Here is a 53,033-nt window from a genome sequence, read left to right on the forward strand (position 1 = left end):
GGCTCCTCTATCAGTTTTAGCACCGTACAGCACTGGTGTAATAATTCTGTGTACCTGGGGTTAAGTTTGGGAGGATCACAATATTTTTGGCAAACCAGAGGAGCTGGAGGAGTAGAGAGGAGTAATGGGTTCAAACAGTTCAGGGTGCCTATTTTAGGGGAACCATTTCTATTTTACAAACTAAATAGGCAAACAAAAGCAGTATGGTACAAAAAATATTAATATATAAATTATGCAAAATTCCCTGCTTGCTGTGTAGCATCATATAAACCATTAAAGGTTTGAAATTTCAGATTGGCATATGCAAAGGGGATGGATCAAATATTAATGTCCCACAGGTACACATAATTGTACACCTACGGAAATACATGTTTAAAATACCGTATATAGGAAATCTATGAAAACCAAACGCTCTAATCATTGGTAATGCATAATATGCACCATGAAACAAACACAAACTATTTGTAACAACTTGTTTGATTGATTTTTTTACAGCACAGTATTTGAATGTTAACATTTTGTAATGCCAAATTTATGTACACATGCACTCATTTTTGCAAATAGCAGCACTATATCTGCTCGTCAGTCCAAATATTTTTATCTGTAAAGGCTGATTATTGAAGAATCATGTACATAAAGTATTTCTAGAATGTAAATATGAATATACTTTTTTCTCCTACAATTTATGCTTTGTTATGTATTTCATAGTTTCATGTAGTTTATAAAATGGACATTACATTTATGGCCATTGTTTCTACATTATATTTATTTAGTGTCTATTATAATGTCATCCTTTTTCAGATATTTTTTCTCTTCAAATTTGCCAAACAATATCTGTCAACAGAAGGTAGAAGCAGGAATAGACACTTTTAAATAGGTCTAATTCAATTGCAAATTATGGAGTGTAAAATACCTTGAAAAAGCTCCAGTAATTTCAACCCTCCTTTACAATACATGTGCCCTAGTCAATATACATTAGAAATAATACTTACAAATCAGGTAATAAAATTGTGTAATCATGGTTGAATGCTAAATATCATGATTACACAAACATAACCAATTGGATCTGCAACTTTTCATGTTTGAAAACAAGAATTTGCCAAATCAGTTGTGAAAATATGCCTTTTTCCACAGAGTTTTCAACCAGTTCAATATTATATTGCAAGGATGGACACTACCACTAATTGGTTCAACTGGCCAGAATATGTAGATGACACTAACCCTAACCCCTACCATAGGGCCTGCGGAAGGTTTTTGAAAAGGGGGAGGGGCAACAATTGTCACATAAGCCCCAACGTGTGTGCGTAAGTGGGTGACTGAGGGGGGAAGTGCCCCCCTTAGAAGCTGGAAAATGTTTGATTTTTTAAATGGGATTTGTGCAATTTGGTGCACACTTTTGTTGAAATTGGGTTCTTCTTCTCTTTGCTAAAAGGTGGGGGGGACCCCCCCCCCCTCGGTTACGCGGGCCATGTACCACATGGGTGGTTTGGGTGACAGTGCTCCTGCTTTCATCGATCCTGCACCCGTCCAGTGGAGACACACATAGGTGTGGGCTATTGATATCAATCATTTTGATACAAGTTGTACATTACCTTGAGTCCAAGACCTTTCTATAACAAGCTAACTGATCATCCCCCTTTACCTTCAACATTGAACTACAATGACTGACTGTTAACAAAGAAATTGTGACAAACTTTGAATTTGTCAAAGTTATGCATCAACATTAGTGATTTTGGTCAACTTGACAGTGAGTAGGTCTAATTCACTCAGGCCAGTGTATATAATGTAATGACGTAAAATTATCTATCCAGAGTAGAGCTTTTCTAGGTCAAATGGATGTCAGATATATCAGTTTTGTACAAGTTTGTAATGCTCACAATTCCACACCATCAGCAGTTAAGTACTTCACATGATAGCTGAAAAGGTTTCCAAAATGTAAGCTTTCATTCAGGGTCTATGACCAATTGAATTTTATCAAAGGCAAAAAAACTCCTTTTCTACGGGCAGATGGACTTGCCAAGTAGATCTGTCGGTCAGCATTTCTTTTTTATTACAACTAAAAACACTTCTTAAAAATAACACCAAAAACACAAAAGCTGGATTAGTCAGGCCAATAGTACCGATTTTTTACCTTGAACGGAAATGTTTAGAAACTTAAGTGAAGTTCAATCTTGTGGGATTGATCAAGGACACGCATATATTTACTTCTAAACCAAAGTCTAAAACTGATATTTCTGACATCTACTGCATAAAGCATGCGATTGTTAGATTGTAGCTTCTAATATCATAAGTGAGTGATTATGGATTATGATTTCCTCAGAATGATGGTTTACATCCACTGGTATTACCAACCAAATTAACATATCACGCTATATATTATAACTGGGAAAAGATTCAAAAAAGCAAATGAAAGAAAATCAGGCACTTTTTGATTATTCAATTTTAAGAAAATTTAATTCTAAGCAGCTATTTGAGATACACAATCTGCATGCTTTAAACACCCTGTGAAAGACATCAACTGAAAATCCAAAGCAGTTAATGACAACCATCATTCTCAAGCAGTGAATGACAACCATCATTCTCAAGCAGTGAATGACAACCATCATTCTCAAGCAGTGAATGACAACCATCATTCTCAAGCAGTGAATGACAACCATCATTCTCAAGCAGTGAATGACAACCATCATTCTCAAGCTTAAAGAGAAAATGTTTAAGGCAAAAAACAAAAAAGGGTTTGTCTAAGACAAAAATGGAAAAACAGCAAAGCGGTATGTAATTTTTGTTACTAAATGAGGATATGCGATTTGCTCAAATTCTTTTTTATTGCGTTTTTGGCACACTTTTTTATGCCCAAATTTGTTCAGATTTTTTACTGATAAATAAAATTCAATTTTCAGAGTCGATGTGTGCTTTTGTCTGAGACAAACCTCTTTTTGTTGAAGTAACTCATTTCTGTCTCCTTGCCAAAGACTTTTTACCTTGGCAATAATATTTATGCTGACTGTACATTAAGAATTATCGATTAAAAGACAATGCTTCTTTGACAAAACGGCTGAATGTGGCTTTAACTTGACTTGTATTAAATTTAGTGTTACAGTAACTGTACTATTCTCTTAAGACGCGAGACATGTTAGTGTTGTACGTACGTAGTGACTAAGTTGAATGCAAGAAGGTCTTAAGTGCTTTTATTATTAGGCAAATATATCATTGTGTTGCTCCCTTATATGAAATTTAAATTGGATGTTTTTTGTTAATTTTTTCTCTTCATATCGACAAGGCTGTTGTCGACAATATTGTTGACAAAGCAATTTCCCCCCATTATCGACAACAAAAACTAATCATTAAAGAAATAGAGGAAGTGTATGGTATGCTTATAATCATTATTTACCATGAAATAATTGCATCACATCTTCTAATTCATACAATTTTTTTCTTGATTTGGATGGCCTGTCTGTTGATAGAAAGTACCCTTATTTTAAAAGTGAGGGAGGCCATCCAAATCAAGAACAAAATTGCCTAGAATCACGTTCAGAGACTTGAATTGCCATCCTTATACAACGCCCTCATTTGACCAACAGTCACCAATGGTCAACAAGAGGGCAAATCCAAGTCCAACACAATGTCCTATGTTGTGTTGGACTTGCCCTCTTCTTCAAAGTCACTTTAAACTTTGAGAATTTGTTTATCATCAGCACATATGAACCTACATTCAATCATTATATTACTGGGATTCCCTTGACTTTCAACAGTTTGCTTTTAAACATTAAATAAGAAGTCATCATGGTTTTTTTAAATGTACAAGAGAGGAAAACACATTGTTGGCTATATTTTTTTTAAATATTTGAGAAGATTTTGACATTTTAGCCAGCAATAGTTTTCCAACTCAAGAGTTTGCACAAATTGAGTCAGTCAAGCAAAGAGCAACACACTTATGACCTTTTTGCATTCAACCAATGAATTCTATCGACTTCTTGTGATTATGACAACAATAAAGAAATGAAATTGAAACAAGTAAGTCTGTTTATTGTGATTATTTCTGGTTTTCCTTTACAGAATACATGTGTGGAATGAGTTATTCAAGCAGTGGGCCGCAAGTTGGTCTAAAAACTTTTGTTTTGCGAATGATAGACATCCTAAAAATTCTGATGTAATTTAGGTGATTATGTGGTTATTTTAAAAATGCTCAGCCCAAAGTGGAATTAGGAAAACTTCTTTGCCCTATAATGCTCAGAACCTGTTTTTGAACCTAGATTGCACAGTTATTTCATCTTGCATTACATATACCGATTAGTGCCCATACCCCAATAAGCGCCCACCCAGGGTATTTTCAATTTGCTGAAGGGTACCATTAATGTTGAAGTGACTGATAGATGTTGATACAGTGAAATAGCTTGAGGATTTGAAGTCCTGTGTAAACTTGCATCAGAAAAGCTAAAACGTCTCGGGATCCTATCATAATGTAGGTAAATTTGTCTCTAATAAATGACCCTTGCGAAAAAATTAGGTAAACCAGGTAAAATATATGCGCTCACTCAAAATGACTTTGTAAAGCGCAATACAGTAGTTAGAATTTCAAATGAGTGAACACAGCATGATGAATGCTGCATGCCTGCCAGTCAACTATGAGGATGCTGGATGCTGGATGCATGCTGGATACAGAAGATGCTAATTATGTGCATGTCTAAAATGGTTCATTCATTTAAAATTCTGACCAGCTAATAATCCCATATTGCAATAATATATTAAACTCAAATGAAGGACAAATGAACTGCAATATAAATTGTTCAAGTAAGTAGATAGGCTTTCACTACAGGATTCCATAACAACTGATTTTTATTCAGGTGCGCCGTCCTGATGAAGTCAGAGCCACATCTGACGAAAGCTTGACCATTTCACACAGTGACTGGCTGCACCAGTACTGTAGTTTTCATACATTGACCGGCTGCACCAGTAATGTGATATCCGACAGCGCACCTGAATAAAAATCAGTTGTGATAAATCATTCAGCATCCTTCACATATATGTTTTTATATCCAGCTTTAATTAATTTCATTGAATTTGGTCCTCTAATTAAATGGCTTCTTTCAGTTAATCAAGTTGCCATGAAGGCTTCTATGTAATGATATCGAGGGTATTTGATATTGCACGCATAAATAACAACTTGTCTGTACTGATACACACCCATACATGTTTCTGTTGCAAGTTGCAGGTGGTGTAAATCCATTTAATATTGCATTCAGGTGATATGTTCCACCCATTTTGTTATAGTATAATTTCTTTCACACACATTTTTGTGGAAATATAATACACAACTATGTCAGCACACTGTCAACCTCTATGATATTGTCCAATGAGCATGGGTACATAGAACACACCCACCCCTACGTGTAATCACCTCCAAACAGGGACGCTGTGCAAACATGGACGTCCAAATCCGTACTCAACCGACATACCGAGGATGTTTTCCGCCATTTTGTTTTGTGTATTTTTGTGGTTATGGAATTTAACCCAGCTACTGCGGACATTTTATCTTAATATATATAATGATAGAGGACGTATTTCGCAAATACATTAAACATGCATTTGCGGTCGTTTGCAGACCTGCAGAAACCGAGGATGGTCCCCCATTGCTGAGTGGTCCACGGTTGCAATATCTTGCACTCAACAGGGAACTGTGGACGTCCTTGACTTGCTGTGTATCCATGGTTACGTTTAAAATATCATATAAATGTCCTTAATTCGGAGGCACTGACAAATATACCCCTTCCTGCACACACACACCCCCACACACAAGAAAGGCTTACAAAGAGAGCTGCAGTAACTTGATAGGACAGCTTGCATCGTAGTAGAACACTGGAATGGTTGGTGATTCAAGTTCTCTCCTCTGTATACCATGCTTGTCTGAATGATAAAGAAATGAAAATCAAACACAGATTACAAATTAAGTTTTTTGACATACTCTTGCTTTGTGTGTTTGAAATAAAGCATCTACCTGATATTTGTGTCAGTTCTTCACAGTGCTCCAACACAATTTGTTTTTAATTGGCTCATTGCAGCGTGACAGTTTTTAAGAATTAATGCTGTGACCATTATTTCTGTATTTCAAGCAGAAGTCAAGTCAATAGAAAGGCTTTCAGTCTAGAAACAAACATTTTGTCATTAAAATTGGGTGTCTTTTTTAAAATCTGAATTAAGAGATAATTTCAAGCAAAATACACTCCAATTTTGGAAATTGGGTGCTTCAAGAGCATCAATAAGTTTTGGGCTACTTGAGAGTTCTTGCAGCAACCAATTCATTGCACATTGCACTGAAAGTTTTTGGCAACACTGAACCTACCCAACATCTTAATGAAGCCATAATATGTTACCAAACCCTTGCATAAACACTTGTAGGGTACTTACCCAATGTCTCAATGAAGCCCTGGTAGGTTTCCTCATTACGGATGGTGGATGCAATGAATGCTAATGGTTGGCTTCTCTGTTTCTGCTCACAGTGTGATGATAAGAATCTATGTAGCACACTCACTAATGATGGTACTATGCTTATGTCATAAACAACATCTGGAACAAACGAAATTTTTTTTTTTATTTCTTATTTAACCTCAATGCACTGGCACTGTTCTCCCTTGGTTCCCAGGTGTAATTTCTGTGATTCCCTTTCTTATTATGCATGCACAGTCATGCATCGCGCAGTGTATGCGAAAAATCGCCACACTGTCAGGCCGTGTTCATTCAATTGAAATTTCTAGTAGGTCATAGGTCAAATACAATCATTTCAATCTTTCTGGCACAATGTAAAAAGCCTTTTGTTTAGTCCTACTTTTTTAAAGTTGTAACTTAAAACACATGCCAAAGCTATTAGAATATGGTTTGCCATATACCCAATCCTAGTCTGAATGATGACCCTAGTGCTCATCCCAATATCTCTTATACCAAGTCTTGCAAGTTTTCATGCTGTTTTTCACCGTGAGCTACATCTGTCAGCCATCGCTATAGTGATAACAATCACAAGTCCCTAGCATGGCCTACATTATGTAGTATCAAATTGCTGCTGGTGGACTTCAAGGCAAATTTCTACCAACATCATTATATTATGGTCCATATTTACATCAGTACCTTTGTCACAGTTACTTTGCGCGTGTACAGATGCACCGCCTCCGGTCTTGCCTATAACATGCCAGTTGTTTGAGTCAATGCACACAATTTAATGCTGAGCCAACTGGCGCATGCCTCATGGAAGCCTAATGGACTACATGTATAACCATGTACCATCGCTACTGCCGTACTCATGTTTGATCACCAGTATTTTTTCTGTCATTGGCTGTGATAGTATGATAAGGGCATTAGGGAACAAACCAAAAGTAATTTCGTTGGGGAGAAGGAAGGAACTTAAAAACGTTGATTATATTTCTTGTATGTTAAAAAAAATCCATTACTGATATTTTGACCAGCCAGTTTTAATGAAACTAATTGTATTATAGGGCTTCAGCAATCTTTTGGTTTGCTCTTACCTTGGACAAATCTTGCAAAGCACATTATAAACCATTATAAATCATTTAGAATTTTTACACTTTCTCTCACCTGCAGCAAGGATGATGTCAGCTTGTATATTTTGAAGATCACCATCATCTACATTTTCCCAGTCTAAGGTTGCCATGGCAATGTGACGAGATACTCCTTGGGTGATACCATTTGTTGCATTTTCTTTACATGTAAATTGTTGGTAAAGTTCTTCTTCTGATTTACAATTTGCTTTGCAGAGAGTTCTCCCACACTGTTCAATAACACATACATGCTGGTTTGAGTTTGAGGAATGATCTTTATACTGTGCAACATCATTTTCAGTTTTCCTGTGTAAACAAGACTTTTGAATTCTGCAATATTTACAGGGATTCTCATTGAATCTAGTATTGGCACCTAAATGTTTGTTACAGCTAAGAACTTCATCACTAGCTTGTATTTCATCAACTCTTTCTATTCCCGTTTCTTTATGAAGACATGTCTGCTGAATTCCACAACCTTGTATCTGCCCTGATGAGTTGATTTTGTCTACAAGTGAAACATCCTGTATATGATGTCCTTGTATTCTGTTGATTACTAGGTTTTCTTGCAGAGTTCTCAACACTTGCTGGTGATAGTCAGTAAATACATACTGGGTAGGTGTACATGTTTTGCAAATGATGAGCCCTGTCAGTCCAAGTCCACAACCTAATTCCACTATTTTTCTGCAATGCAAAAGAAAATAAGAGAGTAAGAACAGGGCCCCCGGTACACGCATGGAGGCCGCCATCTTGGGAAAAGTGGGTGCTGGCGACCGTCGAGTCGACGGTCGTCAGCACCCCCGAACGCGCCAGCACCATGACTACGCGTAACAGTATGCGTTCCCGACTGTCAATCATCGGGGTCAATCACCTCGAGCTTGACAACGATATCTGAATAGACTATTGCCAAGTCTTACGTGTAGGCGCGAAATAAAGGTTAATTTTTGTGATTGAAACAGTATTTTTCTTGTATAAATCTTTGTCTGGATAGTGGGATTGTTCATGGATTTGATGTATTTAATAAATTAAGTTTATGGATGCGCTAAAAATATTATTAAAAGTATTAAAAACAGCTGTTCAACATTTGAAAAAAATACAGGCTTGAAAAAGTCTAACCTTGGTTGCAGCAAGCCGTGATTTTTACGGGTAATTTTATTACTTGAAAGCGGAGCACGGACGCGATGCAGCCGGTAGAAATCGCGGTAGTGTTCCAGGCCTACACGATGGCAGGTAATGGCGGCGTCCATAGTTTTATTATATTTCTCCTTGACTGTCCCTTCCCAATCTTTATTTATTCCCTGGTAAGAATCATAGAGAGAGAGGGGGAGACAGAACCAGGCAGACAGACAATGAGGGGAGAATAAGAGGGAGACAGAAAGAACAAGCGGAAGAGCAGGAGAGAGAGATAGGGGGAGGGGAGAGATAGAACGAGGGAGAGAGCAAGAGATATAGACAGAACAAGAAACAGAGAGCAAGGGCAAGAGAGATTCAGATTTTTTTTGGTAAAAGGAAAATACTATCTTTATTCAATATCAATTAAAAATCTAATTGCAGAAAAAATCAACAAATTATGAACAAAATTGGTTTTCTAAGCAAGGGGAAAATGTTGATCACATTTTGCATATTAAACAACATTAATAATATCTTGACTGTTACGAAGCTAGTTACATTTATAGGGCTTCATCTTCCTTCCTGTTTGTTCCCTTAGCACATCTGATGGTAAACCTCATGCACCCAACTCATGCAAAATCAAAAAGGCTACAGTTAAGTTTTGACGACCACAAATGTGACCTGCTGACGATGAAATGAACGTAGTCACTAGTTGGTAGTTTTGAGACATCCTGGCTGAATAAGTTGATGTTCTTTGTTTGCTGTGCACCTGTACAACATTGTATGTCTATTGAGAATGGCCCATTGTGCCCCCATTCACAAAGGACATACAAACATACTACTGGTTTTAACTGGTGTGTAAGAAACAAAGGACATCAATGCCAGGTTATTTCAAAACTACCAACTTGCGACTTTATACTCATTTTGTGGTAGCAGGTCACAAATAATATCAACTTACTTTGCATCAAGTAGATGTTTATTTTGCATTGCCCATTCAGCTAAACAGAGTGCAGCAGGCCATGTTTGTAGCCCAGTTGTACCATGAGATATCAGCTTAGTTGATTCTTTCAAAGTCACTTGTTCATTATTTGGCTGAAAAATAAATAGAATAAAAAATGAATTTAAAAATGTTAAAGGAGAATGGTATATAATTATGTTCAATAGCATCATCACCAGTTTTCCTCTATCAAAGTGTAGATTTTGCATCATTTGATGAGGCTTTCTTGGATGATTTGGTTGGCATCTTCTTTTGTACCATAATATTATTCTAGCCTGCTAATATGGATTAAAGGCCTATTTAGTGATCCCAGCAAAGGTGTAAAAAATAAAATTATTTATTTAGTGAAGGATAAGTCATTAAAATTGTCATAAGGTATTTTTCACATTATTTGCAAAAGGTTAGGGTATAAAGGGTATAAAATGTTTTCATAACATTCAAAAAACATTATTTTAAAACTTGTAATCATAATCATTAACAAGATATTTTGCAAAATATTTTTTCAAAATGTTTGCAGAAATATTTTACAATAACATTTGACAACATTTAAAAATGTTTTTGTAGTGTATTTTCATACACAACGTTTTCACTTTCATGACCTTTATATATCTTAATGTTATCTTAAACGTTTTCACCTAAACCCAAACCCAAAATGTAACCCTTCTGGGTAGCAGTATTGACAAAGTTGAAGCATTCAAACATGTTAAGTTAGGTTCATTCAATCAAGGTGGAATAGCATGTGATGAAATTGGACCATTGGCCTTTAATATGTTGAACCTTGTTCAGGTTATGAAGTTTTAAACTGGGTACACCAATAGGGTGAGCCAAGGAACTCAAATATGATGTTCTTTTTAGCATAGGGTATAATATGTAAAAAATATATTCCACTGAAGATTGAACATTATTTATGGAAAATGTTGCTATTCAACTTCCACTACCTCCCTAACCAATTTCCTACTGGGAAACTAATATCATTTTTGGATTCCTTGTTTAATTTCCTGTCAGGAAATGTATACTTTTCTTGTACTTAATGGGTTTAGTTTAAAACAAATAATTATATTTGTATCAAAAAGTGTGCATTTTCATAGAGGAAAAACACATGGCCATATGCAGTCTAGGACCAAGACTTGACATGACTTTATTGACATGAAATTGAAAACAACTTTTGCAAAGGTTTGCACATTTCTATGTTCAAAGTTGTAATGTAAACCCAATTCTTCTCCCATGCATCAATCCATCTTGTCACTCAATATAATGTAGCTTACCAGTGTGTAAGTCCTATAACAATTCTCATCTGCACTATCAGGCACAGTCATCAGCTTGGTGTATTCCTCATATAATACATCACAACTCTCTATGCTCAATGCATCTAACTAGTCATGTTAATCAAACCAAACATGTACAAAATGCAAGTATTAATATCACAACAAAAATAAAGGAACACAAACAGGTTAATTAGTATGTATAGCTATAGCACAGATTATGGTAAGTAAGACTAAACAATAAAATCACTTCCCACTTCTTATATAATTGTGCAATTACTATCCATGCTTTTTCTTCACTTAAAGAAAAACTACTATGCCAACCCAAGAAGTTGGACCTGCTGGTCAATCAACAATCCAAAGATGGCTTGCCACAAATGAGTAAATAATATGAACTTTGATCCTATTCCAGCACCCAATAATGTGGTGTCCTGAAAATGTAAGGGAAGCAGCATTTTGGAGGCATCTGTAAAATTGACTTGTTGAGCTGAATTTGAACTTCAAATGTTTATTTTGAGCACATGTACTTATGGAAAACCTGATTTTATTAAAAATATTAAACTTTAAAAAACACCTTTTGTTTGTTTTGAATATCGTATGAATTCATTCTATTACACACCCATGCCCCTGTAAGCGCCCACCCAGTGACTTGACAACATGCAAACTGTGATATTGCCCATGCAAATAAAAAAATAAGCGCCCTGGCCAGTTAAGGGGGTACTACACCCCTGGCCAATTTTGTGCCTATTTGTGCATTTTTCTCAAAAATTATAGCGCATTGGTGACAAGTAATATATGTATATTATAGGGGCAAGGACTACAACTACTGCACTGGAAATTTTATTTCAGCACAGACAACAGTTGTGGTGTTACAGTCAAAAATGAGGGAAAACCAATATTTGATCAATAAATCAATAACTTCTTGCCTTGAGTTGCTGAACTTTCAGTGTAGTAGTTGTAGTCCATGCCCCTATAATATACATATCTTATTTGTCACCAATGCACTATAATTTTCGAGAAAAATGCAAAAATAGGCACAAAATTGGCCAGGGGTGTAGTACCCCCTTAATGGAACAAATATGGTAACTCAAAATGTCCCTTGATTGATGCAGGTTATCACAACTTTAATATCTCATTTAGACCGGCCAACTTGCATGATTTGCTCTATTATTCACTTACCTTTTTTAATAAAGTTTTGAGAAACATCTTTTGATAAGCAATTGATGGTGGATATGTTTTGGCTATGGGAGATAGGACAGTCTGAAAAAACAAGTATATTTAATTTTATGATTGAGTTTTCAAAAAGTATCATTCACAGCACTGATATTCAGATATCAATTCAACATGCTATGCTACAAAACACATGCACTGATATTCAATGTGCTACAAAATGTATCATAGCACTGCGATATGCAGATTTCAATTTTAAGAATGTATATTATTATTCGAATTAATTATTCACATATCATGGCTAATCAGTCCAATTACATATACAATTACAAATTGCACATACATATCATTGAAAATAGGGACGGCTGTCCCAGATAGGTCATCCGAAGATATGGGTACCGTAGTTAGTTTTTAATTTCAGCCAATTTTACAAGTTGATCCCAAATGACCTTTACCTCAGTATGTGACCTTGAACACCACCATTACATAATGCAGCTTTGGTTCAAGTTTGGTTGCAATTGGAATTGAACTGTTTATGTGAGACCAGATTTTGCATTTTCAGCCTCAAATGACCTTTGACCTCAATATATGACCTTGAACACCAAAAATCGATGAGGGTTCCCATAGTGCAGGTATGATCCACATTTCGTTGCAATAGGATTTGAACTGTTCATGAATCCAAATTTTAACCCAAAGCCTTACATAATTGTTGATGGATCCCTGGCACACACAACTTGTGATATGCCATAATGCCTTTTCCATCAGACGCTCTAAGGTATTTTCCTTCGGATGACCTAAAAAAGTACTACATTAAGAAAAGCACAAAATTGAATACCAAAATACTATTGCACAAGTACTCAATCGCAAGAGGATATTACTGGTTTAAAACATAACAGTTCAACAAAATATGGTATACGGCTCAGTTGAAAGCTCTTGGTCGTCACAGGGAATTGAGAGAAATTGTGGGAGTTGTGCAAATTGCGATCATGACTCAAGTCTCGTAGGAGGGATTAACAACTTTATAGTCCGCTCATTTTTAGGCAACCCTTCAGCAAACCTATGACGCTCCTCCTATCAGACAGAGAGTCCAGTTTACCACAAAGCAGAGCATGATATGTGTTGTTTTCTCCTCCCATGATTGTTCTACAAGCTCTCTTTTGAATAAACGCATCAGAGCACTGATATTAATTGTGTTGTGCTACAATTCATTGCTGTATTGTTACTTCTTTCAGTAGTAGTGATTTTTAAAAACCTGCCGGGGGGGGGGGTTGCCAAAATTGAAACCCGGAACAAAATATGCTCGTCTCTGACCCCCCTAAATATGAATGCTTCCCCAGCCACTGTACATGTGTCTAACTTTTTATCCAATTCCATGAATTACCAAATTATTCTTTTTACCATACTTACATTTTGCAAAAGAACCTCTTGCACATCCAACCCACAATTTTCTTCAGTAAACTCCACATTCTATTTTGAAATGATCAAAAACAATAACATAGGTTTATTAATAAAAATGTGTCCTATTTTCGGGGAGGGTTTTATATCCAAGTGGGTTTTAGAAGATGTAAGTCATAAAATTTACCACCAACAGTTTGGTAATGTCAAAGGTGTGTCAACCTCACATTATTTAATTAGCATGCTTCACTTTCTTCATCAAGGCGCTGACAAGGCCAGCAACATTGGCACAGTGGTACTCACGGATTTCTCAAAAGCATTTGACTTGATCGACCATACTCTGCTTATGGAGAAATTTATCCATATGGGGGTCCGTGAGTCTATTGTGCCATGGTTGTCTGACTTTGTCAGCAACAGACAACAGTGTGTTCGTTATAAACATGTTCTTTCTGATTACAAAATTGTAAATGGAGGTCTCCCACAAGGTACAAAACTAGGCCCAATAGGCTTTCAGATTATAATCAATGATGCTGTATCAAGTAGTGTGCCCAAAACAAAATGTTGGAAATATGTTGATGATTTAACAATTGTTGAGAACTGTATCCATCCCAAATCCAGCCAAATTCAAGATGTTTTGGATGAATTCAGTGAATGGTCTGCCAATAATAATCTGAAACTTAACCCTTTGAAATGTCAAGCCCGGCAGGTCTGCTTTAAGAGGAATCCACCCAATAATGTTATCAAAATCAATGACATTCCTCTCAACTTTGTTTCTGAGGCAAAAATTTTGGGTATTTGGATGCAGGACAACCTCAAATGGGATAGAAATATTGCTGAAATTGTGTCCAAAACCAATCGTCGGTTGTATATGCTTAGGATTTTAAAAAGGTTTGGTTTTAATACCCAGGAATTATGTTCAGTTTACAAAGGATATGTTCGACCATTACTTGAATACACAGATGTAGTTTGGCATTCCTCACTCACCACAACTCAAGATCATACTTTGGAGCAGCTGCAAAAAAGAGCTTGCAAAATAGTTCTGGGCAATTTGTATGATGGTTATGATAACGCTCTTAATCTGTGCCAGCTAGACTCTCTAGCTGATAGGAGGTAGGGCCATTGTCGTAAGTTGGCCGAAGGGCTTTCTGCTTCTATTCGAACAAAATATCTCATCCCTCCTACCAGACTGGAGAGTCATGGCAGGGTCCTTCGCAATGCAAATCAAGTCTCTCAACTTTATGCAAGGACCGATCGCTTCAAAAATAGCGCTATTCATACTTTATCAATTTATTGAATAACTAAATGCCCTGAACTGTTTTGCATACTCGTGACTTTTTAAATCTAGTATTATTGAGCCAATTTTAGCCTTTTAATGGTGTGTATTTATAATGTTGTTGAATGATCTCTTGAATAAGTGCAATGTTTTATTTTCTATCAACAGCAGTTGCTGTATTTTTCCTTGTTGATATTGATACTGTATTTTTTAATGTTTTTGTTTTTAATATTGTAAACCACTTGTAATTTGGCCTGAGGGCCACGATTTGTGTGTGAATAAAATATACTATACTATACTATTTGTAGGATTAAGACTACTGTATTCAACCTAATCAGATCCAAATCCTTGATTATCCTTCCCTAAATGCAATAGTTTAGTGGCAAATGTCCAAACTGTACCATGAGGCTACAATCTACAGAAGAATTTTCAATTTCAATTTCAATTTCAAAATTTTAATTCTAAGGCAGACTTATCAGCTTTACAAATCAGGAGTGTGAGTCACCTTACATAAAAAAAGCTGAAAAGTTGAAAAAAGAGCCTACAGAGCAGGTATACAAAAAAGCTGACAATCAAACCAGAAAAGCTGAACTCTTACACCCCTTATAATAAAGAGCCTTGAAAACTAGTCCAAGTCTGTCTTCCCTTTGAACAGTTTGCCCTTAGATACAATAGTTCAGCATCTAGACTGTATATGGAATACAGAATATCACAATTAGGTCTCACAATTACATGTAGGTAACAGTTGTATAAGAAAAGTTTAAGTTCCGGGTCTGACAAATATACATTCAGTCAGGGAAGGGAGGGAACAAGAAACAATATTAAGCAAAAGTATGGCACATGTAGATGGCAACCAGCATATAGTCCTTTTTGGATCCATTTCTGTGGGATTCATTTTGGGGAAGAATCTGGGGGAAGTATATGGCCACACCATGGTAGCGTGAGGGAATAATTTAGATTTTCTGGAAGAATAGACACCCCAGGTATGGATGAGATTCAACTGTGTCCGACTGTTGGCCGCAGAAACTGTAGACACGTTTCAGTGGATTTCTCACTCCTATTGTCATGGTGACACATTTATTGGGATTGAAGGACATTAACCAGTCATCTTGCCACTTCTCCAGAGTAACTAGGTCTTTCTGCAGTGTTGCGGAGATGCTATCCTGGATACACCCATCGATTGTGTGTCATCGGCCCTCAGACTGTACGAACCCATGGATTCGATCCATGTACAGGGTGTCCCAAAAAAAAGAGGCCCCTCATTGCGCCCTCTTTTTCTCCTATTTCAGAAAAGTTGATCAAGTATATGTTGGTATGTAAAGAAGCCTTTACCTGTTAGCTTTAATAAACCGAAACAATTATTTCAATCGGCTCATAACTTTTGAAGATATGCCCTTTTAAAGAAATGTATCCGTTTTTCTCTTTTTTTTTCGGAGGAGGTTTGGCTACTTCAAAGATTGAAAAGTGCATATACCGTGCATGAATATAAAATATTCCTCGATGATAACTTTATAAAATAACAACTTTATTTTAGGGAATGGGCTTTGCCGGTGGGCTTATAGTTATGGGTTATGGATTTTGTTAAGTGTCATTAATTTGGGCGAAATTGATGTGGGATGGGACTTCTTTTGCTGTACTTGCAATTACTTATGTTTTTCTCGGTTATTTTATGCCTTTTGGTTTTATTATGTTTCTTACTTTCTTACTTTGCGTTTGAATGGGAATTACTTTGCCTACTTTCCATCTGTTTGGGGAGCACATTTCTTCAATATTTTGACAAGTTGACATCAAATTTTCTATTCTTTATTGTTGAAATGACAATAATGTATTTTGCCAATAGTATGTTTAAAGTTTGTACTTTTGTGTTTTTGATCGCAAAGATCAGATATTTTTATTCCGGATTCGAATTCTATACCCTTAGTAAGGGCGCAGAATTTAGCAGAACTTTGACAATAATTTGGCCTTTTTGGACACTAAAATGCATTCCATCCTTAATTTTGTTTCAACCGAGTCTTAAATTAGCAAGCACAATAAGGTGGGTGCCAATTTTTGAAGCAATTTTTCAAATATCTGACCTGCTCAAATCGTTAAGTGTGTATTTCCCATAGACAGACAAAATGGCGTGAGCCAGTCCTAGTTCCAGTAACTGTAACTTGGCATACCAAGTTACAGTGCACTCTATTGACATCTGTTCCACAAATAAGAAACATCACAATATGCGGGCTCATTTTGGGCTCTAAGGATGTAGCTGAGGAACTCTCTCAAGGACAGTTTGGGCATGCACTGATGATTTTAATCCCATTGTACCAGGGTTTGGGTGTGCATGGATGATTTTAATCCCACTGTACTAGTCTATACTCACAAAGTTCAAAAGTTGAGGTAATTGATCTACATTGATCTCATCTTTTGGGTTGGTTCAAAATTCCCTGAGTTGGCAAAACCTGCAATCTTCATGGGAGTAATTTACTTAGTGCAAAAGTGGTCAAAATATGTCTTAATTTCCATGATTTGGATTTATCATATTGAGCAGCATTCTACTTGTGATGTTTCTACACTGTGTAGAGAGGGTCTACAGCATCTCTGAGGTAAAACTGACAAATACAAGGTATATTTCTTGATGCTTGAAGTTTGGATTTCTTAAATGTACAGTGCATCCCTATGTACCGCTGCAAGACTTCAGGTCCGTAGATGTCATTATGTTTATGATAAAGACTGAAGTCTTGCTGGCAGGACTAGAGCCAGTCCTTAATATACATAGGTACGGCGTATAGGGCTGGCGAGCGAGTCTAGCATAATCCCGGCCAGTAGGAGACTAGTTTGGATGTTCATGTGTGAATGGCACTATGATGTTCCACCACACAATGTCGTAATACGTAAGCCATATGACGTTAGCAGTGATCGCCTCTTCGCAATCTCTCCAGTAAGAGCAGAAGCAGAAAAATCTGATGAGGGCGAGATGGCTGAGTGGTTAAGGCATTGCGCTGCCAGCCTGGAGAACACGATCGGCAATAGTTCGAGCCTTGGGCTTGCCTTAGGTGAAAATTCTCTTCCCTCCCAAAAAGTTCCTAAATGTATATATATCATGGTCAGAAATCCTTCAATTCAGTTTAGTATCATCACAGAATTTAATTGTAGAATTTCTTCTCGCCCCCATACACTGCTTAGCACGTGCAGATATAGGTAGTGTATGTGCGACGTCCGTGGTTCGGAAGTCACGTAAAGCTGTTGGTCCTGTGTTCAGGAGGATTCATCCCTGTGCATAGACGTTCGCTTTTCGTATCTCTTTCCTTGTTGGAAAGGTATAACGTTTTGTGCCTATGTAAATTAGTCATTGTGTAAAGCTGTGTTTATACCCACCACGGGTTACTCATCATCAGACTGAATCATTGTCGTTAACTGCACAAGTTATGTGTGCAATTCTAGAGAACGTTGACCGACAGAGGGTGTCAATATAGGCCTATGTGTCGCTTTTGAAAAACAGCGATTCATGCACATGCTCAGCAGGCAAATACGACGGCGATTTAGTACACTGATCATGCGTGCGATTCAGATTTCTGCAAAAGCGATTGAGTATAAATGCATCTTTAGAAATGACTGGCGATTGTGTGTTCTCAAGTGGGTTTTACCATGATGATTCAAACCATGCACTGATATACTTTTTATGTTTTGCCTATACTTGGCATCGTGGCTTAATTTAGATTAGAATAGTGGATACATGCTAATGGGCACACCACCTAAGCTAGTTAAGGCTAATAATATAATTTTTGCCAAATTATAAGCCAAACAAAGTACAGCAGCAACTTGTAAATAATCTTATTATTTATATCTAAATTTACAATTCTATCTTTGTGATGTTCAAACTATGTTTTTTTCATTTATAGTATATGTTGCCAAAAATTAATAACAGTAATTATTTTTCTATTCAAGGGCCCAATCAAGATTAAAGAAGGAATGCTTGACTTTGAGGCGGCAACATGGTCCGCACTGAAGATAGTCTACCCAACTGTCAAGCTGCTTGGCTGCACTTATCATTGGAAGCAGGCAGTTTGGCGCAAGATTCAGGAAGTGGGATTGCAGCGAGCGTACTGCCCCAAGTCGGAGGTTCATAAGCTCCTATCAAAGTTGATGGCGTTGCCGTACCTGCCCAGTGAGTTAATACCTACGGTATTTAAGTATCTGGAGGGTAAAGCAGGTGAATCGCAACAGCTCAAGGAGGTATGTCCAATAATTAGGCATCAATAAAGGAAGTGTCCGGCAATCACAACATGCCTTTATATATGTTAGAAAAATAATTATCAAGCACGAATCACATGGTTTTATTTAACCATAAAAACGAATAAAAACAGCCATCTCTCTCAACACCTCGATATCTTTCAATGAACCGTAATAAAGTAAAATGTCACATTTTGGTCAATGTTTGTAGTATGGACAAATTGTTAGCTACATGCAACACTGCTGTTTTTGTCCTTCCAATATTATCGAGTTATATCCTTCACCACTTTTAATCTGTATACACTTTTTATCACTTCTACTGGTATAGAGCATTTTAATATATCATATAATAATAATAAAGATTGTATTTTATAGTTACGAGCATGCAGTGCCAATTTAAGGATTATGAGATACACCAAGTCTACCTTTTGCTTGCATATTTTTCGATCGAGTTATCTTGTCACCAAAATTGTGCAATGTTGTCAAAAGTGAAATAATAAATGTTTTGTAAAAAAAATCCAAAATGTCTGCTTTTAGTGCGCCAAAATTCTGAGTGGCATTTTAACTGCAAATCTTGTTTTGTTTACATTACTGGCGTTAACAACATACCAATGCGACTTGGCTGCGTTGGATATATACACGCAGGTTTGCGATCTTCAGGACTTAACTAGGAGTGCACATGCATGACAATTCTTTTATTTTCTTTCTCTGATGTTTGCAGGTATTTGCTTATGTCGATGCCACATGGGTGAAGGCGAATGCCAGATGGACACCAGCATCATGGTCAGCTTTTCGTCAGTCTGTCCGAACCAACAATGACGTGGAAGGCTGGCATCACGCGTTGAACTCTAAGGCCCCACAAGGTAATTTGACACTGTATAAGATCGCTCCACTACTCTTCGACCAGGCCAAACTTGTTAACCTCCAGCTGAAGCTCGTCGGTCAACAAAAACTATGCAGATACCAAAGAAAGACATACCGTAACCTTCACGGCCGATTGGTTAGTTTGTGGGACCAGCTAGACAAGAAGACCAAGAAGCCCCTGGATGTGGTTGAGGCTGCAGCCCATCTGTATGGTAACCTGCCAGTTAATGACAAGGTCTAGGACTTAAATGAACAAGACCACTATGGGTCACCTTTTAATTTCAATTCCTCAGTATTTACACAAAGGTTCCACTGCCTGAACAGAATTGATCGCAACTTGAAATCCCAACTGAGGTAATTAGTAGCTGTCAGCGAGGTGATCAGATCACCAGGCTGTCCTTATAGCTAGAGGCATGCTATTATGATATGGGTCAATGAGTTACATTTAAAATGACCTGTGGTGTTCAGTTCCCAGTTTTGCTTATGAGGCCGGATGCAAGTTATACCGTCAATTTGGTTAAGGGAGGCCAGAAGCAATATCAATTCTCTACAGGCAGTGAAACCTAATGATAGTAGTAATTATAAGTCCCTCTTTCTTATATATATTTCATTTGGGATAGGTTGGGTTGGAAATTAATATTTCATTTTTCACCAATGAAAGCTAATGTGCTGTGTGTGCAACACATCTTTTTATAATGTAAACTGCATTAAAATTCATTTTATAACTGGCTAGTCTGCATTATGGAAAGTAATATTAGTACAGTGTACATGTATTAAAATGATTGGTACCCATCAGTTTTCATTGATAAATTGTATAACAAGTCAGAAACTATACATGCATTCTAGACATTTCAAGTGTATCCATGCAATGTTGCATTTGGAAAAGGCCAGCCCTTTTCAAGTTGATGGGTACCAATCATTTTGATACAGCTTGTAGGATCCAAAATGAGTGCTGGATCATCGAGTATCACTAAATACTTCCTTAAAATTTGAACATGTTTGGTTAAAAAGTTCCTGTTAGAGAATTAAACTTGCACAACAATTGCACAATAATTAAAAAGACCGTTGAAATGATCAGCAAACTAGGTTTTTGGCATTGAAACAATATAAAGTCTTCAAAACTCATTCTGCAAAAATTATTTTCTGTCTCTAACTTGAAATGAGAAGTGATCTGTATAATATTTTTTTACAGATGTCTGTGTTTTTATCACTTGATTGGATTTGCATAACAACTTAGACAATTACAGCAGGGTGGAGGGCATGATTTGCGTTTTTTGCTGGTATACCTGTTTTTTGCTCGTTTTGTTTTATTGCCGGCTTGGTTTTCCACCTCTCCCCTTCTGAGTTGCTATGCGATTCCAATCTTGTAAGTTTCTGCAATATTGTTTTGGTGTAATACCCGGGTGTAATATTGGTTCTCGAATGCATTTTTTATGCTACTTGCTTGTTTGTGAAGGTATTTTATTTTAGGCAATGAACAAAACAACAACCCTGTCAGCAACCCTTGCAACAATACATTTTCTGGAAGCTAAAACGACCTTGAAGTCACAGCTTGAAAAATCTGGCCCAAGCTTTTGATGATTAAAATCAAGCTTATTGGTATTGGCAAAATTTACACACAAAAGTCTCCCAAAACGCAAAATCTGGGGTGACAACGGCCCGCAAAATGGTGTTGTTGGTTTTTTTGTTGCTTATTTAGTTTTGATGTAAGGCGCATAGGGGATCCACTTAATATGTTTCATAAATGCTGGCACAATAAGTTATAGGCATTTTCATAATGAAAAATTGGTAACATATCTTGTGTTGGCGTAATACCTCTATATACGACAGCGTTCAAGCTTTGACTTGCCTTTGGAGGACACACATGTGAAAAAAATATTTAGGGGTGAAAACAGTCAAAATTCTTGATTACTTGTTTCTAGGGGTAAAATGTCACATATTTTCAGATTTTGGCACTTAAAACCCCTTATTTTTCACTGATTTTGAGAAAAATTCATTTTTTGGTCCAATTTTAATTAACATTAAAGCATATAAAATACATCTTTGATAAATTAGATAGGAGATACTACAGTCTGTCCACATAGAAGTGCATGAGGATAATTATTTCAGTGCAATGCATGTGTAAATGCTTCTTTGGCGCACCAACTGCTGTGCAATGTGCATGACAAGCGTTAAGCGCACCACGCTCTACACGTCGCATTTTTAACACACAGTGCGTGTGACGCAAATACGCATCGACTTCGATGCCACAGATTTGGTTTGTACTTCTATATGGACAGACTAATCATAATGTGCTTTGCCTATTAAGGCGCTCTATAAATTATTGTTTATATTTATGATAATGTGACATGATCAAAGGGAATTTAATAGTCTAATCATGAAGCTACTAGCTAATGTTACTTAATAGTGATTTAGAATTGTTGAAAAAAACAGGTGCTCAAATTCTTCTTGTTTTCAGCAACTGAATAGTGGGGCACCACGAATAAACAACTTTTCGAGAAAATCGGGTTTGAAGAAATGCCAATTTAAAATCAAGTTGTGTAAATCAGGCATTCATCATATTTTGTAAATGATGTCTATTTTAAGGAATGGGTGACACCATAAAGAATTTCACCTGAAAAATGGATCTTGATAGTTGATATATTATAAAAGTTTGTGTTCAACAATTCATTGCCTCATAGATAGTCTAAAACATTAATTTACAGTCCGGTATATATGCCTTGCATGATTGTATAATTTGTAAATAATTGTGACCTGATTGTTTATATATGATTGTATTGATATATTTTATGAAAAATAAAAGCACAGAGCACCAAATGCATTTGCTCAGTGGAAAAGCATCCAGCGTGCAGCTTCCGAGTTCATTGATGAAGAAGAAACCCACCCATCAAACAAACATAACATAGAACAGATTTACAGTAGCCTGTTCCAGCAAAATATATATGTAAAGTATATTTTCGGAAAGTGAAATTAATTAAATTTATAACGGTTTGGTTTTAAGTTCTGATGAACTTATAGCTATTTTATCTAATATGTTTTATAGTAGTGGACTCTTGGTATATTTTGCTGGAATGTGTCTCTTCCCAATAAAGCGTCCAAAATTGAAAATCTCAAAATGATTACCGTAATTATTTTATTTTTATTTCTAATTTTGTCTCGCCTATTTACCTCTACCAAAAGTAATCGTAAAAGCAGGCAAGACGCGTGGTTCGAGAACCGCCTTGTCTCCTTTAAAATAACTTTCATCTACTTTCATTCTACTTGCCATTTTCTGACTTTAATAATATCAACAATAATGATGAATGATCAAAGAGTACAACTCCACCTTCACTGATTTATAAAATCAAATATTGTTGTGAAATAATTAAATGCCAGCTCTAGTCAAAATAAGACAAAAGTTGCTTGTAATAGTTCAAACTAAATAAAGAAAATAAAAGATATTTAATAATTAAAAGTCACCTCGTCCCTCTTTCAAAATCTTCAACAGGAAACTAATAATCAAGTCTAAGGGCCTTTTTATGCTAATCGATTTATGAAGAAGTTTCAATGTAAAACTTTTTGAAAAAATGAAAATTGTATATGTTCAATACCCTTCATTTTTTTTCTTCCAAAACTAAATTACCTAGCTGGAAAAGCAATGACTAAACGGCTCAAATCAATGTCATTATTAAATACATAGATTTAATCAATTGTCAAATTTTTTTTAAATCTCAATTTGTCAGAAATCTTCCGGTTTGTGTCAATAAATCTGTATGCAACCCTCTTCGAGCCGCTTTTGGACTCAAAACTAAAAAAAAACCTCAAAACTCTAACTTGAAGAATAAGCAACATACAATAATATACTATCAAACAATATTAAATAAAAGACCATTCACAAACACAAGTAAAGGGGCTGCCTGATGCCAAAGGCACCCCCTTCCGAGGGATAACAATTTTTAGCCCCCTCCCCCCCCCCATTTTGCATCAGGCCTCCTTTACAAGTGTTTGTGAATGCTAGTAATAAACTGGTATTTAATAATAGCAATAATAATAAGTGAGCTGGCATTTTCTTCGGAAGGGGGATCACAAATTTCAAAAAGTCGGCATCAATAAAAATGCGACCCCCCCCCTGTTTCGGCAACAACAATTTTATGACCACCGACACACCTTAGCCTCTAAACAGGCTAAAATAGTATTGAAATCAGTCTTTTCAATTGTATTGAAATCAGTCTAATAACACTATTTGAGGTACTAGTAATCTTATGACTCCCTACATTTTGGTCATCAAAATTTTCATGACCCCCTCCCCATATCTTTCTTTCCAAAAATTTATGCCCCCCCAGTATATTTGAGACCCACCTGCACCCCTTCCGAAGAAAATGCCAGTGCATATGCATGATTGAAAGCCATTTGCACTGGTCTGGTTCAAAACTGCAGTCGAGTGATGCCAAATCACCCATATTATAATCATGATATAAATAAGATTTTGTGTTTCCACAACAAACAAACATGAAAATAATTATATTCCACAATTTATGCTATTATACTTCTTTAAAATTATGCTTAAAATTACATTAAACCGGGTACCTAACCTGTCTTTAATTGTGGCATATATATCCCCATTATTGTCCTCTGTCATTTCGGCTTTTAATTGCATAACATCTACACACTGAAACCGGGACTGAAACCCTATGTGGTTTTATACAGGGGCCGAATTGGCGTGTGGCCGAATTGGCGTGTGGCCGAATTGGCGTGTGGCCGAATTGACTGCTATGTGGCCGAATTGGTTTGGGTCCGAATCGACCTGCGACCCTAACCAGAACCAGATGTGGTGCAAAATTTGGAAGAAACATGCCTGCCGAATTTTGATTTTCAACTAACAACAAATTCATAACTTGCATTTTCAAATTGTAATACACCGTGTACCACAACGAAACTTCGCATATCTATAAATTTGAATATCAAAAATATATTTTTACCATTAACTGTAAATTTCGAATGGGTACCATCGCTAAAAACTGGTCATGAATATTGGAAATACAAGTCAGCGTGACTTCCGTGGTAGTCGCCATTGTTGTTTCTAGAAGTGAGCATGCGCAGAAGCAACGAAGAAGATAGTCTTGATCCCAGCCGGTTTGTGCTCCTCAGTGCTCCTCCGTCACTTTTCACAAACTGACTGGGACTGAGACTATCAGTTAGCCAGCTCAGACGCTGCATCGTCAGGTTGTCGTAAACAAAGATGTAGGTATTTTTTATCGTTTTTGTACGGTGTAATCGAAGGCCAAATGTTAGTAATGTTTAGTGCATATGAAAAAGCAGTATTTCTAATGTATATATTTAGGAAAAGATTTATGTTCAAAGTTCAAGAACGTAGCGTTTATTGCTTCACTCTTTGGACGAAGCTGAAATTTATAAAGCTTAAGCTTACATTAATTAGTATAGGGATCTGTACGGTGATTTTTATTTTTGGGTGGATCATCGTATAGGCAATTTACGTAGAAAATGCATGTCACTTAGTGCACCACGCAATTGAATTCTAATCATCCATCTACACTAGCCCTAGAACTCTGGCCATAGTATCCGTTTTTACTTCTACTATCTGTATCTGTATCTGTAGTTGGTACTACACAACGCTCCCTAGCTGGAACCAGGCGTGTAGGAATTGGTGTGCGCATGGGTTGATTAGTCGTTTCTTAGGTGTACCATCACTGCAGTTTTGAAGCTGGCAGGGTCTTGAATTTGTATTATAGAGTAGGGTAGATTGTTCCAGGTGATTACCGTTTTGGGGAAAAATGATTGTTTGTAACAGTCTTTGTTGCAGGTGATTACTTTATAAGCAGCTGGGGTGATTGTGTCGTGATTGACGCGGGTTTGGTTGCAGTAAGTCTTCGACCGGTAGGGCCAGGAGGCCCTGTCTTGCTTTGTGAAGAATTGTTACTCTGTTGGCGGTTCTCCTGTTGGCCATTGTGTCCCAATCCAGGTCGCTGACTAGTTTAGTAATGCTGGTGGTTCTGTCGTATGTGTTCGTAACAAATCTGGCTGCCCTTTTTTTGGATTTTTTCAATTTTATTAATGAGTTCTTTCTGATGCGGGTCCCAAACGGAATTTGAATATTCTAACAGCGGCCTAACTAAGGATGTATAAGCGGTTTGCTTTATGGGTGATGTTATTTATATGTGTTGACCAGGATAAGTTGTTGGATATTGTAACTCCTAAATATGGGTGACATTTTGTTTCCTCCAGTATGCAACTACCCAGCTTGTATCCAAACATCTTAACATTCCGCTTATGGGTGATTCTCATTATGAAGCATTTCTTGGTATTAAAATGCATCTGCCATTCATTCTGCCATTTCTCCAGAGTATCCAAATCATCTTGGAGAAGAGTGTGGTCCAGATCATTTGCGACTTCACGGTAGACCACACAGTCATCGGTGAAAAGCCTGACTTCAGAATGAAGATTTTGGGGCAGGTCATTTATATACGCAAGAAATAATAAGGGACCAAGCACCGTGCCCTGAGGGACGCCAGAAACAACCTCTGTCCAAGTCGAGTGTTCACCCCCGACAACGACCCTCTGTTCACGGTGCTTGAGGAAATTGGATATCCAAATGAGGAGGTTATTACGAATGCCATATCTGTCTAATTGAAGGAGGAGCCGGTTATGGGGGACGGTGTCAAAGGCTTTGGAAAAATCCATGATGGCCATGTCAATTTGGGATTTGTTATTTAAAGAAAAAGCCAGGTCATTAACAGTCAAAAGTAATTGGGACTCACAGGAGTGTTTGTTTCTAAAGCCGTGTTGTTTATCAGATAAAATAAAATACTTGTCAAAATGCGTCATGATTTGGGAGTGAATAATGTGTTCCAGAACTTTACTTCATATGGCTGTGAGGGATACGGGACGGTAATTGGATGCGTCTGACCGATCGCCTTTTTTGAAGATGGGGAGATGTTGGCACGCAGCCAGGATGACGGGATCTCGCCGGTAATCACTGTGTAATCAGGTGGGAATAACTCACTGCTGTTCACAGTGTCATCAAGGTGCGTCTCAGAACCTATCACCACATCGGGTGAGTGCTGCTCGATGCAGCAAGCTAGGTCTGCAATTTTGCTTCATAAGCCCTGAAAGTTGACAACCATTACTTTGAGTTGTTGTCTGCATGTATTTCTGTGATTCTGACTCTTTGTTTTTCTACGAGTGTTGGTTGGTGAGGATGCAGCTAGGGGTGAGCTTGGTAGCTCAGCGCTAGAATTATTGCTAGTGACATTACTGACTGAACTGGAGTGACTGGTTGAAAGACAATCAAAACTATTGGACAATTCAATGTCACTATTGGTAAAGAGAGAACTTATGAAATTTGGAACGCCACACTGGCAGCATATCCACTCAATTTGGCTGCTTTCAACAAGGACATTATAGACGGCAGTGGACATGGACATGCAATCAGCATGGAACCACCCGTGACATTCGTCACAGCTAACAGCACGCTGGTTCCACCGTGCTGCTTTGCCACATAACATACACGGAAATTTTGGCGTGTATGGCCCTGGGTTTGGGTGTAAGTCCCCAGCTTGCATCATAACCAAGAAAGTGAAATATGTCAAAACTAGTTTAACGGGCTGGTTGGTCTGGTGAAGACCAAGGGATTGATGTTTATAGTTCAAATGTGCCAGGAGATTAACCATTCCTGGGATGCTTTGATAGCTTTGTTCAGGTGACATGTGTAAGTTTGGGACCCAGAACTCAGACTTTTTATCCTGGGCATAATTTACACCATCACAGTGTGAGTTTATAAAAGTGGTGAACTGGTGGGTATAGATGTAAAACCCACTAGGGCCAGAGGCACTTACCACAGCCTGCACAGGCTGAAAAAATGTTTTCTTCCCTGCAAGCAATCCAGAATTTCACTCCAGTTTTACCAAATTTCCCTCCAGTATGACATATTTCCCTTATGTATTTCTTAATTTTTTTGGTCGTATCAAGCCAAAAAACCTTGTGAACAGATTATCTGGAGATCCGTATGGGTTACAGTGACGTAACTTGGTGGGGAGTAGCAGGGCCAGAGGTTCTTGACCTGATTAGATTTTCAGCACAAAATATGGTAATTAAGTACCTAATTTGCATAATTTATGCGTAACAAGCAAAATACCATTTTCTCGGAGACTAGCCTAGGGTCGCACGTTCCTCAAACTTGGTGGGTGGGTGCATCTTGACCCTAGACAGAACAAGTTTGTATTGGTCAGTGGGTCAAGGTCACCCGAGGTCATGCAGGGGTCATCTGAGGTCAAATTAGCAAAAACTGCCGTATGGACATGAAACTGGGTGAGTACAGTCAACATTTAGAGCCAAAATTTTGGAAGGTCATTTTGGGGTCATCTGAGGTCAAGTTACTAAAACTGTCGATGGGCATGAAACTTGGTGGGTACAGTCAACATTTAGAGTCAAATTTTTGGAAGATCATTCCAGGGTCATCCAAGGTCACCCAGAGGTCATCACTGGTTAAAATGATATGCCTCAAGGTGGAGGCATTGTGGCCGACGCTTTGCGTCGAGAACCGCGCAAGTCGAGAACCGCTCTAGTTTGGTCAAAAACCAAAAATTTCCCGGCAATGAGCTTCCCGTATTGCCCACTTTTTCCTGCTGTGGCACTTACATTGAAAAAATTTGTTGGAGATGCTTGAACGATCCAGTACAAAAAGTGACAGCATTTCAATGCTTGATCGAGGTCACTAATTAACATGATAAAACCCACTTGAGAACACACAATCGCCGGTCATTTCTAAAGATGCATTTATACTCAAGCGCTTTTGGAGAAACCTGAATCGCACGCATGGTCAGTGTACTAAAGCGCCGTCGTATTTGCCTGCTGAGCATGCGCATGATTCGCTGTTTTTCAAAAGCGACACCCTGAGCGACACATAGGCCTATATTGACACCCTCTATCTGTCGGTCAACGTTCTCTAAAATTGCACACTATACCTGGTCTCATGTACCCATACCTATACCTAGTGTATGGGTACATGGTATAACCAGGCATTCAAACAGGCACGGAGAGAGCTGTCAAAGAGTGTATATTTCAAAACATGATAACTGCACCAGTTATAAAAATTCACACAAACCCATCATTTTCAAAATACACTGAAACCCTGTAATCCATTTTTGAAAAAAATATGATCCCTAATGTTTACTTACTTTTGTTCAGCAAAAACCCATTTCCAGTAAGTCAAATTCTGTAATTGTACATGTCTCCATGTTTACATTTTGTGGACTAAAAAATAAATAAATACCTGTTTCCAAATATTCCACCCAAAGTGTTTAGTGCCAGACACATGTGTTGGGCAAATAATATTACAAAATAGATTAAGCTATTCTTTAATCCACCATATTAAATGTGGTGGATTTTAAGCATGAGTGGCAACTCTTTCTCATGCCAAGGTTAAATTGATGACATGTCATGACCTAATTGGCCAATTTACCAAACATATCATAACAAGATAGACTTTAACCAAGCCTGAATGTGCTCCTACCTGTAACCATGCTGTATACACATGCCTGTAACAGCTTCTATAAGCAGAGATGAGGTTACATGCTATGTGTAAAGGGCTACATGCTGGAGATAGCACATTCTAATGGTGGGAATTTTGATCACAAGAGTTTACACATGTATGTGGTGGAATAAACACATTTAAACACAGTTTTTGGCAACAAATTTCAACCAAATTGATATTTTAAGTGGACTATAATGCAGTAGAACTTTAAATAATCAAGTTTGGCCACAGAAGACATTGGTGAGTAAGTCATTTGTTGTGAAAAAAACCAGCTGTACATTGAAAGTATGATTTCCTAGTTTGTATGTGGATTGTAAGTATGTACCATTTTCTGTGTATAATTGCACACATAACTTGTGTAGTTAGCGACAATGATTCAGTCTGGGTATAAACACAGCTTTACACAATGACTAATTTACATAGGCACAAAAGACCGTGTTCATGTACCGTTACTCAGCCAAACATGGCAGAGTAGGTCCCGGATCTTCTGTACATGTTCCTATCTCCTCAACGTTATACCTTTCCAACAAGGAAAGAGATACGAAAGGCGAACGTCTAATCTACACAGGGCTACGAAATCCGCGGTATCGTGGTACCGGCGTTCCCAGAAAAAAATTCATAGATATAGTCACAGAAAAAAATCAAGACGGAGAAAATATTTTGAAACATTCGTATCTTTTAAAGGGGCATTTCGTGATCCACAGCCTCATCCCCCCACTTTTCCACTTGAGATTTTTACACCACTGGATACCTCTGGCTACATATTAATGTTTATGTACCAAATATTTCTTGCAGATAAATTCGTTTAGCAAAAATATCGCCAAATTTGAATTTCGTTCTGGTGCACCAGAAGGAAATTACAACACGTCATTGTCTATGGAGCAGTGTAATACACATAATCATTCATAACTCGCAAACGCAAAATCGGAATCAACTGAAATTTTGGAAATAAGCTTTTTTCGTGGATATCCTGAAAAATGTCATAAAAAGAGGATGCTAGGATCACGAAATCCTCCTTTAATACGATTTTGCCTGCAGATCTGAAAATATTCTGTCGACACCACTGCTTGTAAAATATATTTCTGCGAACTTAAAGGATAACTGAGTAATAAAATTGAACGCCAAGAATATTTGTAAATACAATATCAAAATAAACAGAAGCCTTTTAATTTGTTGAATTTAAATTTTGTATGATTTGATCCACTGTGGTGTCTAACGCTGCTGCGTCAACAGGAGCTCCAGACCAGATGCGGTAGAGTTTAACTGCCATAGTTCTCATGCCAAGTCATGGTCAGGATTTGGTCGGCCATTATTGGGTCCCCGCAGCACCTAACTGGTGTTGTGACTGCCCAATTGGGTGGATTAAAGCCGCTTAAAATTCGATGTTAGATTCTTTTGTGTTGTAAACTGTCATCATTCTTTTGTCTACGGCCACGTGTTTTGAACTCGCCACCCTTAGCGTTACATCGCAAATATTATGAATTTTTACACCAATCAAGTTTCAAATTAGAATATCTCCACAACTATCAACCCTAAACTAGCAAAAGTATACATTTTTGGAAAGCTGAAGGCATAAGCAATTTAAATATACACATTTCAACTCATTGTACAGGGTGACCTTGAAGTTATACAGGGTGGAATAAAAAATCCTAATAAAAATGGGTCAGTTAATGCATTGCTTATTACTAACTTGCAGTTATAAACTGAGAGTAAACAACATTGATTTGGTTAGAGGTTAGGGGGAGCCCACTGATTTTGGAAGAAAAAAAATCACAGCTGTTTGGTAATCTCGGAATACAGGGTGTCCCAAAATATGTTCAAATTTTCTTACAATTCAACATATTTTGAACTGAAACATTTTACCCCTAGCCCATACAAAAAAAGTAAGTCCATATTTAGATTCCTCATCAAATTTCCTCTCAGAAAATGTAAACTTTGACTATGATAGGATAAGTAATTACAAATTTAGGGCAACTTTTAGATTTTGAAGACATCCGCATTGCTTACTACAGTGTTTAATATGAAAACAGGTAGTCACGCACATAAAAGTTTGCATTTCATAGACTAAACCAATCATAAAGAGTTCAAAATGATTAAAAACAATTAGCAGAATAAATAATCTTTCAAAAGAGCTCTTCACCATGTCTGTAGCCCATATGGATGCAAAGATATGATCGGTTGATTCAACGCGCACACACAAAATCTTTATTTCCCATAGACTTTGCACATACCGCCACCGCCTCATCCGCCACCGCCTCATCCCCCACCTCGGTCATTCTGAACTTAAACAACTCTAACTCCACTATCTTAGCTGATAAACAATTCTCCTTTGGAGGTATGTTAGGGCACACATTTAGCTACAACATGACACCAAACACACTTCAATACCTTTTGTTTAAGCAGAGATATAACAATTTGAACGAGTCTCGATTTGGAAAAGCGTAACAACACCACCATTTTTGGGTGGCGAGTTCAAAACGCGTGGCCCTACGTGTAACACGGGTGATAGAATGCAGTTTAAAATACCCACCAAGGCCGCATCATTTCACATTTTAGTTGAGATGGAGCCGATGGGGACCCAGCTTTGGCTGCCATTGAGGTGTAGGAATTTGTGAAATTGGATTCATAGTCCTTGTTCTAAGTGATCATGTCACAAATATCAGTCTGTTAATGAGACTCGCGAAGTTTGACAGGGAACGAGAGTCAAGGGTCAAGAACAAAATAATAAATAGGCCTAACGGTCTGAGAGCATTATACTTTTTAAACAAATTTTCATAATTTAGGTTGACTTGGTGAGCTTGGTAAAATGCCGAAAACACATATTTTCCCACCCAAACAATCTGAAAAATAAGGTCACGTTTCTTAGAATATTTTTTTCACATTTGAATTTTCAGATGTTTGGTATAAATTTTGCAAAATGTTTTACCTGATTGTAATTCGTACAATGGTTAGCCTTTACCTGGACCCCCGCTGGGGCTTCGCCCCTGGACCCCACCTGTTCATACTCGCGCTCCGGCTCCGCGCTCGCAGAAAATATTCCAAACAGCAGTTCACGTTCCCAGAAAGGAAATTATTTTCCGCTGCCCTGCATCTACACTCCGCATACCGTAAACCGGGGCTACATTGCCACTACCGGGGTAACTTTGACACCCGACCGGTAAAATGATATATGCCTTTAATGCAGAGTACACAAAAATAACACAAGGATTCCAATTAGCCCATGTGAAAATATATTATATGCCATATACCTGTACATATATGTAGTTCATGTATATGGTGGTTAGTAACTTTGGAAAATCATTTTTAAAATTTGGGTTTTTTTGACACGTTTTTCATATTTTGCGAAATATCGACCCCACAGCTGCAAGTAAGTCTTTACAAATTCACCCAATGTATAATTTGATACTTTATTATGTCCTTACTACTGAGATAAAATATCAAAACCCTCAATCTGTAGATTTGTACCCTCACAGCCTTGTGAAGTGTTGGGGGCTACTTTGCCACCCCATATCGATTATCGGGGTAACTTTGCCACCCTCATTCATATGTTATGCCGAGAGTTTCGAATAGATTTATAGATTAATTCTGGAATACCCTTCAAACCAGAATGAAATCTATAAGTTAGATGGTTCAAATGGTGTTTCAGAGTTATCCATACTAATAGTTCTTATTATTTCAGGTCAGATCACATCAGTACCATGGGGCTACTTTGCCACCCAATGTATTGACTTCTAGATTGTTCAGATACGTGTTTTGTCATTCCTGTTATATTTAAAAAACCCAAAGGGTGGCAAAGAAGCCTTAATCAAAGGTTGAACTTGCTTCAAAATAGGTCTGGCAAAGTAGCCCCGACCCATGGGGCTACTTTGCCACCCATGTTTTTTTTAATGGGGCACAGAGTGCCCCAATGGTTTTCATACTACATATGCAAAATGCACTGGCATAGCTTTCCTAATAACACCTATATGGTCATGTGTTTTATACTCGCCTCCTTTTGCGTTACATGGCGATTTTGGTTTTCACGCCATGAATTTTGCTTTCATTATTCATATTTCTGAAGTATACCCCTAGCATAGTAAAAGTATACATTTTCTTGTAGGAAATTTCTCAGGGAATTCAAATATGAACTCAAAATGAACACCAGGTATAAGGTGCTTAAGTTACATACACAAAAGTGGGTAACATTTTGTGTTTCAAGGTATACAAGGTTTTCATGTCTTGTATTTTTCTGTGGTGGGGTCGACCCTACATCAGTTGTAATGCTATTTTCTTGCAGTCCAGGGGTGGACCCTTACAGCAAAATACAATTGTTTGAGGTTTATGATTTTAACAATTTAAATCCGAGCAATCAAAATTTGTTGAAAAATTAACTAGAATTTTGCTTAATATTAATGAACTACTATGTACTGATACTTATTTAGATTACATCCTATACCAATTTGATTAGCATATTTGTATTCTCTGGTTCAACAGCTTTAAAAAAATGTATACTTTTGTTACCCTAGGATGAATACCTCTGAAGATATGTGGCAATTTATCTGAGCTTATATGTCGCCGTAATCAAAATGTGTGTAAAAGATAGGAGAAAAGCAGAAGGTCATGTGATGCGTCTTGAATTAAAGTCCTTTAATCTGACCTAAAGTAAGGCTAAAACAGTGAATCTTGAAGAAGAGTAATGTAAGCTTATTTTTATACCCAAAAAGAGGTAATGCACCACGAATAAAATATCAAAAAATTTCAAATTTCATATTTGAGGGCTTAAAATAAAATTTCCTATTGAGTTTGTACAGGCGGGAGGCGGCGCCGCTTCCTGTGGCGCCGCTTCCTGCACCACCCTTGGTCTTCAAACTTCAAATAGCTATATCTCCACTTCAGTATAAGCTAGACCAATGCCACTTTGCAGGCATTTGGCATATTGATACAGCTTTAAAATGATACCAAATATTTTGTTTGGAATAGCTTTAGTAGTTTTTTTTTTAATAATTAATTACAACAGCTTGATACCAAAAAGCGTAACAGCACCACCCTTTCTGGGAGGCGAGCTCAAAACGCGCGACCATATGTAACAATTCATGCAAACATAAAAAGAGGGCGCACCACAACATCCAAAAAATGTGGCAAAGTAGCCCCGGTTTACGGTACGTATAGTTGTAGTAACTACAAATTTCGAACGTTTGAGAAGAAAAACATCTCCTTGACATGATCCAGAGCAGAGATCTTCAGCTCGTCTTTGCTTCAATGACTACTCCCGTGATTCAAGTGTGACTCAGATGCCGACCAAACTTGAGTGGACCAGTTTAGAGACCTGCCGACTGATAACCAGACTCTCCATGATGTACCGTATCACCCACAACTTGGTTGACATCGACTGGCAAGACCATCTGACCAAACCAACCAGACCAACTAGACGTCATCACCCTTCAACCTAAACTCAACCAATAAAGTATCGAAACGATTATAGATGGTCAGATATATCGGGAACTGAAATATATAGCAAACACTTATTTAGTGTATAATAAGCGCAGGTTTCTCCTGCGCATTTTGATACCTCTTTTGTTGCTCTACGATATCATTTGGTCGAGTTACGGGCGCTTGAGTGGCTTCAAGTCGGATTTTGAAAGTTGCACTTAGCTCCTATTAAAGCCAAATGCGTAGTACTGTGACCAATAAATGACCATTGCTTTTGTCCGCCAAATTCAAATGAGTATGTGTGTCGCCTGTTGGATATGATTGCGATGACCATCAATTGTACGCAATGGTCAACCATGGTAGGCATATAAAATCAATACGAGGTTGAAGTCAGATTACCTTAGAAGGCCTTCGGCGCATCCTGCTCAGGAAATGGCGAGACATTGACCAAGGAAAGATAAGACATCTTGTTCAGAGCATGCGACGACGAATCCAGGCACTGATAGACAGTGATGGTGGGCACACCAAGTATTGAGATGTCAGCAGAAAGAGTTCATGAGATAAGTCGGAGATAAGTAAAGGGTAGCAAGTATTGAAGTTGGAAGTCGAAGGAGTAAAATAAAGTTCATGGTTAAGTAAACAGAGCACATCGGTGTCCTTTGTCTTGATTTTGTGTATGTATGTACACGATGAACGCATTTGGCTTGAATAGGAGCTAAGTGCAACTTTCAAAATCCGACTTGAAGCCACTCAAGCGCCCATAACTTGACCAAATGATATCGTAGAGCAACAAAAGAGGTATCAAAATGCGCAGGAGAAAGCTGCGCTTTATATACATTAAAGAATTTTTTGCTATATATTTCAGTTCCCGATATATCTGACCATCTATAATCGTTTCGATACTTTATTGGTTGAGTTTACATGCAAATTCAAGTTAAAGCAACCAGCTACGAAAACAGTTTCTTCCCTTGGACAATACCTCACTGGAACAGCCTCCCTCACAGCATACTGGACATTACTGACTTCAAGGCCTTCAAGACTGCCATCCGGACCCATTTTACTTAGTTCTCCATGATTATTTTTTGCACCGCACACCAAGCTTAGGATTCAAAGGTCAAAACCTCTGTTGAGATGCAGGTACCTGCTTATACGGAGTAACCAATCCAGATCCAGACTTGTTCTCAAGTTGTAGGTACTCCCGTAGGGGGTAGTAGGGCATTGTAGGGTGCCTCCATGATTTATTTTGGCAAGTTTGCATTATAGAAAAATTATCAAATTCGTGTATATCATGGAACATACTCTTTGCGTGGCTGGGCGTAGTAAGCAGTTGTACGCAGATAGCCTCACTAATATGGACGCGTAGAGTAGCGTTGCCGTTGTACGCGCATGTAGTAGCGAGTCCGGTGGATTTTGGATTTTTTAAACTAACCCTAACAAATTTGGTATCCCTGGAAAGAGCATCAAAAAAGATAGATATCTGGCAGATATGAAATGTTGGAAACATGCAGCATCCAATCAATAACACAGTAAAAAATTTTGCATGTCATAATGTGGCTACCGCACGAATCCGCGGATGAAACTGCCAGTAAGCTTTACAAAACTATCTTAAAAACACACCAAAGTTTCATTAAATCACCTGAACAAAAATGCAATCTTAATATTTTATGAGTAATTTACATGATTTTGATGTTAAAAACGAAATTCACGCTACAAGAAACAGGAATTTTCACCTTTTTTTGTGATCAAATGATGTCTTGTGTGGTATGACTGGAAAGATCGCAAAATTTTGCTTCAGTTGATGACGTAAAATAATAAATATTCATGAGTTGGGCGAGAATATACGAGTTAAAACGAGAGCCCATCATGCCATGATATAGCAAGATTTGCCTATTTTGGACCAGCCCTCAAATCCAGGCCTTGTCTTTTGAGGCGAGTGAGGGTGATCACTCGCCTAAAATTAATCTGAGGAGAGCTTTTTATCACTCGCCTACATTTGGTGTAATAATAATACAAGTGATTAAAATCACTCACCTACAGCTCACCTGACAAGTTTTGAGGAGAGTGGTTTGTCACTCGCCAGTAATTTTCAAAAGACAAGACCTGCAAATCAACCCAGGGCACAGACGGCAAATATTGCCGTGGGTGCCCAGTGCCCACCCCCACTGCCGTAATGCCTTCAAAATATGTCCTTTACTTCGGTGTCGAATTCAGCTGACAGCAATGCATCTATTCGCTTTTGAAAAATTGCCTTGGTGCCCTTCTCAAATTTTCAACAGTTGCCATGATGAAGCCCTTTTGAAATATTACAAATTGCCGTGCTGCCTTGCCTTTTCAGTGAAAATCCAAGGCAATTATCAACTTGCCCTAAAAAAGTTGCCGTGCCCCTTCAGATCCTTAATTTGAGGGCTGTTTTGGACAGTCTCAAATTTTGCTGAAGTGTGATTTTTACGTTAAAGTTTGTAATGTAGCCTTAAGATAGTAAGAAAGGGGTACTCCATTCAAATGAATAAAGAACGTGTTTCAAACATGGGTCACATTTATCGGCTATTTGGTGGTATATCAATAACATAGCCTGCTAGTAGTGTATTAAAGACAAAATAAGACATTTTACATGAGTCTGTTATTTGTAATTTCGCTACATGCTTTTTATATAGTCTATACAGGATTTTGTTGGATTTTGTAGTGAGGGTGTTTACGCGGTTGCATCACCAGCGTACGGACAAATTGCTGTTTATTGGCTTAGCATTCACGATTTGAATCTGCCACTATGAAATTCAACATGAACATGGCATTACTCTCAACTTCAGATGAGACGCAGTATTGTCAGAGGGAGGGGTGATACTAGAGAAATTAGGGCATAAACGACAGGGCACATGTGCCAACACTAGTTAGCGAAGCATCTCATTTCTGCATTCATTATAAAATTAAAGTAGTCAGGAGTTACGTTAAAGTATGTAATGTAGCCTTAAGATAGTAAGAAAGGGGTACTCCATTCAAATGAATAAAGGACATGTTTCAAACATGGGTCACATTTATCGACTATTTGGTATATCAATGACCCCTTTTCAAGGTATGGGTGGTTTAAAGAGCCCACATTTGCATCTGTAGCCAGTATGCTCAAAAGTTTCCAACAATTTATGAAAATTTGGTAAAAAGCTACATTTGCTTTAAATTTGTAGTGAAAGCATGAGTGGCCTAAGTCGCGCACTGATTCTGACAGGCCTACAGGGATTCAAATACGAGGAGAACCTGAGAACCGGTTCTCCTAAAGGTTCTCACTGGATTACTAGGAGAACCAAAATTGGGTTGTGTTATATTTTTACCTTTCTGTAATGGAAATATGATTTAATAATCTCATTAATCCCAAAATATAATTCTGAAAATGTGGGGAAAAAGGCAAAGTTAGCTGTCAATTTATTATAAGATCACGAACGGGAATCCATGGCTCATGCATGTATGTACTTTCAATGTTTATTCTACTCGACCATCCCATAATAATAGATGTGACCTCACTAGCGTAGTAATCAAAACGTCTCCTTTGGTTGTATTCGCCATAGGCGTAGAAGTGATGATATAACATGATTAACTACCATAGCAATAGATGAATACAATTTTGAATATATCGTCCTACACTACAACATTCACATGAACCAAAGGTTCTCAAAGCCCTTTGTGAAAACCTAAACAGGTTCTTGCAATTGATTGTGAATTTGAACCCCTGGTCTAATGCACTCCCATTTTGATTTTACAATTTAATGATGAAATCCTTCAAAGATTTTTCATCTGAAATGTGAATTTGAAATCCTTTTGTCATACAGGCCAAGGAGTCGCAGTCGTAGCCGCAGCAGAGGCCGTGAAGAGCGGCGCTCTAGAGGTCGTGATCGTCGCAAGAGAGGATCAGTTTCATCTAGTTCAGGCAGTAGTTCATCAGGGAGGTAAGATCATAGATAATATGCATTCAGTTAACTTAGATCTATACAATGTTTTAATTGTTTATTTGAAAATGTGATCATGGCTTTGAAGGAAAAGTCTTTTCATATCTCCCAAAAATTCACCTTAATTTATTTACACATCAAAATCTTAATTTACAAAATAAACTCCTCAATATTACTCTGGTGATAATATACATTGTTGAATTTTTGACCAAAAATCACATTTTTGACCAAATTCACATATTTGACAAAAGTCACATATTTGACCAGAAATCATATCTTTAAGCAAAATCATATTTTTTACCGGAAATCATGTTTTTGACCAAAAAAGATTCTGAAGACATGAAATTGGACTGATACTTTCCCATGATACCTGAATGTAGTTTTCAAATATCACACTCGACTTCGTCTCGATTGCATGATATTTGAAAACTCTAGCTCAACCGGCATTGTAGTTACACAGCATTGCAGTTAAACATTTGTATGTGTGCATTTTTATTTTTCATTAGCTCCCGTAGCAGGTCCAGCTCGTCAGGTTCATCGTCAAGCAGCTCAGGCAGTAGCTCTAGGTCAGGCAGTTCCAGCAGTTCAGGGTCTAGCAGAAGTAGAAGCTCATCCAGCTCTAGCAGTGGGAGTTCCAGCAGCAGAAGCTCAAAGGGAAGAGGCAAGGGGAAGGGAAAGGACAAGACAGCAGCTAAAGATCAGTCCAAAGACAAAGACAAGAAGAGTAAATCTAGGTAAGGCTATAAGAATGCACAGAGTAATCATGATTCATGAAACAAAAAAGCAACTGATCCCAGCTTCATAGCCTTTATTGTATTTGATTTTGTGGGCATGAAAGAGTCGCTATTAACAGGTAGCCCAAATCATACATTTTGTACAATAACTAACAGGGTTAGAGTCTTGTTGAAGATTGCGCAAATCAATTATCACAGTTTCTTGTAAGAAAGAAATGCATGAATCAAAGTAGATTCTCATAAATTTGTGAAATCTTAACAGTAGACTATTCAAGTATCAACGCACTGCAAAATTCCCTTGCAAGAATCAAGATTGATTCGCTCACTACATGACATGACATTCTAGCCCTCAGCAAATATGTAGAGGTACAGTTTCATCCCATATAAACACAAAAATGCACACTGGCTTCTTTACAGCAATAACTTATTAGCACAGAACTGGGTCAACTGAATAACAAGTTATCAAGAATTTCTCATATTTGTGACCAATCTTTGACACTTTTTAAAACAACTTTCATCTCTTCACTACCAGGTCAAAATCCAAATCGCCTCGACGCAAGAAGCGCACCCCTAGTCCCAAACCAACTAAGCTACACATCGGCAGATTGACCAGAAATGTCAACAAGGAACACCTGACAGAGATCTTCTCCATGTATGGCAGTATAAGGAGCATCGATATGCCAGTAGACCGCATGCATTCTCATCTGTCCAGGGGTATGGCTTACATCGAATTTGAAAACCATGATGATGCGGAGAAAGCAAAGAAACATATGGATGGAGGTATGTGTATTGAAATGTAAATTTATGTCGGAAGACTGTGCATGCATTTTAGCGCTTAATGATATGTACTTACTTAGAGTGTATGTAGCTGGTAGGAAAAGCAGACCATCATATAAACAATTTGACCTCGCATATATGGAAGATATACATGAAATTTCATAAAAGCCCTAAAAATGTTAGGTCTTTTGGGCTGTCAGGTCCCACAAAAAATTCTGTGGAAATGCCCTTAACAAATTAACTTCTATGTAAGCAATTAAACTTTATACTTAACCAATTTGCATGCCAAGAAGTACATGACATGTAATTTTTGCTTATTCTCTTTATTACAGGTCAAATTGATGGTCAGGAAGTGACAGCTCTATTTATATTAGCTCCTCGTAGGCCCATGATGATGAGCAACAGACGTAGCCCTCCAAGGCGCGGTGGTTGGAGACGCAGTCCCCCAAGGAGATTTGGCGGTGGTGATAGGAGACGGTAAGTGGTAGCCTCAGAAGGCTATGCAGGCAGATGATTCATTCGGAATAAGTGGCCTAGATGCAATGCAAATACAACATGGGCAGAACATTTGGCATTTTCAAAAAAAGTGGGAGGTCTCTATCCGTACGATTCCCATATATGTGATCGTCCATCCACAAACCTCTCTTTAAGTGATATATCATTTGACTTCATATGATATCCAGAAGCTTAGTTATGTATTTTTTTTGTATTTCAATAATTTCATGCATTTACGAATGCGACTTTCATGAACATTTTGCACTGTAACTCAAAATAAAATTTGCAGACCATCTATTTAGGCATCCTATTCCGAGGAGGAAAAAAAACGACATAAGAAAATCAAAACATGAATACCTGAAACCAACAGGAGGCATATTTAGTAAAAATACACTATGAAATGGAACATTATGTGAAATCTAAAGCATATGGAAAAGTAACTTAAAAACACATTAAATATCATATGCAGATTGGAATAAAAAATGTTTTTAAACGATTCTTAAAAACATCAAGTGATACACAACAACGAATGTCCATAGGGAGAGTGTTCCAAAGTTTTGGTGCACATGAAGAGAACACTCTATCACCATACAAGGAAAAAGTTTTTTGTGTCTGTGTTGGCACATAGAGCGTAAGAAGTTGGTTCATGTAAGATGGTGCAAGTCCATTTAGGGATTTCCATGGGAGCAGAAGAATTTTGAATTGAATCCTTTGACTTAACGAGAGGTTTATGATGGACAGTGACATACAGTTGTTCACAACTTAAGTTGAACTTAAAACTCGGGGTCCAGAGTTTACCTATGAATACGGTGCGACATATATTGGGTTGGTAGACTACCAAGGTCTTGGGTAGGATTTGAAGGTTTGGGTGTGTCAATTCAAAAACCTGGGTGTGTAAATTAAAGGTTGTGTACAAAGTATAGCCATGTGGGCAAACTCTGGGTGTGTATTTACAAATTTAGGTGTGTAAAACACTCCCTACATGGCTGGCTACATATAAGCCCTTGGAGACTACTGTACATGTACAGGCTAGAAATAAGACATGTATGTGGTTGCAATGGCCAGACTTTCAAGAAATTGTGTTGCATAAAAAATGAAGTAGCTTAGGGCTCATATTGAAATACCCTACCACGTTTTCACACACAAACAAGGCAGGATTCACCTCGCTAAGCGCGCGCCTCAGGAAAGCACGGTCATAAAACGGATGGATTATATGCATCAGTGATACACCCTGCCCAGGATTTTAACAAAGAAGGCTAGCACAGGAAAGCTGCAGGATGGCGCACACCTTCCTGTGTAAGGGAATTTCAATATGAGCCCTTAGAACCACTGATGTATTCTAGCTTACCAAATTGGAATAGGTCATATTGACTGATTGCAGCACAAACATGGGAAATGCATTTTAAAATCAGTCACTATGTATACACGGATCAGCTCGTAATAGACAGGACTCATAACATAGTGGATTGATATAGAATAGCATACACACAGCTTGGGGCAGCACCTACACGAACTGCGCTTTGTGTATTGCGTGAACAATGCGTGCTTTAGTGAATTCACGCTGGCGTAAGTTTATTTAAGATTTTATTGACTCGTGCAGTGACAAAAACCGAATAATTCTTGCCTATTTTGAGCTGATCATACTATAAAACAGTCACTAAATTGCATTAGAATAATTAGAAGCCCATGTATATGAGCATTGTGATGCCCTTGGCTTGACACGTTCCAATGCTCAAACACGTAATGCATGTACAAATAACTGGTTTGGAAATGCACTTGGCATGTTGTTTGTGCTCCTAGCAGTGGATATGTGGGTTCAAACAAATTTTGCAAATTGTTAATCTTTCTTTATAGCTCTTTGAGGATAACAACTTCAGTGGCCACAGGCCAGCACCGCTTACCAAGCAGGCCCTCCATCAATATAAAAACAAAATGTTCATAGTATAATACAGTATAGTACACAAAAGTGGTATAATTTTTTTTTTTTTAAATAGGCAACATTTATTCTTGTTATTTTTTTAAATTATTTTACCTTTTACATTTTTCTAAGGGTTATGAGAACCAGACGTAACATCCAATACCAAGATTGCTTGTATGTATTGGATGACCCTTGGATTGAAATGGACATCTTTTAAACACAGTTTAGATCTAGATGACAGTGAGTGAGTTGGCACTGCTGACATTCAATGTTGCACATGGCTGCATGAATAATGAAGGCAGGCAGGATGAAGATTGCAACAACTTTGACAGATCTAACTGAAAGTGATGAAGATGAAGATGGCAAAACTTGATAAGAAAAAAGTGTGATATTTCAGGGGTATCAGAAAATACGGCTATAGGCCAGATAGATCAGGAGATGGTCCCTTATTTCTAACCCTGCCTGCTTCAGACAACCTATTTGGAACCACCATCCGTATTGTTTTACTTCCATTACCAAAAGTAATAGTGAAAGCAGGCGGTCACGAAAGCAGTCCAGACTCGTGGTTTGAGATTCGAGAACCGCCTTGTCTGAACATTCTACTTCAAATCTAACAAAGGCATCTATAGACATCACTCTCAAACTAGACAAGTTATAGTAAGCAATCCAACCTTTGGCCTGCACGAAAAACTCACATTAGCCAGAATATTATCAGTGGTTACATGTATTGGCACTTCAGAAGACAACACTTCCACCGTTGCAATGTTATTATTTGTGGAACACTGTACTATTAAGATTGTGTGCAATGTGACACCACTCACTTCATTTAAGAAGTAGTTCTGCAAACGCAACAATCATTGAAGCAAAATGTGCCTATGGTATTATTAGCTAGTGATGACAAGCAAATCATGATATTTGCCAATGAAAAATACTTTATATTCAAGATAGAGAGCGAGAAAAAGAAAAGGGTAACAAATTTGCATGATAGATGGAAAATCTTTCATCATTTATTTATGAACCAGACCAGTTAGGTCCTGCAAAGTGATGCCAGAACTTTTAAAATAAGCTCAAGGCCTCACTTTGCAAACTTTTGCTTGGCACCACTACTGTCTCTTTCAAAATCCTTCAGTGGTCATTAAAACACTTTGACTCATTGGGACAAACAAGCAAAGGATGGTGACCCAACATTAATGTTTATGCACATCACTGTATTGCCTTTACACTAGATATCCATAGTACTTGCAAAGGTCAACCAGTCTTGTCGCTATGATTGCTAACCAGCCAATCACCTTTTGCATGGTGCACAGTAAAATGAATCAAGGATTTTGAAAGTTCCTAAGGTACCATTTGATAATTTATTGTAAATGTTTAAACTAAATTATGTGCCTACAAGTCAAACTAGTTTGTTGATTAGGAAAAGGCACCAGGTCTCCCATTCCTCTACCTGTCCATTTTGTAGAGGATTCCCTGTAAGGAGGGCGACTGTAAACTGAAGTCCTGTGTCAGTATTTATTGTAATCTGAGCGTTTATTTTCAAGATGCAAGGTTTAGAATATAATGATAGCTAGACATTTGTAGGTGGCCACATATCATTCCAATATTTGTAACCACAAAATCATCCTTATTTTTTCTCTCTATAGATCACCCCCTCGTAGAAGGTCCCGCACACCTGAGCGTAGACGTCGGCAATCGAAATCCAAATCAAGATCTAGATCACCAGCAAAGAGGAGGAGATATAGCCGATCCAGCTCCAGCTCATCACGATAACATTAGTCAATTATTTGTATTTGTGTAATTTGTGTAATATAGTGTTAGGGAATTATGTATTAGGTCATGTTCCATATGATACTACAGAAAAGTAAATCATGGTGGGTGATAGAAAAGTGATGTGTGAAATTTGGCTGGATCTGAGACGAATATACCTAGGTATATTCGTCTCAGGCTGGATGGAATGGGGACATTCTGCTTGTTTGCCTGACATGCAAGTGGCTTTGTTTAAGCTTACTTGACATGTGTCATATATCCACATTGATGACAAAGAGTGGTGTTCTTCATGCATTCCACAAACCAGAAACTGTTGGGTTTTTTTCAGCCCAATTTGAGCCATTTTACCCCAATTTTACACTGTTTTTCTGCTTTTTTTGAGCATTTTCAGCATTTTTCACTGAAGGTCAGTTTCAGGTCTGCATACATTTACAATGTAGTTCTATTGATAGTAAGTGTCAATTCATCTGCTGAGCAGTAAATGTATTGCAAATGGTACAATGTATTAAGGTAGTAGCACACCACATAATGACAAGTCTCAGATAACTATTATAGACCTTTTTCTGATGACGTCACCTAATCGATATTGGTGTCTCAGATGTAAACAAACAACACGTGCGTTCCCACATGCCCACAGAGTGAAAACACCAAATACTGCGTATTTTCTCCTCTGTTTTGTCGTCTTTCACATTAGCTTCCATAAAATATTTTTTGAAAGGGAACTGTATACTGGTCACCTTTGTTTCAGATTGTTTTGATACCACAAAATACAAAAGATATGGAAAAACCGCCATGCTATTTGAAAATTAATCTTTGTTTTGTTTCACATTTTTGTTTACTTTTTACACCGTGAGGAACTAAACGCGTACTGCGATCTGGCAATTCACAGGGACGCCTAGCGTGGCGCTAAAGTTGAGCGCTGCGCCGGCCGCCGTATATCGCTTGGGTGCTGATGACTCGAATGCTGGATTGGTGACGTCTGAGAAAAAGGTGTATATAGAGGCACTGCATAGCTAGCCACAGACGCATGACAGAATGTTCAACTCTGTTCAGTAGCAAGCAGTATACCATTATCTCTAACTTAATCGCTAGTTGATTCCGCAGTATAAAACATGCACCACACGTAGATTCTGTAGCTTCTGAAGGGAGTATCCCATCATGCATTGTAGTCGGTGTATCTTGATCCAGCAAATGTATACAAAAATATAATTGAACGTTGAAGTGAGGTAGTTTTGTAAATTTTCTGTGGCAAGTGCAGTTATATTATGGTACTGCAAAAGCATGACAGGATAGACCTTTCAGCTGTTGTGGGTTCATCCCATCAGTTATTGAATAGGCTGCTTGGGGACATTATTTTGAATTCTATAATAGAGGTCAATGGATAAAGCATGCAGAGCCTCTATAAACTGATTCTTTTGTTTTGACTAAGGAGGCAGTGCAAAGTCATTTTAAATTGCTCTTGTTCCTGTACAATGTACAGGAACAATAGCAATTTAAAATGACTTTACAGTGTACATGCTTGGCAAGTCACAGGATAAAATGTTATATACATGTACCATAGCAATCTGTTATTCTTCACCATTCAGTAATCACAATGATGTGTATTCCTTCAATTATTTGTGACCCACCTGTTGAACACATCAAATTATGATGCCTTGGACTTGTGGAGACCAATTCTGGTGAAATGCTGGATAACACCGACATTCTAATCAGGAAGGATTCTATTTTTTTGAAGTTCTCTACTATTTTTTACAGTCCTCTACTATCATAGTTTGATTTCTGCTTAGTTAACATGTCAATTTCCTATTGTTTTAGTTGTGCAAGTTCTATACTATGTTTACTATCTTTTAAAAGTATTCTACTCTGTTAGTTTGGACTTTCTTCTTATTATAGTTAAAATGTTTTTGTTTGTTTTTGTATTGTTTCTGTTGCCCAAGAGAGAATAAAAAACTATTATTAAGTGATGCAGTCCAAGAAAGTACAGTGGAACCTTGTTTTAACACAAAATCGTCAGGGTTTAAGATTTTCAGTTTGTGTTAACAGGATTTTATGTTAGGTCAAGTAAATTAAATAACATGTACAATGTATATCATCCAGACTTTCTCAAAATATGGTGAGGGATGCCCTTATTATTTGTTACAAATATAGTATTCATTTTGGTGTTAAATTGCAATTGCAAAGGCTTTGTCAACACATCATAAAAACAGGGAGGCTCCTAATATTTTTGTTAGTTCCCCAAAGTCCTACCCCTAGCTTGAAGAAAGTGTTTGCAATGTGTTTATAAATGAAAACCTACAACTTCTTAAATAACATGTCTTTTCATCACAACAATTTTAGAAGCAAAGTAAGAAAAACAAAAATATTTGAAAATCTCCACAAATTGGTGAGGGCGGGGACAATCATATAGGCCTACATGACATGTTACTAGTATTTAATTTACTTGGCCTTATCAGGTCTTTATAATGTATATGCGCTGGGGCCTTGAAAATCGTTTTATGTTACCAGGAATTTTGTGTTAATGAGTTTCCAATGTATGTATTAATGCAGACAACATGACGGTAAAAAAATTAATCGAAATTATTAATTTTTTCAAATTACTCGGTGGATTTAAACAAGATTTAATGTGCTGAATACCCAGCAAGGTCAAACACACCATTTTCTTCTGTTTGATTCTAAAATGTCGAGTCTGTAGTATTCAGTGGTCATGATTGATCATATTGTAAAATATGCTAGAAAGGGGTTAGCTTTGCTCCAAAGCCAACCTTAAATTTTCCATCTGATTGAGACAAAGAAAGCATATATCATAATCCCCTTTGACGCTACTCCGAACATGCGATTTTCGCCGGATTTTCTCCTAACTACAACCAAGTACAAAGTTGGTATCTCTTGGAATAATTTTACAAGAGCAAAATGAAAATCATGGATTTTACTGTAGAAACTTATGGTGGGCCTTACCCTTCCCCTCCCCTAATTTTTTATGGTCGGCCTTACCTTCAAAGGATGGATCTACCATTGGCTCAAAGTGATGGAGCGTAAATATGCAGTATGCACATTTTTTAGGAGTTGCTATTAGTGTTAAAACAATGAGCAGGTTGACTGGAAGCTCTCAGGTAGTCTGTTCACAACGTCACAGATGCATAACCATTTTGTGGTAGGTCTTTGTGAATTTCTAGTGATTGTGAACAGTTTGGGTGCATTGGCTTAGTACCAAAAAAGTACAAAAGTAGTTGCAAAAGAACCTTGTTGCATCAATTTCATCAGAATACTACTAATCACTTCTCATATAATACAATTCAATATTGAACTGGTAAACACCCTTTTCAGCCATTCACAATTTGAGTGGAATTAGCTTTGGCTGATAATAAAAGTAGGACGAAAGCAAACCACATGGTGCCAATGTAAGCTCTACTAAACTGAATACACTTTGAATTTGGGTCAATTTGAGACAATTCACTTGATTTGAGTCATTTGGAGTAGTGTTTTATTCAGCCAAGGCTAATTCGCGAATCGTGATACTTTATACAGTATACCACCAAAACTTCACACTGATTAATTGGTCATGCTCTACACCACCATAGTGGAAACAGTCATGCAAATTTAGGTCAGGAAAAGCATCTTCAAAGAATTCTTTTTGTGTTCAGTGCTATAATGTTGTAAAGTATTCCTACTGTATATATTCCTTAAAAAATAAATGTTTGAATAAAACTTTTTAAATTGAATTAGCCATATTTATTATCATTCTTGTGTGTGGTTGTCATTGACTTAAAAATCAAATTAAAAAGTCATGAATGTGTTTCAACTTCCTCTGGAAAAAATTTGGTGGTTCGCAAGTGAAGACTTGTCCGCACTCCGCACTATCGACTGATTACGTACTTGCTATGAATTATTTATTAGGTTTTTCAATCCCCTCAATCCAATTTGGAATAATTATGATGCAAGTAAATTGCAATAGCAGTCTGGTGAGTTCAATGAACTATGCCCTAAACCTTTGGAGTTAAATCTCTCCATATGTAAATTAACATTACAAAAGAAGACCAGGTGATGACCTGCTGACATGTTCTTTGAATTAACCAAAAACCTGAATATCATAAATATCATCATTTGTTTGTGCAGTCCCTCTGTGTTGCAGTATGGACTGTATTGTATGATGCAAAATCATGCTCATTTATATGACAAATATTGGTATTACGACATACAGTATATACAGGGTGTCCCATAAAAAATTACCGGGCGAATGAATTTGGACGTAAGTCAAGAAAAAGACATCAGAATTCAAAAATCAGCGTGAAGTCCATCTTATTCTACATCTTAAACGCTAATTTTACTGGAATTGGTTTACTGATTGCGAAGAAATGAGCGATTACATAACGCATGCGTCAATTCACTTCATTCCAAGTTTGAATGAAAGATCATTCAACACAATGCGCACTAGTGGTTTACTGCCAATGGGCTTCATATTTTGTACCATGAAATCTTCGTTCTTTTTAAATAATCTGTTTCTTGCAAAACATTTAATTCGGTTTTGTTCAAATTTGAAAACCTGCACGATATTGAAAATCAAAGCTTGCATGTAAGACGATTCTTGGTACTTGTAAATATCTTTTTCGTTAATGTTAATATAAATGTTGCATAAAGAATTCCACCTGCCTTTATATTCTCTCAAACATTAATGATTTTGGAATATTTCAAAGAAATTGTAATGCAAAGTTTAAATATTTTAAAACTTCAACATTAATGTTGCATGGTATCAAATATCATACGTAAAGCTGTAAGCACTTATTCATTGTCACTTTTGGATCAAATGTTCTTCGGAAAGTTAAAATATAACATATTTGCACAACCTAAAGAATTATAGTAGGGATAACCATCAAAATTTCATGTTGCCCCTATTGCTACAAAAGATTGTTTTCTGGATAGCACTCATCAATAGAAGTATTTTGGTGGTTAAATGGTCGAAATCGGTCAAAAACTTTTCGAATTATGAATTTTCAAAGTTTCCCATTCTGACCGGTCATCGGAACAAAATAAAATGACAAGGTCCAAAAAATCAATTGGGAGCAAAATTGGCATAAGCATATATATACCTTTATATATTTCTTTATTTTAACATATATGCAAACATGAAACAAGCATATTGTGAAAGTATCAAAGGGGTTTCTTATGAAATGGCACTTTACTAGTCAATGGCATAAATTATTTTTTCACACCGAGGCATTGAAATCATGCATTTAGCGAACATTTGCCAAAAATCATCCAAGATGGCCGATATGGCACAAAATCAAAATTGCACTAAGTCCTGGTAAACTTTTTTTTTTTCACACCAAAAATTTTGATGTTATTGGGTTTAATATGACCAATTAGTAGATGTATGCAAATTAAATCTTAAGTGTCATTGAAGGTCATTGACTCATTCACAACAATAGAGGTTATCCACTTCACTCATCATGCTCATGTGTGACTTCTAACAAAAGGTGCTGGTTCCCGTAGTATTCCTCATTCAAAACAATTCAATACATGACCTTGGAGTTACCTGCATGACTTTCGCAGGCTATTTTGAAACAGTTATGGTTGCACATTCAGGTACTTCTTTTGAAAGTTCTAAACAAGGTATAGCCAGCAGCAAGTTGTAGATGGTATGGGCCTAAATATAAGAAAACGTTTAGGGTTGAAATCAGGTGAAAAATACATCAAATGAGCATGAAACTTCACATTTATGTTCAGAAAGGTGTCTTCTTAGCATGATTCGAAAGGAGTATGGAAATTCCAAAGGGAAGCTGGTGATTTAATTTGTAACTCGAGATCTACTTGTTCAATATTTTAACCTTTTTACAGAGGGTATGATAGAGGTCTTACTGGCAACTCTGCCAAATTTCAGCTGAGTAGGCCACGTTTTTCACCTGAAATTATTGACATGAATATTTTGTGCCATTCTTGAGCAGTGCTGAACTCAGCCACTGGCAATTAAGCGCACTATGGCGATGGACCAATTTTGACTCGCACTTACAGGAAAATGAAATAAGTTATGTTGCTGTAATTTGCAAGATAGTTACAAAATATAATTGGCATTAACTTCCCAATTTTTACAGAAAAATATTGAAAAATAAAAGAATGAGATCAATTTAGAAATGTCTGTGCAAGCAGTGCACAGTTGAGCTCCCTGCATGTCTATGGGAGTGTTCTAATCAAGTTGATGGTTCATTGGTCATCCCTAAATTATAGTTGAAAAGCTTCAAATTGCAGAAATCAAAGTTTTCTCGGTCAAAGTGTTATTCATCTTCAGTGAATAACATAACACTGTCGGATTATAAAATAGTTATTGTGGGTGGGCTTAATTTATTGAGATACGCAAACTTTAGGAAGCAGTGAGCGAGTATGAAAAAAGTGCCTATTGATCAAAGTTGGAATGAACTGCATTGATGCGCTCATTATGTAATTGTTAATTTCTTTGCAACCATTCAACCGAAGCAAATAAAATGTTTGTATGTGATGTACAATAAAATAGGCTATGCGTTACATTCTAAATATTTTGATTCTGATGTTTAGTTCTCGACTTGCGTTCAATTTTATTTACTCTGTAATTTTTCCCGGTAATTTTTCTGGGACACCCTGTACATGGTATTATATAAACAACCTGCTATCATGGCGTCAGGTCATTGGTTCATTATATCCCGTATTTTTCTCTCAATTCCTTAATATTTAAGACAAATTTCTCTACCCGTTTATAATGTACACAGGTGGATCTTGTTTTTTTAGCACATTTGCAACGCAAATGATGCTATAGGCATGGTCCAGATTTCGCTATGTTTTTTTCTTTCTCTTGCTACATCGTTTGAGCAATGGAGCTGGTAATTTGAGGGGGCGATCTTTGCATGATTGTTCATGATTGTTACTTATTTAGCTAGGAAAATTCGGACGGAAAGTGTGATTTTTGGAGCATTTTGTTACGAAAATGTTTACCAAATTTCATGGAATAGTCTCCTATGCAGACTGTTTGTGATGCTTTTCATATTACAAACACTGTACAAACTCCTTGATCTGGCGATTTTGTAAAAGAGATGTTGAACTTTACTGCTTCAGTGCGGCTACAATGTTTGCTTTTCAGTGTTGCTTTGCCTTACATTCGGCAAGTCAATAGATAAAGCACCAATTGGGCTTGTGCTGTCTATAGGCCCCTACTTCTGTGCGCGAGCCGTGAGCAAGTAATGTCTCAAATTCTCCCAATTTGTGCATATTCAGAACTACTGAGTAAATAAAATGAGAGCTAATACACTAATTAGGCCAGGCAAACATGTTGCAAAAGTTGTAACAATATCGAGAAGGCCATTATCTGCAATAGCTACCCTATAGACATTTGACAATTTCTGCCTTTTATATTGTACATAATCTTAAAATAAAGCACCTGGCAGCTATTGTATAAACCCTAGATATGTGTTTTTACAATTTTGGGTATAAGAGATAAAGTACACATTAGAGGTTTAGGGCAAGAAAACCCATAGGGATAGCAAGCATGCAGAGAAAATATCTTACCCTTCCCAGAATCCTTTGCAACATAATACATCCCCTCATTCCAACAAATGCTCCCATTACTTTGTACAGATTTCATTTTTTTTTCATTTTTCATGTTTTCATTTTGAGAATAGACTGGATGAACAAGGGTTGCTAGTCAAGAATTAAACATATTTTGCAAGATCTGGATTTGCTCTGTTTACTGAGCTATATTTTGTCGACCGTGGCACAACATAGCAAATCAGTACAGAATATTGAAATGGAAGAAATGCATTATGGGAAGTGTAAGATAAATTCTCTGGCTAGCATAATAAAGCATAATATATCCACCACAATGGTTCTAGTTTTTCAATTAACACATTTAATGCTACAACATTTAATGGTTTATTGGTCTTGCACAGATAATGTACACTGTAAATATAAACCCAGAAATGCAAGGAAAATCAATTGACTATTAGCATGAAAGAAATTAATGCCCAGACTTTTTAACATATTAACACCTACTTGTTCTAAGGTCAAGTTGTTGTATCAATATCAATAAAATGACTGAGCAAACACAGATAATGGAATTATGTGTGGAGCAAATACCCTTAGGCCAAAAAAAAAAAGTTGTTTGTTTGTCCTCCACCGCCCGCTCTTCTAATTAAGGCCTGACCAATATTTTTTTTTAAATTTTTTTTTAAATAAGTAAAATTCAATTTTTTTTTCGATTTGGGAGTATCTCTGGACCTAGCTAGAGCTAAATGCTAAGATATTTCATGGTTGAAAAAAAAATCCCCTCCAAAAACATTTTGTGTCTTCAATATGCAAAGTTATAACTTCATGTCATAGTCTTTTTGAAATCATTAAAAGACTTTGACATGAACACAAATTATAACTTTAACTGCATATTAAAGAAACAAAATGTTGGGTTTTTTGTAAGTCACCATGAATGATTGCAAGGTCCAGGAATACGCCAAATCTGAAGAAAAAAAATCCGCCCGCCCGCACATCCTCTTTCAAAGCTGTGGAGGACAAACAAACAATTATTTTTGTTGGCCTTCATTCCAAACAGTAGATGATCATACAATCTGATTAAAAAAAAGTAAACTCATGTTTAAAGGGCTGTAACTACTGTAGATCTATAATAGGCTGTAAATGAA

The 53,033-nt window shown here is 37.2% G+C and overlaps 3 protein-coding genes across 5 annotated transcripts; 2 read left to right on the forward strand and 1 right to left on the reverse strand.

The window, feature by feature from the left end:
- Positions 1–4,002: 4,002 nt before the first annotated feature.
- On the reverse strand, positions 4,003–24,916 carry LOC140164855 (protein-lysine N-methyltransferase EEF2KMT-like). Of its 3 annotated transcripts, XM_072188233.1 has the most exons (8): positions 24,783–24,916; positions 13,488–13,547; positions 12,090–12,170; positions 10,914–11,021; positions 9,610–9,743; positions 7,582–8,225; positions 6,403–6,561; positions 4,003–5,901 (listed from the first exon to the last, which is right to left on the reverse strand). In XM_072188233.1, exons 1-8 carry the CDS (start codon positions 24,873–24,875, stop codon positions 5,801–5,803), a joined length of 1,380 nt encoding a protein of 459 aa, XP_072044334.1. In that variant the 5' UTR covers positions 24,876–24,916; the 3' UTR covers positions 4,003–5,800. The 3 variants fall into 3 exon arrangements, with proteins under 3 accessions (XP_072044334.1, XP_072044335.1, XP_072044336.1); XM_072188234.1 differs by lacking the exon at positions 13,488–13,547; XM_072188235.1 differs by lacking the exon at positions 10,914–11,021.
- LOC140164140 (uncharacterized) lies at positions 17,576–20,812 on the forward strand. Its single transcript, XM_072187383.1, has 3 exons — positions 17,576–17,668; positions 18,676–18,963; positions 19,682–20,812. The coding sequence occupies exons 1-3, from the start codon at positions 17,576–17,578 to the stop codon at positions 20,063–20,065; spliced, it is 765 nt and encodes a 254-aa protein (XP_072043484.1). The 3' UTR covers positions 20,066–20,812.
- An 11-nt stretch (positions 24,917–24,927) lies between the features above and the next one.
- Positions 24,928–44,748, forward strand: LOC140164856 (uncharacterized). Its single transcript, XM_072188236.1, has 7 exons — positions 24,928–25,044; positions 38,581–38,697; positions 39,204–39,431; positions 39,964–40,211; positions 40,541–40,685; positions 44,262–44,521; positions 44,563–44,748. Coding segments are annotated over exons 1-6 (867 nt in total). The 5' UTR covers positions 24,928–25,042; the 3' UTR covers positions 44,389–44,521; positions 44,563–44,748.
- Positions 44,749–53,033: the final 8,285 nt, after the last annotated feature.

The sequence above is a fragment of the Amphiura filiformis genome, chromosome 11 (assembly GCF_039555335.1).
Source record: "Amphiura filiformis chromosome 11, Afil_fr2py, whole genome shotgun sequence".
Taxonomy (NCBI): Eukaryota; Metazoa; Echinodermata; class Ophiuroidea; order Amphilepidida; family Amphiuridae; genus Amphiura; species Amphiura filiformis.

Bases quoted from the DNA above. Each gene is read 5' to 3' on its own strand.
- LOC140164855 (XM_072188233.1), bottom strand. From the start codon at position 24,875: ATGGCGACTACCACGGAAGTCACGCTGACTTGTATTTCCAATATTCAT. The intron at 13,548-24,782 runs GTAAAAATATAT...ATTTCAAAATAG, and splicing joins TTCGAAATTTACAGTTAATG to AATGTGGAGTTTACTGAAGA. The intron at 5,902-6,402 runs GTAAGTACCCTA...TTTATCATTCAG, and splicing joins GGGCTTCATTGAGACATTGG to ACAAGCATGGTATACAGAGG.
- LOC140164856 (XM_072188236.1), top strand. The intron at 38,698-39,203 runs GTAAGATCATAG...ATTTTTCATTAG, and splicing joins GGCAGTAGTTCATCAGGGAG to CTCCCGTAGCAGGTCCAGCT. The intron at 40,212-40,540 runs GTATGTGTATTG...TCTTTATTACAG, and splicing joins AAAGAAACATATGGATGGAG to GTCAAATTGATGGTCAGGAA.
- LOC140164140 (XM_072187383.1), top strand. From the start codon at position 17,576: ATGTGTGAATGGCACTATGATGTTCCACCACACAATGTCGTAATACGT. The intron at 17,669-18,675 runs GTAAGAGCAGAA...TTTCTATTCAAG, and splicing joins GCCTCTTCGCAATCTCTCCA to GGCCCAATCAAGATTAAAGA. The intron at 18,964-19,681 runs GTATGTCCAATA...TGATGTTTGCAG, and splicing joins AATCGCAACAGCTCAAGGAG to GTATTTGCTTATGTCGATGC.